The sequence below is a fragment of the Coregonus clupeaformis genome, unplaced genomic scaffold (assembly GCF_020615455.1).
Source record: "Coregonus clupeaformis isolate EN_2021a unplaced genomic scaffold, ASM2061545v1 scaf0954, whole genome shotgun sequence".
Taxonomy (NCBI): domain Eukaryota; kingdom Metazoa; phylum Chordata; class Actinopteri; order Salmoniformes; family Salmonidae; genus Coregonus; species Coregonus clupeaformis.
In genome coordinates this window covers 8,316-79,980 of record NW_025534408.1, presented here as the reverse complement: position 1 = coordinate 79,980, position 71,665 = coordinate 8,316, and the positions used below count along the sequence as shown (strand labels likewise).

Below are 71,665 nucleotides of genomic sequence, written 5' to 3'. Positions count from 1 at the left end.
GGGATCTATCTGGACTCTGGAGAATCATAGAACATAGTCAACACATTGAGTTTAGGCTCCCAAGAAGCGATGATCTGTGGTTCCATAATAATCCCCATTTCCCTAGGAGCATAATGCCAGTGTGTGACTGGTTTTTCTAAAGGTTAGGCAGTAACACACCTTTGTTTGGTGAAGGTTCAGGTTTGACTCTCATCTATGTTTTCACCTCACATTTCTCCTGATTCTCCTGTCCTCCTTTCCACATAGGAGCACGTCCAAGATCAACAGCATTCCCTTTGTCCCCTTCATGAGCGTGGACCTGAAGGAGAGATTTGCCTTTCCTGTTCCATTCTCGTAAGTCATGATATTCTTGGCTGAGTTAAAAAAGTTCCTTAGTAGGTGGGTGTACGGATTGTAGAATACTAGATGGAGAGCCACTTGATTGTATTAATTGTTGATTTGTGATAAACATCAGACCTTTTATTCTCTGTGGATGTTTCCCAGGGACAAACTAGGCAAGCTGGCCCTGTCTCCCAAGCAGAAAACCATCTTCTCCCGCTGGGTTCGCCCTGACGAGATCTGCAATAACCCCACCATGATATTATCTGTATCCAGCTTCAGCATCAAACAGGTCAGGCCACACACATAGCCTTCAATATCAATAAAAGTGTAGTAGCTATATGAGTTGCGTTGTATTGGAATTGACTCATCCTCAGATGGCGCCACTTGTATATATGTTTTGTCTGATAAAACCTACCTACTTTATGGACAATCTGCTCTATACTGAATCCCTGTCAATGTGATGGATAAAACTGACAGATTCACCTCCTATCCTGGTGGTCGGATGTCAGTCTCATACCCCGTTATTGTTAATCACCTACTCTCTCCTGTTAGACGGTGGTGTCTGACTGCTCATTCGTGGCGTCATTAGCCATCAGCGCTGCCTATGAGCGACGCTACAACAAGAAGCTCATCACCAGCATCATCTACCCCCAGAACCGGCGGGGGGAGCCAGAGTATAACCCCTGTGGGAAGTACATGGTGAAGCTTCACATCAACGGTGTGCCCAGGAAGGTAACACACACTGCAAAACCTGGGAGCTGGGTCCACTGGAGCTCAATGTCATTGTGAGATAAACTAGCAAACCTGTCTCTGACAGTGTCTACCAATGGGTTGTATTGTTCTAAGTGTTCCCCCTCCTGTTCCCTGCAGGTCATTATAGACGACTTCCTTCCATGTGGTCAGAATGGAGAGCTGCTGTGTTCCTACTCCAGCAACAGGAACGAGCTGTGGGTCTCCCTCATAGAGAAGGCCTACATGAAGGTCATGGGAGGCTACGACTTCCCTGGATCCAACTCGGTGAGGGAGTTTCCCCTGTGAAAGAACTAGTACTACCACCTGCACTGGGCTCTGTCCAATAGCCAAGCGTGCAACTCAATAATCTGCTTTGGCTACCTCTCCTTGTCTCCTACTGAACTGATAATATGAGAGAAGAGAATGTTTCACTTTGGAGAATGTTTCAGAGCTAACAAGAGTTCCCTCAAATTCACAGCGTGGGCTAAATTCCACATTTCATCCATCGTGCGTGATTGGACAGTTGGCTCTGTTCTCCACCTTGTTATTGATGTTCTCTCAAGTGTGATCTCTATTCATTCTGTCTTATTGTATTGTAGAACATCGATCTGCACGCACTCACTGGCTGGATCCCAGAGCGTATCGCCATGCATTCAGACAATCAATCGTTCAGCAAGGACGACACCTTCCGCATGCTCTACCAGAGGTGAGACACACACACACATTAATTCACCCATGCACACACACTTAAGGGGCTACATGGTCAATCTGCTCTGTAGAATTCACACACATACAGTACACACGAAGAGCTATATGACTCAGATTCTTACACATTTCAAATACTTTATTTGAATCCACAAACCATATTACATTTGCAAAAAGATACACACACACACACACTGAGTAATGCCACTAATCCATCCTCCAGTCCGGTAGTAATTTTTCATGATTACCTTTGCTGCCAGATGGTAATAGACATGGTTATCAATACCACAGAGTTTTGTCTCCTAGCCAAGATAGCTGACCAACTCTCACATCTCCCTCCACTCATGACAGGTTTCACCGAGGCGACGTCCTAATCACCACGGCAACGGGGGTGATGACAGAGGAGGAGGGCGAGAGGTGGGGCCTTGTGCCAACGCATGCCTACGCTGTCCTGGATATCCGGGAGCACAAAGTAAGTGTTAGTGTTAACATAGCATAACCACTCATAGTTGTTACAGTAGCTTGTTAGCATAACCACTCATAGTTGTTACAGTAGCTTGTTAGCATAACCACTCATAGTTGTTACAGTAGCTTGGTAGCATAACCACTCATAGTTGTTACAGTAGCTTGTTAGCATAACCACTCATAGTTGTTACAGTAGCTTGGTAGCATAACCACTCATAGTTGTTACAGTAGCTTGTTAGCATAACCACTCATAGTTGTTACAGTAGCTTGGTAGCATAACCACTCATAGTTGTTACAGTAGCTTGGTAGCATAACCACTCATAGTTGTTACAGTAGCTTGGTAGCATAACCACTCATAGTTGTTACAGTAGCTTGGTAGCATAACCACTCATAGTTGTTACAGTAGCTTGGTAGCATAACCACTCATAGTTGTTACAGTAGCTTGGTAGCATAACCACTCATAGTTGTTACAGTAGCTTGGTAGCGTAACCACTCATTGTTGTTACTGTAGCTTGTTAGCGTAACCAGTCATGGTTGTTACAGTAGCTTGTTAGCATAACCACTCTTGGTTGTTTCAGTAGCTTGGTTAGCATAACCACTCATAGTTGTTATAGTAGCTTGGTTAGCATAACCACTCATGGTTCTTACAGTAGCTTGTTAGCACAACCACTCATAGTTGTTACAGTAGCTTGTTAGCACAACCACTCATAGTTAGTATAGCATGCTGTGTTTTATTTGTATCTGGTCAATTCCATTTATGTCTTTGGTATTTTATTAGGATCCCCATTAGCTGTTGCAAAAGCAGCAGCTACTCTTCCTGGGGTCCATACATAATACAGAACATTAATAGACAAGAACAGCTCAAGGACAGAACTACATACATTTTTTTTTAAAGGTACACGTAGCCTACATATCAATACATACACACAAACTATCTAGGTCAAATAGGGGAGAGGCGTTGTGCCGTGAGGTGTTGCTTTATCTGTGTTTTGAAACCAGGTTTGCTGTTTATTTGAGCAATATGAGATGGAACGGAGTTCCATGCAATAATGGCTCTATATAATACTGTACGTTTTCTTGAATTTGTTCTGGATTTGGGGACTGTGAAAAGACCACTGGTGGCATGTCTGGTGGGGTAAGTGTGTGTGTCAGAGCTGTGTGTAAGTTGACTATGCAAACAATTTGGGAGTTTAATGTTTCTTATAAAAAGAATTGAGACAGTCAGTCTCTCCTCAACTCTTAGCCAAGAGAGACTGGCATGAATAGTATATATATCAGCCCTCTGATTACAATGAAGAGCAAGACGTGCCGCTCTGTTCTGGGCCAGCTGCAGCTTAACTAGGTCTTTCCTTGCAGCACTCGACCACACGACTGGACAATAATCAAGATAAGACAAAACTAGAGCCTGCAGAACTTTGTAACTTTGCGCATCATTAATAGTGTTCTGCCTGCATGCTAAGCTTCTTTGCCATTTGATCTGGCTCTCAGGGGAAGCGGTTCCTGCAGCTGAAGAACCCGTGGAGCCACCTGAGGTGGAAAGGCCGCTTCAGTGAACGGGACGAGAAAAACTGGACCCCAGAACTTCTCAAATACCTCAACTTTGACCCCAAGACCGCACAGAAGTTTGATAACGGCGTGTTCTGGATCACGTTTGAGGACCTGTGCCAGTACTATGATGTCATCTACCTGAGCTGGAGCCCCGCCCTGTTCAGAGAGTCTTCCTGTATCCACAGGTCAGTCAACAACAGCCCTCTTCTATCTCCCACAAGGGTCTGCTATACCTCTAACTAACTACTATACAGTGCATTCATAAAGTATTCAGACCCCTTGACCTTTTCCACATTTTGTTACGTTACAGCCTTATTCTAAAATGGATCAAATAGGTTTTTTCCTCATCAATCTATACACAATACCCCATAATGACAAATCAAAAACAGGTTTTAGACATTTTTGCAAATGTAGTACAAATTAAAACCGGAAATATCACATTTACATAAGTATTCAGACCCTTTACTCAGTACTTTGTTGAAGCACCTTTGGCAACGATTACAGCCTCGAGTCTTCTTGGGTATGACGCTACAAGCTTGGCACACCTGTATAGCTGCACAGCTATTTTCAGGTCTCCAGAGATGTTCGATCGGGTTCAAGTCTGGGCTTTGGCTGGGCCACTCAAGGACATTCAGAGACCTGTCCCGAAGCCACTCCTGTGTTGTCTTGGCTGTGTGCTTAGGGTCGTTGTCCTGTTGGAAAGTGAACCTTCGCCCCAGTCTGAGGTCCTGAGCGCTCTGGAGCAGGTTTTCATCAATGATCTCTCTGTACTTTGCTTGGTTAATCTTTCCCTCGATCCTGACTAGTCTCCCAGTCCCTGCCGCTGAAAAACATCCCCACAGCATGATGCTGCCACCACCATGCTTCACCGTAAGGATGGTGCCAGGTTTCCTCCAGGCGTGATGCTTGGCATTCAGGCCAAAGAGTTCAATCTTGGTTTCATCAGACCAGAGAATCTTGTTTCTCATGGTCTGAGAGTCCGTTAGGTGCCTTTTTGGCAAACTCCAAGCTGGCTGTCGTGTCTTTTACTGAGGAGTGGCTTCCGTCTGGCCACTCTACCATAAAGACCTGATTGGTGGAGTGCTGCAGAGGTGGTTGTCCTTCTGGAAGGTTCTCCCATCTCCACAGAGGAACTCTGGAGCTTCTTGGTCACCTCCCTGACCAAGGCCCTTCTACCCCGATTGCTCAGTTTGGCCGGGCGGCCAGCTCTAGGAGGAGACTTTGTGGTTCCAAACTTCTTCCATTTAAGAATGATGGAGGCCACTGTGTTCTTGGGGACCTTCAATGCTGCAGACATATTTTGGTAGCCTTCCCCAGATCTGTGCCTCGACACAATCCTGTGTCAGAGCTCTATGGACAATTCCTTTGACCTCATTGTTTGGTTTTTGCTCTGACATGCACTGTCAACTGTGGGACCTTATATAGACACAGGTTTTTTTTTCATGTCCAATCAATTGAATTTACCACAGGTGGACTCCAATCAAGTTGTAAAAACATCTCAAGGATGATCAATGGAAACAGGATGCACCTGAGCTCAATTTTGAGTCTCATAGCAAAGGGTCTGAATAATATATTTCAGTTTCTTTGCAAAACATTCTTAAAACCTGTTTTCGCTTTGTCATTATGGGGTATTGTGTGTAGCTTTTATGAGGATTTTTATTAATTTAATCCATTTTAGAATAAGGCTGTAACGTAACAAAATGTAGAAAAAGTCAAGGTGTCTGAATACTTTCCAAATGCACTGTATGTGTATAAAAACTACACACGTATGATATGTTAAGTATATTTGTGGTTGTGTGTGTCCCTGCAGTAGCTGGGATGGGAAGCAGGGCCCGGTGAAGGATGCCTACAGCCTGGCCAACAACCCTCAGTACCAGCTGGAGGTGACCTGTCCTGCAGGGGGCACTGCTGTCTGGGTGCTGCTTACCAGACACATCACTGACAAGGTGCACACACCATCTGTCTGGCTGTCCACCACCACGCAGTATCAGACAATGTCTCATTTTCTCCCATAGAAACAATAATCACTCTGTTTTTGTCCTTTTGATGTTCAGGACGACTTTGCACAAAATCGGGAGTTCATCACCTTGGTGGTTTACAAGACCGAGGGAAAGAAAGTTTACTACCCTGGTGAGTTTCTCATGGAAATATGTGTGTGTCTGTGTGTGTTTCCTCTCTGACTGTCTGGTATGTTCCTCCTCAGCGGACCCTCCCCCCTACATAGATGGGATCAGGATCAACAGCCCCCACTACCTGACCAAGATGAGACTAACCAGCGCTGGAACACACACCTTCACACTGGTGGTGTCACAGTACGAGAAGCAGAACACCATCAACTACACCCTGAGGGTGAGACTAACACACACATATTGTGGCAGGTACATCTCCTGTCAGATCTGTCGCTGGCAGGCAAACACTGCGATCCTGTTGTACTGCGGTGCAGAAATGAGCATATAGCATGCCTCAAGCATCTCACAGTAGAGCGTGAGAAAAGAGAGTGGGATGGTGAAGAAGAAGCAGGAGGAGGAGGAGTGGGGGAAGATGGAGTGGGGGAAGATGGAGTGAGGGCTCATGAGATGAAGAGAAGAGAGAGAAAAGAGGAAAGTGTCTTGTTCCACTTAATGAGTGTCAAGTGTACATACATATACTGTACACACAAGCAATATAAAACTAGATCTGGTGTTTCAGAATATGATGTAGAATTATACATGAAGCAGCCTCCTTTGTCCTCTAGTCTGTGAGTGTGTGAGTGAGTGTACGCGCATGCGTGTGTTCATATCCATGCAGATTGAGTCTTAAATTAAGTGTGCAAATTATTTAATTAGAAACAGTTCTGTATCAGAACCCACTTGCAGAACTGTGAAATCAGTTGACAGAGAGCTTGTGAGTTTGTCTGCGTGTGTGAAAGAGAGATGGAGAGGGAAAGACTTTCTGTTGGTTTGTATATGAATGAGAGAGGATTTATGTTCTGTATGTGACCCACACATTGTTTTGCTCATTTATATTTCATAAACTCCCCCTTGTCAACTGAGCTGAAGTCTTTGAGGAGCTGGTATCTGAAGTCTCACAAAAACAACATATTTGGCCTCTGTAGAAGAGAAGAAACACAGAGTAGTTGCATGTGTCTTTCTGAGAATGAAAGAGAGAAGCAAATTACCAGAGGAATATATCTAGCCTGGACTGGCAAGCAGCAAACTGGCTGTGAAATCAATGCCTGCACACCCTCACTTCTTTAAAAATCATCTGGAGAATTAGTGAATTGACATTTGTCTCATACTCAGAGTTCTCATGAGGTACGGAAGGAACATGATTTCTTCCATCTGTATAAGAGCTGGCCGGTATTCTTCCTTGAGTTTCTTCCTGATGTTTCTATGTTGTGCTGATCACATCCCTGCTCATTCAGTTCCAACAGAGTAATAGACGTTTCCCTCCAACAGGTGTACTCTGGATGCAAGTTCTCCTTCTCCAAGATCCCAACGCCCTTCACTCATACCAAACGGGTAACGTTTACTTCCACTTGTCTCTTTCTTGTTCACATTCTCTCAATTCAATGAGTTTTATTGGCATGATAACAAAATCACCATCTTACATTGCTAAAGCCCCCCCTCTCCCTGTGCAGATCAATGGCCAGTGGAAGGGGCTGAGTTCAGGGGGCTGTGGGAACTACAAGGACTCGTACAAGCACAACCCAATCTACCAGTTTAACCTGGAGCGCCCAGGACCCATGCTCATAGAGCTACGAGGCTCCAGGTAAGACTCACTGAGGCCTGCAGGGGCCCTCCACACTACTGGGGGCACTACACCCAGTGGGGACACTGCTTATGGCCCAATCCCAATGGATGGATATAAAATGGGTTCCATTGAAATGAATGTCCTCTTGTAACACAGCACTTTTAATACTCGAGTGTTCATCCTGTCCGTCACTGCAGACTGCAGAATTACTGCAAAATGACTACAATGCAAAACTGAAATAATATGCATGGTCTGCATTGTCTCTGACAGTCTGACTCAATGATACTTTGTCACGGCACATCCAGGAAAATTAGAGCCGTCACAGAATACGATTGCCTGGTGTAAATGTGACCAGACAGACTAAGTCCGTTTCCAGTGTTACCACACTCCTTAGGGTCATCCTAAGGGCGGCAGGTAGCTTAGTGGTTAAGAGCGTTGTGCCAGTAACCGAAAGGTCGCTGGTTCTAATCCCGAGCCGCTAGGTGAAAAATCTGTCGATGTGCCCTTGAGCAAGGCACTTAACCCTAATTGCTCCTGTAAGTCGCTCTGGATAGAGCGTCTGCTAAATGACCAATTATTATTATTATTATTTATCCTGTAGGGGTCATCTTTAATGTTCATCTGGTGCTCCTAATTAAAACGGAGAAAGACTCACTAATGAGATGACTCACTCTCTCCCTCCAGTCTACAGTCATTAGCACTGCTAACTAAATGCTCTCGCTTTCTCTCTCACTCTCTGTCACACATCATCATCCACTCTCATAAACACACACACCAGCTAGGATGACTCAGTCACTGCATTTCCCCACCACTGTGATGGATTCTATATTCAGCCACGCACAGAGCACCGGAACGCTCCTTTTATCCCCTGCTCTCTCTCCCTCACCACGTTCCCGTTCAGTAGAAAAATGATTATTCTCTCTCTATCCTTTATGGATGTTAATGCGTTGGTGCTGTATTGTACTGGCCTACCAATAATCTGACATGTGTAGCTGTTACGTGGTTCTGCCTCTCCCTCTCTTCCTCCATAGGCAGTATAGCGTAGGTTCTGGTCGCTTGTGTTGTTATTGTTGATATGTCTCTCCCTCCCTCTCTAGGCAGTACAGTGTGGGCTTCAGTTAGTTATTGACAACATTACTCCAATTAGGGGAGGGGTGGTAGGGTTAGGGGAAAATAATAAAAGGAACATATAAAAAAAAAATGCATATTTAAAATAACATATTTTATAATATAAAATATTATATATATTATAAAATAATAAATAAATAAAAAATATATATATATGGGGGATTGGAAATGATGCAGACAATTACATTGATAGTAGCCACAATCTATCTGCAATATTAAAGCTGATCTACCCCCGCTGTCTCTCCCTCTACAGGCAGTACAGTGTGGGCTTTGAGATGGTGACCGTGTCCACTGTAGTAGAGCCAGGGCCTGCAGGCCTTCCGAAGAGGAACAGTGGAGACTACAGGTAATCACCCAGGATACACAGGAGGAAAACGCAGCACAGGAGATTGAGCTGATAGTGTGTTTGTCTGAGGTGTTCAGGAACAGCACATAGTGTTGAGTTCAGTATCGATCCTAATATTAACCCTTTACACTCATTGGCCTATTTAGAATGTAAATGTAAATATTTCTTAAAGAAGAGTTATGGAAAGCATATGCATAACAATGGTAGCAATTAAAAGGGAACAGTTTGGAGATGGGACATTTTATTAGACTAAAGGTGAGGACACAACAGTTCACCTGACACAAGACATTACACTGTTGATTCTATGTGCATTTTACCGCATTTGTTGATAACAACATTTGAAACTCTGGATACATTCAGTCACATAAGAATATTATTGGAAAATGGGGTAGGTACAACATAAGACAAAGAAATGACAAGGGTTTGAGTGAGAGGTCAAACTGGTGTCTCCAAGTGGCCACACACCTCTCCAAAGTGTGCACAGTTCCTAAGTCATTTCAATGCACTTTTATGACTTAAGTCTTCAACTACAAGGTGCTTTTTTGAGCTCTCCTAGCTGTGTTGTTGAGGAACTAGAGCAAGCACACTTGTAGCTGTTTTATTTTGAACACAACCCTGCATCCCCGCCATCACACAATTACTGTTGTTGTTTACCAATCCAAAAACGGTCCATTATAAATCACAATCTGGGTCAGGTGGGCATCATTAAATTATAAAATACGATCTTACAGTAGGCTTTCACAAGCCAATTCAGAGAAGCAAATTGTAATTTTTGGTGCGCATAGAATGGAGTCATGAGTGCATTCAAATGCGTGGTTGGCAACCCCAAACAGGCTCATTCTGTTCAGGACAACCCATGGTATAATACCATCTTGGAACTGTACATCAAACATAGTGATCATAAACGTTGACACTGTATATTACATAACTATATCATATGGTAATGAAGTGCGCATTTGGACTCACGGGTGATTGGCTTGCTTGTATGACATCAAAGCGGTATTTATTATAATCCTCAACGTTTTAGCTTTCAAAATACATAGAGTCCTCTTAATTTACAGCATTTCCCTCACTCAGACATCATTTTTTGGGGGCCAATTAGTGGAAAGAATGGGGGGCAACTTCTTGTCGCGCGCAGCGCTCAAGTTCCAAACGGCTCGGTCAAAACCCATACAGAGCTGTGGCGGAGACTGAGCGCTGACGTCATGTATAGCATGTTACTGTACAGCCACTGCATTCCAATTTAGGAGCTTATCAGTGTCCAAATTGGCCATTTTCAACCCGTTTACGAATGCAGTATAAAGGGCTAAATAGGAACAATTGTAAATATTTTCCTACTGTCAAACTCTGAGCTTGTTTAACTCCAATGTTGGTAACATTATAAATGTAAACTTGAAGCTCTCAACCTGCTCCACGACAGCCCCGTCGATGAGAACGGGGCGTGCTCGGTCCTCTTCCTTTTCCTGTAGTCCACAATCATCTCCTTTAGTCTTGAACACGTTGAGGGGAGAGGTTGTTATCCTGTCGCCACACGGCCAGGTCTCTGACCTCCTCCCTATAGGCTGTCTCATTGTTGTCGGGGATCAGGCCTACCACTGTTGTGAGTTAGCCCGGTTCAAAGGATAATTGGGGCTGTGAGGGTGTACTGAAATTAGTCTTACTGCACATTTACACAAAGGAATGCCTTGAGTTAGATATTTTGACAAAGGCTATGCAATGTGTGTGTCTGAAATGATTATTCTGAAATAATTGAAGTGAAGATATTCATAACATTTTCTTCACATTTAGACCATGATTGTTGATTATGCATTATCCTGTGGATGAGGTTAAAGCAGGTTCAATTTGTATTCAATAGCAGATAGTCATTCAGAATCTGCTCTGCTATTGAACACAAATGTTATGCATTTTTGGTGGGTAATGAAATATGAAACAGAAAATGTCCAGGAATGGGGTGTTGGTAACAACACGTTATGAAGGAATGGAGATTAGAAAGGGTGCTATTTGAGACTATTGAGACACAGCCATAGTGACCCCCCTCCTCTCTCTCCCTCTCTGTAGGTGTGGTTTCTGCTACATGGAGGCAGACCATGTCCCCTGCTGGCATCTACACGTCATCCCCACCACCTTCCTGCCCAAACAGGAAGGACCCTTCTTCCTGGACTTCAGCAGTGCCACGCCCCTAAAGGTCTCCCAGCTCCAGTAAGGAGAGGGGGGAAGGATTTGGGGGTGACACCAGGAATAACTTGCCCACAACATGGACACTCACTGTTCCCTAAACTCTGGGTGGAACTTGTTACAACTGCAGGAGGACCCAAAAGAGACAGACTGACTATTTTATTGGGCTACGCGGAGTTCCATTCCAAAAACATGTTCCCTTTCTATTTCCCTTGAGTCCCGTTGGAATCTGAAATGACTGGATAGCGAAAGCAGTGTGGAAGGCACTTTGTGGAAGGATAGATGCAGTTATTACCATATTGCTCTCACCTATCCAGTCTGAGAGCATTGTGGTCCTCTGTAGCTCAATTGGTAGAGCATGGCGCTTGTAACGCCAGGGTAGTGGGTTCGATCCCCGGGACCACCCATACGTAAAAATGTATGCACACATGACTAAGTCGCTTTGGATAAAAGCATCTGCTAAATGGCATATTATTAATACAGATCTGCAAGGGAGTTTATCAAGGGTATTTGGAAAGGGACATGTTTTTGGTATGGAACCTAGCCCTCTGTGCTGAGGGGTGTGCAAGAACATGTACCAACAAATAAACTGACTGAGTAGTAACTATCAGAGCTAATGTTGGAGGTGCTTTCTTCCTCCTTTGCCATAATGACATAGATACAGTATATTTTTTATAAATGATGTCACAACTATTCACTGTACTATGGCCCTAATGATTTTGAATGTTCAATTACTTGGCGCTTGTTGACCGCCAGTCTAGGGACTCAAGAGGCAGTGCTGGTATTTACCAAGAATGAAGGGAGACGTTCGAGACTGCAAATGTCTTTTTCTCAGGAGACCGCACCACGACAGGGATTTCTTTGTTGCACAGGCATGAAGATGTCATTATTTCATCAGAGGAACTGCTAGAATTCTAAAGGGCTGATCTCTGGCATTTATAAGGATGTGTGACACAGGCATGCAGGACATGTGTGTGTGTGTAGGGTTGCACAATTCTAGGAACTTTAAATAAATTCCAGATTTTTGAATCCTCCAACTGGGATTTTATAAGTTCCCGGAATTTTGCAACCGTGTGTGTGTACTCACGTGAAAACAACATTTGAAACGCATCACCAATCTTCCATCTCCTGTTTACGCTTCAGCTAGGACTTGAGCACTTCACAGCGGTTTCTCCTTCTCTGTTAACATTGTGTCAAACAGGCAAGACTGCTAGTGACTTTGTCCTTTTCTGGACAATTACTGTAAAGTGTCACTGCTATACAAAGGACAGCATGGACTTACTAAAAGAGGAGTCACCCGTACCATGTACACTTATTTTGCATTAGCAAAATGGCTGCTCTTTGTCGTTTCATTCTTCTTTACGTAGAATTACATTTGTTTTCTTCCCCCTCCAGTGACTGTTTAAAAAGGGCAACTGTTGCTGCCACTTATGTCAAATGCAATAGTACAATCGTGTGGCGGTCTGGTATGATTTTGCTCAACTTGCACTAAATGTGGAATGATGTATTCAAACATGGCATAGAAGGAAATCAGAAAATGTGTTGTCTTTGTGTTGGTGCAGATCTGGCCTCTCTCCTGTCTGAGAGCATTTGAAAACAGAGTGTGTTGCGTGGGCAACAGCTGGTCACAACCTCTGAGAATCACAGGGCAGAAAGACCAACTACCAGGCCTGAGGGAGGGAGAGGAGGAGAAACGGAGACAGGGAAGTGCAGTAACGAGAGGGAGAGAACAAAACAATCGTTTAGGTGAAAGGCGGGGATTTAACCCCAGAGCCAGATTTGGCAACTGACAAATACTGCTAAGTCAAGTGTCTGATGAACAAGAGAGGAAAGCAAATATGAAGAGATCTGAAAACCAGTTAAACGTTTGTTAGTGTGAACAGGATCCTATAATCTAGTTATGTGCCGTCTTGCCACTTGGCTTAGCCGTGGCGAATGTCAAACCTGCTAACATTCTGAATCCTGTAGCCCTTCAGTCAGCAGCACATGGCTTATACGTCAATGGGGAAACCCAGCACAGATGAGAATGTGGTACTTATACTGTGGTTAATCATGTTAAGGTTTGCCAAAGAGGAGCCAGAGTGATGTAAACAACCTGCAAGAAAGCAATGATCTGATAGTTGTTTTTTTACAGTAGGCTAGCTGCAGTGATTAAATAGCTACAGTGGGGAAAAAAAGTATTTAGTCAGCCACCAATTGTGCAAGTTCTCCCACTTAAAAAAGATGAGAGAGGCCTGTAATTTTTCATCATAGGTACCGTCAACTATGACAGACAAAATGAGGAAAAAATATCCAGAAAAATCACATTGTAGGATTTTTAATGAATTTATTTGCAAATTATGGTGGAAAATAAGTATTTGATCAATAACAAAAGTTTCTTAATACTTTGTTATATACCCTTTATTGGCAATGACACAGGTCAAACGTTTTCTGTAAGTCTTCACAAGGTTTTCACACACTGTTGCTGGTATTTTGGCCCATTCCTCCATGCAGATCTCCTCTAGAGCAGTGATGTTTTGGGGCTGTCGCTGGGCAACACGGACTTTCAACTCCCTCCAAAGATTTTCTATGGGGTTGAGATCTGGAGACTGGCTAGGCCACTCCAGGACCTTGAAATGCTTCTTACGAAGCCACTCCTTCGTTGTCCGGGCGGTGTGTTTGGGATCATTGTCATGCTGAAAGACCCAGCCACGTTTCATCTTCAATGCCCTTGCTGATGGAAGGAGGTTTTCACTCAAAATCTCACAATACATGGCCCCATTCATTCTTTCCTTTACATGGATCAGTCGTCCTGGTCCCTTTGCAGAAAAACAGCCCCAAAGCATGATGTTTCCACCCCCCATGCTTCACAGTAGGTATGGTGTTCTTTGGATGCAACTCAGCATTCTTTGTCCTCCAAACCCCGACGAGTTGAGTTTTTACCAAAAAGTTATATTTTGGTTTCATCTGACCATATGACATTCTCCCAATCCTCTTCTGGATCATCCAAATGCACTCTAGCAAACTTCAGACGGACCTGGACATGTACTGGCTTAAGCAGGGGGACACGTCTTGCACTGCAGGATTTGAGTCCCTGGCGGCGTAGTGTGTTACTGATGGTAGGCTTTGTTACTTTGGTCCCAGCTCTCTGCAGGTCATACACTAGGTCCCCCATGTGGTTCTGGGATTTTTTGCTCACCGTTCTTGTGATCATTTTGACCCCACGGGGTGAGATCTTGCATGGAGCCCCAGATCGAGGGGAGATTATCAGTGGTCTTGTATGTCTTCCATTTCCTAATAATTGCTCCCACAGTTGATTTCTTCAAACCAAGCTGCTTACCTATTGCAGATTCAGTCTTCCCAGCCTGGTGCAGGTCTACAATTTTGTTTCTGGTGTCCTTTGACAGCTCTTTGGTCTTGGCCATAGTGGAGTTTGGAGTGTGACTGTTTGAGGTTGTGGACAGGTGTCTTTTATACTGATAACAAGTTCAAACAGGTGCCATTAATACAGGTAATGAGTGGAGGACAGAGGAGCCTCTTAAAGAAGAAGTTACAGGTCTGTGAGAGCCAGAAATCTTGCTTGTTTGTAGGTGACCAAATACTTATTTTCCACCATAATTTACAAATAAATTCATAAAAAATCCTACAATGTGATTTTCTTGATTTTTTTCCCTCATTTTGTCTGTCATAGTTGACGTGTACCTATGATGAAAATTACAGGCCTCTCTGATCTTTTTAAGTGGGAGAACTTGCACAATTGGTGGCTGACTAAATACTTTTTTTCCCCACTGTATTTTGACTTAATGCCAGTAAGACAAAGAAATATCAGTATAGCCTAGTCAAAGTTATCGAGTCAGATTAGCTACAGACTACCCTGGGTCAATTACTGTATAGGGTTCTGACAGACATCTAAAAAACATTGACATGTTTTTATATAATGACTTTTACATCTCTGCCTGGAATTTGGGTCAATGGGTCACTTACCAAATACGATCTTGAGTTTGGTTGACCAAAGAACTTCAGGCTAGTGAGAAACAGACAAAAGGTTAGTTGATCAACATTGCAGTTAGAACATAAGAAATGAACATAGGCTTACTGCAGTGAACATCAGTTTATTTGATTATTTTCTGAAAACAGGCACATAATCTGTGGAGACACAATGGAAAGTTACTCTACCATAACAAGACCCACTGGAAAAAAACAGCTATGAGAGGGACTGTTCGTGGTTATATCCTTATATTCCACACCAGAGGGTGGCACAGAGAGATAAACATCGATATAACATTGCATTTGTACACATACAGTACATACATAGACTGGAGCGATCACAAGAACAAAGACTGCATACTCTTGTGCAATAGCTTACTATTCTCATCTTAACTCAGTGACCAAATACCTTTCCCATGTGGCCATGGAATATAAGGAGACCAGGAGAGAAGCCAATTTAACACTATTTGAGACAGACGACTAGACCTCACAAACATCCGACAGTCTACTGCGGGCCACTTTAGCCAACATGGATCTACAACAGTAGCTGATACTGTCCACCAGAAATCTCAACACTCACTCTATCAATTATTCTGTCAGTTTCCACAAAAAGGCCTCAACATTCTTCGCCACAATCAGTTTAATTCAGTTTCACTTTCTCCTCAATATTGGTCTAAGACAAAACCATCATCAGATTCTGAGAATTACCAGGCTGGCCATTTTCATTCTGTTACAGAGAACTCTATGTGAAAGTGTCCATGGGCAGATATGGTTATCCAAAGTTTTGTCCTTGCGCTATTGCTCAGTTCTTAGTGTTACTGTCTGTGGGTGGAGGTTGTCCCTCAGTCCAGGGCCATTGGGGGATGCCATGACAGGGAGATGGATGGAGGGAGGGCTAGGGGGTTGACTGTCTGGAGGCCCATTTCCCTGGTACCACATCAGTGTGGCACTGATGAAAAGCAGGATGGAGGGAGAGAGCCAGGAGGAAGAGAGGAGGGTATATCTACCGTAGCCTCACCGCACACAATTATTCTACTCTCGTTCAATCAGATTCCAAGTCCAGCTTTATGAGTACTGTAGGCGAGATGGATTCACATTTAGATCACTGGGAAATGTGTTGTGCAATAGAATACAGTTCTTTTAAGTCCAATTCTGATGACCCCTATTGGACAAATGCATGGGCTGTCCGAAGAGATGCCAGCCAGGGGTGGGTAGTGAGTGTTTGGTCATCATGGTAATATGAAGCAGTTGCCATAGCAACTATATGCCATACACAGGATTACATCGAGGTGAGAGTATTCACATATAAAGTATCTGTGAGAGGATATAGCAGAGTAATATCACAAGTTATGAGGGTTATTCACTCCGTAAATATACTTGTTCCTTTTTAGAAATCCTGAATTTAAATCCTGGCCTTATGTATGCTCTTCAATTACAAAAGCATAACACATATTGCTATCAATGTTGGATATGTTGTGTATTTTACTATGTTCTGTATTGGTAAAACATTCACTGTGACATCAAGTTTTATAAATAACACTCAATTTCTAATAGTCGAAGCTAGGAGCATATTCTTTAGTCTACGAACAACAAACGCATCTTTTCTGGAAGTGCAGCTCCCTCTCAGGGAGAATATCACAGTAAAAAACAACACTGTTTGTCCCATTTCCCCTCATATACCTTGGGCCCCCACCCTTAGGACGTTAGCCAGCACTGTCCTTAATGTGTGTGCAGTACAGGAGGGAATTATGGGAAGCCAATCTGACTGAGGACTCAAAGCTACGGGTGGGAGGTCGGTGAAAGGTCCTTTCTATAGGAAGTGGTGGTTTCATGAAATCACCCACCCTGGGTTGGGTCTTAGTCTCTTCTTCATCATGATCCATAGGAACTGTATATACACTGACCATTTAGTTCATAGTATCTCATACTGAGCCACTTTCTTTACTTAGCCAGTATTAGTTCACGGGGTAGAATGGAATGTGTGTGTGGTTACTGGCAATACAGCATGTTGGCACACAAAGCCGGTGATGGGGTTAGCTTTCTCTTCACATCCCGTTGACCAGGACCACAGTTTGGGTGGGGGGTCTGGGAGCGGCTTTGGCGTTCGCGCTTGGCGTTCTTGGTGCTGTCGTTGCGCGCGTCGGAGACAGGAAGCTGAGGCGGCCCTCCAGGCCCATGGTCTTGTTGGTGTTTGGGACGGTGGTGCTCTTGTTGTTTACAGTATTGTCCAGCTCCCCCTCCGCTCCCTCTGCTCTCTCACCTGAAACACACAGACAGGTATGCTGTGTGAGCCTGGTCATGAATATCCTTTGTGAGTAGGAAGCCCTGCACACACACCCCGTAGACGATCATACCCAAGTCTTTTTCTAAAAGTTTCCACTATGTTAACCTTTCTCACTTGTCCAGAACCTTCCATGAGCTCTTAGGGACCCAGCGGAGATTAGGGATGTATCCCCCAGCAGTACTGCTAGCCTGTGGCTCCTGCACCTGCTCTGGCCTAAGCACTAGGATAGCTGTCACAATGACTAATAGGCCTCTCCTCTGGCTCAGGTGTTAGTCAGACAGGTAGCAGAAGACGATATGTCTTACTGAAAATAAACACACACCATCAATCTCTCCTTTTTCACTTGTTTGCATATTTACACCTCATACAGTATGCAAACACACACACACACACACACACACACACACCTCTCTCCAGGTCACACTCAGGTGATGACGCCCCGCTACACTCGCTGCGTGGTCCCAGGACAGGCGAGATGAGGCCGAAGTCAGATAGCGAGACAGGGCGGGGAATGTCCAGACTGCAGGGGCGTGAGGAGGGAGCAGGGGAAGAGGAGGAGGAGGAGGAGGAAGAAGAGGAGGAGGAGGGAGGGGGGACAGGGGCGGGAGGGAAGGAAGAGGGGGGGGGCAGGGCGAGGAGGACTGGCGGGGCAGGCGAGGAGAGGTCCTGGGGGCTGTTGGGGGAGTGGGAGGAGGAGCCCAGGCTGCAGGTGGAGTGGGTCTCTGAGTCCTCCTCTGACATGGCACTGCTGCTGCAGGTCTCATCCTCAAGCGACTCCAGACATCACTGCAGAGACAGAGAGAGGGGAAGAGTGGTTGAGATGTAACAAGCCTTTACTGTACAACTAAGGAGTGTATATGCAGAGCATCAATGTGGCATCCACAGAAAAACAAAATACAAAGAGAGAAAACAGGAAGCTGGAGATTGAGGGTGAAGAGGTTTAGGTGAAAAAGGGAGAGAGAGGGGCCAAGGGTAAGGAACAGAGAGAAAGGGAGTAGGAAGAAAAAACAAAAAAGGGAGACAGACGGTGGGTAGAACGGGGAGAGGGAGACTGCTTGAAATACTGCAGAGATACTTTACACTGAAAGAAAGAGGGAGTGTAAAGACATACAGTACTTCAAGACAAATATGAGATCCATTTTCCGTGTAGGGGTCAAAGTCCCCAAATTCCAACATGGATGGCGAATGTATGAATGAAGGCATGTTTTCTATGACCTTGAACTATGTGCAATCGCAGATTCTTTTGTTTACTGCCATCGAGGTTACAGTTTGAAACAGACACACTTTACTATATCTACTAAAAGACAAATCAGCAAATGTAGCATATTACTGTTTATTGCTGTTGCGCGTTAACCCACATAATCTCAGCCAATGGTGTCGGAGTGGGTCAGCCAGCAGTAGGTCTCTCAGGTTGCCATGGTAACATCATCCCCAGCCCATAATGCAGGACAATGGGAAGTGGATCAGTGACACACACTGCTCTGAACAGCCACTCTCTTTGTCTGACTACAGTTGAGCCTCATCTCATCACAGTGTATATCTTCAGCACTTAACTGATTCAGGATCAGGTCTCATTACTCAAGTCCTAACCTTAACCATAGGAGCTTAAACAGTAAAGCTGTCTCTAGGCTAGTTGTTATTAAGACATGCTGGAATTTGGGTGCCATGAGCGATGCCATGCGGAAAGACCAAAACCATTTCCTTCAGCATAAAGAAAGACTTCAGTTAAGTATCTCTCCTTCAAATAAAGCATTGTGTGCCCAATGACCTTTGCAGAAGATCCCATGATATGACAACTTCACAAAGTCAATACAGGCATTTTAAATTCAACAGGAATTTCCTTTGAAAGAAGGAGCACATTTCTTCTAGGAATTCCTACAAAGTTCGAAGAACAAGTCAGAGTGTCAACAGGGTGAGTATGCGTTTGCATGTGCCGTACCCAACTAATAGTGAAAAGTAGGCAATGCTGGCTGTTTAGCCTCACTATGTGGGACAGTTGTTCCAAGAACAGTTTCTGCAGTTTTCAAGCGCAGAAACTAAATGACAGAACATCATGCACTGTAAGTGTACTCACTGGAGATGCCATCCGACTCCATCTTGAAGCTGGCAATGTCGTCCCGGCGACATTGTCGCCCCTCGCGCCACGCCCCGCCCCCGGGGGCCCATGGCCGAGTTGCGTCGGCGTTCATGATCTCGTCTGAGATCATCTCCGGTTTCTCAGAGCCATCTTGTACCCTTCTTTGGCCTGGCACAGCTTTCCTGCAACTCATCCACGTTCTTCTTTAGGTGCTACAGACAGAAAGGGAGTCATTATTAGCATTAGCTTGGTATACACAGTTAAGGACACACACACACACACACAAAGCCATCATTGCCATAAATGGTTTAGACCTGAGATGACATGGCAATATGTTCACGGTCAAAGTTTATTGACCTAGGTCACATCAGTAAAGATCTAACCATGGAGCAGAGTCCACAATAACAAGGCAATAATAGAACTCCTTAAATCTAAAATACCTTTAAAATGGTCTATGAAGGCAGGTAAATTACAGTGTAGTGTAGTGCACACATACCTCAAGCTGTAGGTAGTACTTTGCCTTCAACTCAAAGTAAGGTCTGCGAGAGAGGTCAATCAAAAAGAGGGGAGGGGGAAAAAGATTAGAGGCGATGAAAACAACTTGGAATAGCTCTGTACATATCACCAAGGCAACAGGGTGAGCTATATGGCTATCACATTAGATGAGCTAACTGTGGAGAAAGGATTAGGCTGAGAGAGCTGAGGCAACACAGAGCAAGACGGATTCAGTCCCAAAACTCTAAAACTGACTCTTTCCTCATCTCATCTTCATGACACTAATAGGTAGGAGGACTGGCTAGGTTTCAACCAAACTGATTACACATATCAAGTACACTGACCTGTGGTCATGACGGAAAGGAGACAAGGAAGCTTTTTAAGACTATATGGATTCACAAGCAGCCTCAGTCTCTCAGTCACAGCTGGGAAACATTAGAGACCCCCTACTCTACACTGTACACTCCCTCCCCAAAACAGGCCTCCAGTCTATGGAGTTTTGTAAAAACCTGACAGCATATACTAACCGCACACCACCACATTGTCTCTCTTTGTGGTGCTAGGAATAAAACAGCCACTACTTCATCATCAAAGGTCGAAAATGACTCCTGCAGGCCACGGAGGTTGGTGGCACCTTAATTGGGGAGTACAGGCTCGTGGCAATGGCTGGAGTGGAATAGGTGGAATGGTAACAAACACATGGGTTCCATGTTTGATGCCATTCCATTTGTTCCTTTCCAGACATTATTATGAGCTCGTCCTCCCTCAGCAGCCTCCACTGTTGCACGACCTTTACCTTTTGCATATTTATATTCATTGTTTTGTTCAAGTTGACCTTTTCCAAGCTACTGAAAAAATCTATGTCATGAAAGATCAATGTCTTGAAAAAGGTCACTGTCGACAAATAGACAGGGATTTGTGAATGTGTGTGTCGGAGACCATTTGATAATTGATGCAGTGGTTGTAGAAGATTCACTTTGACTTCTCAGTCTTTTAACTACAGTGCGGTTGGGTTGTAGTCCAATACGGTCATATGGGACTCACTTGGACTTGTTGATGGTGCGTTTGAGTTTCTTCTCCAGCTGCTTCATGCGCCTATGGCTGCCGTGTACTTGGCTGCAGTCTCCTTGTGCACCAGCTCACTCCCGCGTCTTCGTGTGATCCGCCTCCATCACCTGCAACAGCCAATCAGAACTCAGTCTGGCAGCTACACAGAAATGCGACAAGCGTGACTTCCTAACTTGTGAAACATCGATTTCCATCCACATTATGCCTCAAACCTTTGAATAGTAACATTCAGGTGTCAAATTTCGGTTTGATAGACAGTCATGCTGCATTAATGCCCCCCGCAGAATCCCATTCCCTCCATGCAGTACGGTACTCACCCTCTGGGTGGCGTGGTTGAGCATCTCCTGCCAGGCTGAGTCAAACTGCCTGGTGTCCTCCTCCAGCAGCCTCTGCTCTGCCAGGGCGATGGTCTCCTTGGCAGCCCCCAGCACCTCCGTGGCCCTCTGGAAGTCCTGGGTGGCTCTCTGGGCCTCCAGCTGAGCCTGGGCAATGGGTAGAGCGACACCCACGTCAGATATGCACTGAGATCAGCCACAGAACCAGACCTTCACTTGGTCTCCTGCAGAATCTGCACAACGGATGGGATGAGACCCTGTCAGACACACTTCAGGACTGGGTCTCTAGCTGGGCCTGGACAATGGGTAGAGTGACAGCCCGCCAGACGGGCACCGCAACAGGCCATGACACTCTGCCGCCAGCCAAGTTCTCTCTCACCATAAAATATTATGTGGGCCATGTCTGGCCATCAGTGTTGAACCCCTGCCCCTACTGCCTAGCTGGCCCATGCCCATACTAGGCCAAATCCTTGATCTGTACACCTCAAGAGAACTCTTTCCTCTTGCAGGAAATTAATGATGAGCTCTTCAGTCAAGAAACTACTATATCCAGTGTCTCTATATAACTACAATGTAAGCACTTCTCATGAAATGCTGTTTTTTAAAAAACAAGAGACACCCAAAACCTTCAGCTCAAACATTGACAGGAATAAACCAAATCAGCTGTTGAGTCAGCATGGAAAATAGCAACTAGGCGTAATAACAAACAAATCACCAAAAGTCCTTGTGACGACTATTAAACACCCAAACACTGTCTTGTATATAAGATGTTCCTAACATCAAAAACTCATTTCGGAGAAACACAGAAAGGTCATGACGGCATGACTATGGATGTATAAGCACAAAGTATAGCTGCAACGTCTCATTTGACACTTACTGTATACAGCGGGGAAGAGCTTGGGCTCAACTCACCTATTATTTCACCTTCACACCTGTCTGTGTGTCTCTCTGTGTGTGTCTGTCTGTGTGGCTGTCTGTGTGTCTCTCTGTGTGTGGCTGGCTGGGTGGCTGGCTGGGTGTAACAAGGCTCAACATCTTGTTTTCCCCTTGGTATCTATTGATACTATCAGAAGGTATCATAACATCCAGCTTTGTTTTAACCCATCCCTCCCTACCCACTCTGAATGTTCTGTTCTGAGGTCAGCAAAACATTGTAGACTGCTGCCAGAGAAACATACTATTACTACTTTTCTCTCTGTGCATATTTTAGCCCACGTCACATAGTAACAGAAACTCCAAAACAGTTCCCTCCTCCAGCCTCGTTATTAGTACATAAAAGCTTACCGTAGCTTAGACTTCCCATGTGTGTGTTGCCATAGCTGCAGAGCTAATCCTTCCTCATTTATCCACTTTTCCTCTCTAATCTGTCAGTCATAGCAACTACAGAAACCCCCTCTAGCGCTAATACCCTAAACCCCTCTCTGTTCTTGGGTACCAGTAAAGCATCAACTCAAGGCTTTGCCCCCAAACTCACCAATAGCATGTCTAGGGAAGGTGATTTACTGCATCTGTGTGGGCACGAGTGTGTGTGTGTGTGTGTGTAAATTTACTGTAGAGGCTAAATATCATTCAGGCGTTTTACAGTAAGGATGATAAAAGCGTTACTGATCTGCCAAAAAACTAAATCCCAACTCCTTCTCTATCTAGAATTTCCAGACAAAGTAGCGTTACTTTTGTTAAGTTTGACTAGTTTGGGGGGAAGTAGGTGTATACCATTCTCCTTGGCTGCAAGCAACTTATAATAAGTCACAGCAGAGAAAAGTTCCAACAGAATCTCATGTGAATGGAATTCTACTACCTAATTTAGTGAGGAACACATTGATCACCCCAAAAAAACAAACTTCAATAAATGAAGTGATCATTATTTCCTGCTCTCATCATGACCTATGGAGCAGTATGTGGTATACCTCAAGACTCTACTAGATAAGGATCTGCAAGCCAAATATTCCATTTTTTTAGACAACAACATCCCATTCCCTACAATGGTAATTTGATTAGCCTTCCAAATGCCAACTCATCACAACTAAACAACCTCTGCCTTGTGGTGATCACACAACCCATTCACAGACCTTCACATGACATGGATGGGCTTGGCGTACACATACGAGAGAGTTGAGTCCAACCACATGCTAACCAATGTCTATCACTTCACTGTATGGATGAGTCATGAGTTTAATGCCGAGGAATTCAACTGGGCCTTTCTTTCACAAAATGGTTGTCACGTTGTTCACGAGTCTTGCTACCTACGCTCTCATTCAACAACTCTCTCCCTCCACTGTAACCATTCAGTGATCTACTTTAAAATCACTCCATAATTGTTTTCCCACTAACCCCAACAAACAGACTACATGCTGAGAAAACATGCCCCCCCTCCCAGGAACCCCTATGTGCTTTCTGTATCAGTGTTATCCACTTAATGTAATACAGTAGGAATCATCTCAGAGAAAGGACTATTCACCAGATATAAAGTCCTATGGCTGACTCAGTTCATAGGAATAATACTGCATTAAGCATAATACTGTACACACGATGTTCTTTGTGCATCTATCTCTGTCTTTAATTTACTTCACAGAATCACTCCTAGATAGCAGGCTATTCATAGGAATGCAACAAACTAGTCTGCAGACTGGCAGATAGAGGCTATTTTGTGGCACATTTATAAATATATAATACATGTATTATATTTAGTAGTGTTCTGTTCCTACTGTATACTGCAGATGAACAGAATGCCAACAGAGAGACTTCTCACAGCAGGCCTACTGCTGTACACCTGCTCCACTATAAATGATTGGCAACCCAGCCCTTCTCCTCTCTCCTCTGCCTACTCTTCTCTTCCATCACCACTTCAGTCCTGCTGCCACCGTATCCATCATTCTATTATTTTCGTTTACTCATCCCATCTCTACCCTTCATTTTCAGCTGCACAGTGATGGTGTAAAAAAAAATATAATATATTTTAAAAAAAAGAGTCCAGCTAACTTCAAACTAGAGCATTATTTCTCAGCCACCTTTCAATTCCTGGGCCTCTCAGGAACTCTCACAACCGGAGGGGGGAGGGATGATGATTTAGGGAGGGGGGGATGATGTGGGAGAGCAGGCATTAGTCTATTTATTCCGCTCATTCCAATTCATTCTTGTGTTGTTATTCACTGTCCTCTCTAACTGTAAGGGCTGTGGTTTCAAACCGGTGTATATTTGCCTCTAGAAAGATGTTAATACCAGATCAGTTCTGCATTTCTGCTGCAGTTTCTGTCTATATAAAAAGATAATAAGGTCTACTACTTTCACTTCTCTCCATCACACACATACTTCATAGGCCCTTGTAAAGAATTTCCAGTGAACAAAAGGAGAGCAACATTAATCAAATCAATCACAATCCGGTTTATTACAAGTTGCATCATGGAGACAGCTCCAGAATAGGAGCAAAAAAATTCTAATTATATTAATCACACAGCGCCGAATGTTCTGTAAACACCAGGAGGCTTGTAGGAAGTCACAACATCAGCTGCTACAGAATCACAGATACATTATCAGTGTGTCCTCGAATCCAGTCTGAGTCAAACTTTACACAACATTCAACACTTGGCAGACATTTGATACAGTTCAAAGGTAAGAACATCAGTACTCAGTTACAACAGATAATGATAGAGTAACAGGTGCCAAACTACTTAATTAAATATGGTACTTAAAACATCCATGGTTAACTCCTTTTTCCATTCCCCAAGGGAATACATCTGTCTCCCTCACATATAATCATTTTATTACATATCAATCCATATCCACAGTAACTCAAATACAGGAAAATAATTAATCAAATAATTTCCCATTACAGCCCTACTCATATTTTAAATCAGTAGGGCTCTGTAAATGTAAATCAAACAACACCACGTGCACACTCAAGTGTAAGTAAATATAACTTTATAATAAATACCTTTCTCTTTGTGCATAGAAAATCGGATCCTCTCTACACACCTTTAAATTATTCACAGCTTGCGCTCTTCGGAGCCCTAACAGAGGGTTAGTTTGGTTAACGGCACATGTTCAGATAATCATCTCTTTGCTACATATTCACCTTGTCTCCATGGCTGCACCATGTAAGAGAAGCTTTGAAATATAAACATTCCTATAATCTTCACAGCATAAATTTGACAGCGTTTGCAAAAACAAGACATGCCAAGACTTCAAAACCAGAGAGTTTCAGCTAAACATTTCTCAGCATAGGCCATCAACACTGGAAAAATCGGCCTTCAAAGAGAACACAAACACACAGCTATTTTCCACGAGAATTAACCGATTTAATCTATCTCCTCAGTTATTCAGGGCAATTAATCTTGGTGAAAAGGGGAGTGAGATGGGATAAAGGGCCTTTTCAATTGGAGGTCATTGATTTACAGTCAGATAGTAAACATGCATCTCTGCAGTTAGTCACGCTTCGATAGCCTTGGCCTTATTTGTGTCCCGATTGAGACTGCCCATTGAGACTGCCCTAGATATCTGTCAGAGACCCACAGAGTTAATCCTGAAAAGTCGTTGGGCCGTGCCTGACTCAGGGAGAGCTCGTCTTCATCATGCTTCATGGTCTGATGCTATAACAACCTAATGCTGTAGATTGATCAGGTCAGTCTGAATGTTACCTCTGAGGCAAAGTGAAGGAGCAACAGTGCTCAGACATGGACGTGGGGGGTGCAAGCCTCTTGTTCCAAGTGGTTGGTTAACCATTGCTTAACTTCAGTGTTCCAGTCGGCTCTAATGCGCTGAAGCACCACTTGTTATGAACAGCTGCCTCTTGGATCTCCAGCCACAGCCACTTTACAGTAAATTCCTCAGCACACTCCTACAATGTTCCATGGCTGCAGGCTTGGACAGCAAGCGTTGACAACCCAGGGGCGGACTGACCTGAAATGCCAATAACTGTCATTTTTAGCCCAGTGGCCTGCCTAACTTAGGGTTTTTAGCAGAAAGAAATGGGAAAGAAAGGAAAGAAATGGGCTGGTGTGGGGGCCTGGAGAAAAAAAAGGGCCTGTGAGTTAGAAATGCCAGGGCCAATTTCAGGTCCCAGTCCGCCCCTGTTGACCCCCCCCGCCAACACCACACACACACACACACACACGCGTTAGCCAACCAGAACAATAGGCACATGCACAGCTCCTCACACAGCTGTATTGAGTCATTGTCAAGCTGAGATGCCATTATTAAAGCGCTCCATCCTGCTTGCTGAAGCAGTTATGTAACCAGGACTGACCAGCATCAACATGCACCACAGGACACCACAGGCTGACACCACAGGCTGACACCACAGGACAGCTGCCTCCCCCTCCCAGGGAGGCCAGAGCATGGCTCCAGGCACATGGCCGCGACCTTGTCTCTGCTCCCCCTCTCCATCCTTCCCTCCATCTCATCCCTAGCCCCCCATGACCCTCGTCTGCTCTGTGCTATAAGCCTGCCAAAACATCTCTTCACAGAAAGAAAGGTCTCAGATGGTCTCTTGATATCAGGATTTCTAACCGTCTTAACCCAATCTCCATACCCTCAGGGATATACTAGCTTTTCTGTAATAAATGAACTGAGTTGCTGTGGCAGTAAAGGAGACTGTCTGGCACAAAGTTCCCTATTCTACCACAGCAAGTAACTTTCCAGGGCAAGACATGACAACATTCTTCTTGCACTGCAAGAATGCATGTTGGGATTGTAATAAAATCCATTTTTACATATACAAAACCTCAAGACCATATAAATTCCTACAAACTCTCTCCCAGTCCCAGCACTGAAAGAGTTCACTTTTGCTTTATCCCCGGACACTACAGTACAGTTGATGTATTAAGCACCCAGTCTCTGACAAAAATGTGCAGGACCTAGATATCCTTTCTAGTTGTGATCCATTTGCCCTTGACTCAGAGCCAGAGAACAATCCCATACATCAGCTGGAGTCAGCTCTCTCCCCCAGTCTGACTCTATTCCAGCTGTACCAAATCCACCCAATCTACTGGATATCTCCTTCAGGCCTGAAGGATTTTCATTGCTTTCCTCCCCCAGCCTCCCCCCAGCCAAAATCACTAAGCCCCACATCTGTTCAATCTATGGCCATCATGGAGGTCAGTTCATAACTAATCTCACAGACATATCCACAGTCTGTCTCCTCTGTTGTGACCTCGGCATCTCCCCTCCTCTCTCTCATTATCCGTCTCTCCTTCGTTCTTCCCACCTCCAGGCGCTCTGCGGTTGGATGACTGAGACAGCGAGGGCTGAGCGATCTCGGCTGTGCACTTCAGCTGCGTGGTAATCACTGTCGGTAGCGGGCCGTGCGGGGGAGAGCGGAGGGGGGGGCCGGGATGAGTGGGGAGGCAACTGTGCCCAAACCTTTCACCAGCCACATCACCATTACCATCACCATTCTCCTCCTCTCTTTTGTTCCACCTTTCCCCCACTAGCTGTACCTACTCTCCAGACAAAATGGGGCAGCTGAGGGGAAGAACAATAGACTTCAATGTTTAATGCTAACCAGGGTTGGGGTCAATTCCGTTTCAATTCGAAAATAAACCAAATTCCAATCCCACATTTTCCTATTAAATACTGAAGAGAATTAGCATGGGAATTTCATTACTTCCTGAATTGACTCGAATTTAAATGAAATTGACCCCAACCCTGATGCTAACTGCTAATATGCAACCAGAGTTAATATAGGAGCTGGGTTGCTAATGCTAATCCTCTGCCAACTACCATGCTTGATTGAGGTGAGATTTTGCTTGTATTTGTCGATACAAAAACACTATCATACAACACAATAGAAAACCTGAAAATAGTATATCCTGCAAACCTCCTAAAAAACTCCTGACTGGTCTACTTTTACGTCAAGTCACACTCTTCAAAGCGGAGGTGAGCGAGAAGGAAACTATACATATTTCATGAGATATAAAAAAACACTTTTCATCATTTTACACTACCGGTACTCAGCAATCGAGGCACTCTGATTCAGCACTTTAAAAATGGGAGCTGTCAAAAGAATAGTACAGGGTACCCAAGCGATCCCTCAGAAACTCTAAAAAACTTTCTGGCTGAGTCAGCCGTCTCTGAGCCACTTCCAAGCGCAGTCACCCATTAACTTGTGACACCTATTACCTCAATATACTAGCAAGTCTTCTCAACATCTAAGGTAAGTACGGCTTTTTGCATAACAAAGCAATAGATGGAGTTATGGTGCGTGCGTATATCTAACTAAGGTCAAGAGCATTTTTCCACAGCGCTGCCACTCCCTGTGTACCTTATCATTAGCCGTCTAAAGCAAATGATAATGTATTGCTCATGTAGGCTACTTCAACAAACCAGAGGGATAGAGAATTTCCACCCCTCTGGGTAAACAATGATTCAAGTTCAACGTTGTGTACATGCTCCCCACTGAAGGAGAATGGAGAGACTGAGGTGGAGATACATTCAATAGAAGAGGAGGAGACAGAGGATAGAGTATGGAGGAGGAGGAGATGGGAAGAGGGGAAGTTTGTTTATGTTGCATAATTGATTCAGACTGTTGTGTTTAAATGCCTCTCCAGTCACCACTGTGAGGTTGATTAACTCAACCATGTTAGAGAGGCAGCCATTTACCGCACCACTGATCCATTTCAACCTCAACCGCTTTGTAATGCTCTCAACCACACCTTCGATCGATGAGACCTGTGATGTGTGTGTGTGTATATGAGTGTGTGAGACCAGTGCCCTAGAATCGCCCTATGCAGTCAGTCCCACTACTTCTTTTTGCAGAGCTCAGCATAGTATGACAGACAAGCGAGTCCTGCACTTGTTCATAATTAAAATACCTGCCAACCTAGTCTGGAATTAAGAGCCCACGGAGTTAAGTGCTTTTCAAAGGTTTCAGTCTCAATCCCGCGTATGTGCCAAACTCTTATTAACCCCTGAACACATCGTGCTTCATACCATTGCTTTCAGTGAAATAACTGGGCCGGTAAATGCAGGGCGCAACTTTGGTTTTAGAAGTGGTGGGGACATAACATGGCATCTAAAGTTCAAACAGCCTGCCTAAATCATCAACAAGTTCATACATATAGTTGTTTTTATTCAAACATATGGGTGTGTCTAGATATGGAAAAATCGTTTTCAAAATTTGTATCGATTGGTCAAAAGAAAAATACGTTACCAGCTAGTCTTTCTCTTTTGACCAATCGATTGTCTTTTTTAAACATTATTTTTCCATATCTAGACACACCCTATGTGTTTTAATAAAACAACTATATTACTAACTTATCTGATGCTTTGGGCAGGCTGTTTGATTAATATTAAGACACACAAATGACTCAAGAGAGAGCCAAAGATCAAGGTAGCCTAGCCAGAAGAAAAAAATATCTTTCCACCGCTTCTCCCGCTGGCAGAGTTGCGCTGCTGAGGTTGCGGTAATAGGCTACACCAGCACTTGGCAACCTTTTCCATTTGGAGGGCCAATTGATCTTACAATTTCTACCAATCTGCGTGCTAGTAATGATTTTCATATGCACATTTTCGTGGAACAGTTTCATCTCAAAATCATTGTCTGTGGTTAATCTACACTCTCTTAATCTAAATGAATTTAAAAATCTAAAAGTAACTTTTATTGCCATTGCCAACTATGTAAAAACAGCGTACATAACGCCAACACATAAAACCTATTGCGCCTGCAGTAAAAAATCAGAAAAAAATTAATGTGACTCGTTTCAGACTGTATGTCACACGTCACTACTTCACAGGGCGCCATTTGAGCGTAAACTTTTTTTATTATCAAAATCGTTTTTTGGGGGGCAGAAATGCCTTCTGGAACATGTGAACTTTCATGTGCCTTAATAACAAACTTGTATGCCATCTGTAAATACAAATAAAATTATAAATTACGAGCCTAGTTGGTTTAGCCACGGAAAAAGACCGCAACCTTCCTGCTAGCCATGATTGCTGAGATAATGAGTTGGCTGCACATGCCGAGAGTGAGTTCGGATTGGTCTGCCATGTAGCAGGCTTCTGTCTATAATATGAGCTGTCAGTATGTGTAGGTAATCCTTTCTAATGTGGCTTTTTTTGAAAGATATCACGTAGTAGAACTGCATAAGAGTTGCTTTCCACTTTCTGGAGGACCGAGTTTTGAAATCAAATTAGAGTATGATAGCTATGGAATGAAAATTCTCCGTTTGATTGCAAATATGCAGACGGATTGGAAAAACCACAGAGGCTGTTGTATAAAACACCTGTCTCGGATTACATCATCAAACTAAGCAACAAGCATCCGTGACGATAGGGAGCGCTCCATCCCTGTATCGGTAAGAACCTAGCTACTACATTTTCAATATTCAAGTTACTGTTAGCTAGCTAGCTACGTTAGCTGGCTGGCTAGCTAGGTAAAGTTACATGTATGATCTGTCTAGTAATATTATTCGTATCTCAGAGGTCATTTGAATTGCTAGTTATAGCCTAATGTTAGCTAGCTAACATTGAACCTGGTTGGTTAGCTACCTGCCGATTCATGCAGGGTAGTAACGTTATGAGTTGGAATATGGTTAATTGTTTAGCTAGCTAGCTACATGTCTAAACAAAAAGACTCCACTATGCAAGTAACTATTTCAATAGAATGTTTATGTCTGTCGACAATGGTCGATAGACGTAGCTAGTAAATTCGCTCTGGCTATCTACTCCGATTTCAGAGCACTCTCGTCAGTGTGCTAGAGCGCAGAATAACTGACGAATTTACAAACACTCAACACCCGTTGAATATGGCCAGTGTCAGTAAGCGTTGGCAAAAAAGCATAATTAAATTGCTTGCCAGCAGCACAGTTGCAGTCACCAACGCTCTGGATAAACAACTCTGCTAGGGCAAGTCAAATGGTCAGAGTGAGCTGTTCTCTCATTTGTCTCACATTTACATTTTTCACTTTCATGTCGAGTGGTTATCAAAGGGAGAGAGCTGGAAATATTGTTCAAATACTTTGAGGAACTATTGCCATTCTCAATTGATTCTAAAAACAGACTTCGTTTATTTGCTGTTTGAGTTGAAGAAAAATTACTTTGAGAGCTCCACACCTCATTTTGGGCACATTTATGGGCCTAGATGTGTGTGCAGGCCAGGTAGACTAGTCCTACTTCTATATGCGTAATCAGGTGTGCGGCCTTACTCAACATTGACAGGAGCGTTTCAAACAAAAGACGATGAATAAATTGACAAAACTTCGTAAATGGAATTAAATAAAAACGTGTTTCTCTCAAGGGTAGCATAAGTTGTGAGTTCTGCAAAAACACATGTCCACTCCGACAATAAGAATGATAAATGACTAATAATAATAATAATATTATTCAATGCATTAACATAAATCACTGTACCCAAACAAACATTATGGGAATTAACGGTAAATGTAGGCTACTACTGGCAATATATGTAATGGGGAATTGAGACACAGCAAACAATGCACACAATGAAGTTATGAAACAATGAATAGCCACGAAATGGTGGGAGAGAGCGCATTCTGGAGAGAGGCGTGCTTTGTGCATCTGAGACACAATCCCCATATTCTTGACCGTGGCATCCCTTTAGCCTCCTCAATGGATTAGTCCACTGAGACAGGCGCAAATCAGACCGTTGTCTCATGTGCCAATAAAAAAAAATATTTGCAACTGCTTGACAAAAAAAACTCATGTTTTCAATACAGACCCCTTTGTCATACAGTATTCCATATAAGGCACCCAGACCTTATGAAAGTTGCACAGTATACCCTTAATCTTGTAATAAATCAAATCTAGTGATGCATAACTTGACATTTCTGCCATCCAATCTGGGAGGATATCCAACCTTCCAATTAATAGCAATGCATTTCTTAGCCACTATAAATGCTAGGATACACAGTTTCTTCTGATAAGTCTCCAGTATCAACATTTTCAAGCAAACAAAAACAGGGAGAATCTGTAGACATGCTGAGATAAAAGAACATACTCTTTGCCAGAATTCAGCCAGCCTTCACAAGATCATAACATATGCAAATATGTCCCATTTTGGGCCTCCCGAGCAGCGCAGCCGACTGCGACCGGGAGACCCATGAGGCGGCGCACAATTGGCCAAGCGTCGTCCGGGTTAGGGAAGGGTTTGGCCAGCCGGGATGTCCTTGTCCCATCGTGCTCTAGCAACTTCTGTGGCGGGCCGGGCGCATACGCGCTGACTTCGGTCGCCAGTTGAACGGTGTTTCCTCCGACACATTGGTGCGGCTGGCTTCCGGGTTAAGCGAGCAGTGTATCAAGAAGCAGTGCGGCTTGGCAGGGCCATGTTTAGGAGGACAAATATTTTAATAATTTCCCCTTTTGTGTTTTACACCTCCAGCAGAGGAATTACATTTCTGAGTGCATGATATTCAGTTTCACTGGCATATAGTATGTTCTATGGATGGTCTTAAACTGCAGTAATGTATGTCTGAGATTATATGAACATGACTGGGCATTCAAACATATCTGTATCCATTCATCATCATCAATAGTGTCTCCCAGGTCTTCGTCATGTTTTACATGTTTTGTGCCATCGGGAAAAGCCTCTATCAACCCTTGATACGGTTTGGAAATCAACTTTAGAGGTTTGTCAGACTGCCCTAAAATAGTTTCAATCTTTGAAACATCTGGCTTGTCCAGTGTTTGCTGCACAGAGAAATAGCCTTGGTTCTGCAAAAGTTCACCTCAGCACCGTCACAGACTGGTCTTCCCTGGTTGACTGACCCTGCTGAGACCCCTGTCACCATCTGATCCTGCTAAGACATGATGAGCATAGTGTTGTGTACTGACTGTGCACCATGACAGTGTAGCTTGTAAAGCTGTTTATACCGTGTCAATGTGAAAAGTAGGGAATTAGCTAGGGAAACTGACAGATCAATAACGTTACATTGCTATACTGACTAATAATAACTCACATTGCACTGTCCAAAAATTTTCAGAATATCTTCAATCATTTGTCCGCTGGTTTCATTGTTTGATTCAGGTCTAGTGTGATTGAGGCTAAAATAATAACTGAAGTTAGTGAGCTAGCTAGCTAACCTTAGGCAACTTTTGGCTAGCTCTAATGGTACATCAACTGGCAAAAACTGGCCAAGTTAATTTACTTCTGTTGAAACGGACAAAAAGGCTACAAAACATTTCCATACACACGCAACAGCTGTTAGATGCTACTACCTGACAGATAGCTAGAGGCTAAAGCTGAACTGGCTGTGGTAGCTACTAGCTAGCTAGCTAGCTCATTCTCTTCAGACATAACTTCAGTCGAGATGGGATGAAACATTAGCTAACGTTACATGTCAGTTACACTACTAGCTCAGCACTGAGAATAAAAAAAAAAAATGCTGTTAACTTGCCAGCTACATCAGTCAAATAAAGAGTAGCCAGTTTCTGCTGTGCTTGCTTTTACAACCTGGAGAAAAGGCGCAACACACAGAGACAGCAGCTGCAGACAGCAGCACCGTGCTACCCGACCGCTCTGACGTGTCCGCATGGTCCTAAAGCACACCGATGCCTCTTTTTGTATCACAGTGCAATGATAAAACTGTGAGGGGGACAAAAATTATATTTCAGAATGTGCGTGTGTGTGTGTCCCCGTCCCCGTCCCCAGTGAAAGTTGCACCCCTGAGTAGATGTGCGAAAGGTAGACAGAGGAACTCATACAATCCAATATCCTCAAACTTAGAAGAACTTCCTTTTTCCATAAGGGAACTTAATTTGTGTTGTCAGGGGCATTAACATAAATCACAACCACACAAAGGTGCATGCTCATTCAGAAGCCATATAGAGGTTGCCTGAATGAGGGGAACACAATGCCCAAAGCAGAGCCAAAAACACCAGAGGGAACAAAATAAGAGAAGAAGTGAAGAACCGTTGGCCTTTAAAAACCTTTTCATGTCTGGTTTGGTCCCGGCAGTTCCTCTCTGACTGTTTACAGCTGCAGGGCTCTTATCTAGATGAGCAGGTGGCAGCAGCTCTCCTTTCCTCTAACAATAGCTATGGCTTTGCAGAATAGGGAACCGAGATCACAGCTTCACACAAAGCCACTCCCACACCCCCCTCACTCTCATTAAGCAGCCGGGGCTTTAACACGGAGTGATGTTGTTGTTAGAGCCATCACTCATTACCGTGTGTAGAGGGGCAATTAGGCAAATGAAGGAGAGGCTGTGCAGGCCATTCACTTCAAATCAAATTGTATTTGTCACATGCGCCAATAGAACAGGTGTAGACCTTACAGTGAAATGCTTACTTACAAGCCCTTAACCAACAATGCAGTTTTAAGAAAGAATACTTGTCCTGGCAAGTCAAGCTAGGTAAATAGGTAACACGTTAGTTAACAGTCCCATACCATTTGGTGTTCAATGTGGTATTTGCCTAGTATTTAGAAATGATGTGGTAGTCAACCTGGTATCAAATTGTATGCAATGGTGCTGGTTTTAATGAATCCCAAAAACAAGGCAAATAAAGCGTTTCCGATAAATAAAAGATTTTGGACTATTTCTAAGGTCAATTGAGCCGAGACCCCCAGCTCGTAGTCCCCCTGTCCACTGAGTGGTGTCTCACCTGTCTGGCCACTCTCCGCCCTCCCAGTAGGGTTTGGACTCCTCCACCGCCTTCCCAATCTTCTTGACCAGCTCATCCAGCTTCACTGTGGCCTCTACCAATACCGAGCGGAACTTCTGCCTGGCATCCTGGAGAGAAACGGAGAAAGGGTTATTAACTAGGACTGTAGCGAACTTCCAACCCTTTGTTTGCTATGAATATTCACAAAGGTAATAGAAGACTCAACACTCATCTCGATGTTACGGCGATTACATTATTAGGTCATTGTTCTTAACTAGTTAACCAACCGCAGTTAACAATTGACAGCAAATATTAAGTTAGACGCACCAGGATTTCACGAAACCAGAGTATTCATTCAGACTCTTAAGACAGTAATTAAATTAATTTAGACATACGAGTCGGGGCTCTCCCACCTTCAAGTCTTCTGCAACTGAAAAGGCCAGTGTCCTAAAATTGCATTAGTCTTTGATCAAGTTAACAGGGGCAGCTATGTCGATGCAACCATCAGACACAAGCAAACAGGCAATTAACAAAGAAATGGCCATATGAAAATGATCATATGAAATAGCCTTTTATGCGACACACCATCAGCTACTGTTAATGTTTATTCATCAGTCGGAGTGGTTAGATGTAAGAGTCCCCAGCTAAGCATGCTGATAAAGCCAATAACAGGCCTACTTTCAACCGTATCAAACCTAATCTAATCCAAAACATTAAATCGCCCTGAAACCGTTTTAGATAAGGCAGAGGAGATTTTTTTCTCAGATCAAACAAGTGAGGTCAAGTGTGACGTCCAGAAGGAGACATCATGGTAGACAGAAAACAAAAACAAGCATGAAATTCCTGGAGATGTCAGTGTGGAAAAAATATATAGCACTTATGCAATAAGTTTATTGGATTGTTTTCAATTCTTTGAAACTTTAAATCTGACCATGGGATGTTATGTAAATCTGCACCAGTGTTCTGGACTAAGATATCCTTCCTGTTACCATTTCAAATCTGAGGGATGGAAGGCCAATTGTGAGAACAGGGCAGGGACACACACTTCCTGTGACATCACTCATCCTGCAACAAGCTGGCATCTGAGGACAAACACCATGTCCGAAAACAACCCCTAGCCCCTGAACCCTAGCTCCTTCCCATTCAGTGTGTATGCAGATCAAGGAACCCAATACAGTGATGGCTCCACCACCACTGTTTGCCATTTGCAACACTTTGGTACTTGCTGTTCTGCTGCCCCAACATGTTTCTTTACTGTACTCTGTCAGACTGGAATTCTGACATGGTTATCAGATACCTGCCATCCTGGAGAGAAAAACAGCCTTTCCATGAACTCCCAACCTCCTGCATAGCAAGAGGCCACCGCAGGGGAGGCACCATGCATTATTTCAGTCTCAGAACAACAGGGGGTAATTGCTGGGTATGAAAACTGTACGTGTGTGTGTGTGTGTGTGTGTGTGTGTGTGTACAGGCCATGTAAACCATCTATTTCTCAACAGAGAAAATTCAGAGGATGGGGTCACGGTCCCCCCTTTCTCCATCTCTCCTTGTAATGCATTTCATCCCCCACTCTCTCCCTCTACTCCATCCCCTTTTTTCTGTTCTTATTTCCACTCCTCATTTTCTCCATCTCTCTCTTTCTCCTCTAGCTGATCCAGCAGAGGTTACAGTACAGTGCAGTCTCTCTGTCCCTCACACCTCAGGGTCGAGCAGAGCGTTGCTTTTGTGGCGCATCTCCTCTGTCACAGCCTCCTCATACACTGAACACCATCTCAAACACACTGTCGTATACCTAAAAATACTCTAATTCAATCCAAACCATTTGTGTAACTGTATTGCCCTTTACCCAGATACAGCTTATTCCATTTGGATGTTGATATTGGTATTAAATGAAAGGCCTCTGAATTAAATACAAAATGCTCACAGATGTTATGGAACTATAGCCATTGATCTGCTTTGCCCCTTATCACAAATGCAGTGACACGTGCTCCTTGATATTATCAATACAAACACTACAGCCAATGGTCCATTACCAGGACATTATGATATTCCTACATCCAAATGGGCTCTGCTGCTGGCTATCCTCATCACTCCATCAATACCAGAAGCTCTGCCAAATCTGCACTGAGCAGTAGTTGGGGGGTGGGGGAGCTGCGATACCTTTTATTCCTTCTAGGGGGTGCTGCAGCACCCTCAGCACCCCTACTTCCTGTGGCTATGTACTTGAGAAGTGGTTTGAGAAATGGTGAATCAGTACATCTGTGTGTTTATTCCCTTTAAAGTCAAATGCACTCAAAAAGTTGGACAATATTTTGTGTGTGTGTGTGTGTGTGTTGCAAAGGGTTTCCACAGAGGCCTTTATCTGATCTTTTGAAACGTTAATTTTGTTTACAGATCGGTGGAGCAATCCGTAAGGACTCAAGTCTATCTCAAATAGACACACTTCACCGATTGGCACACCGTTTACTCCAACAGGCAGACAGCTGTGCACTGAGAGACCACGTCAAACTGGGTCTACAAATAAACTGATTTGACCATGACCCGCTGACTCAACAACACAGAGCGGAGTATATCTGAACTCGAAAAACAAGTAAGTATTTGACAAGCACTCATTGAACATCAAGATCAATGGAAACATTGTACAAGTACAAGTTCTTTAAGCTTTATGCTGCTCAAGTTGGTGAGGATCCAGTAAACATTAGAAATGACAGGTATTTTATAGACTGAATGCCTCCTTTGACCCCAACAGGTGTCCTAAAGAGACTTTTACCTTAATACAGATCCAAAAAGGTATACGACTGACAGAGCTGGGTGCTACTACTTTACTGACATTTAACAGCATCCAAAGATCAACACTCTGCAACATACACCACCTCAATGACCTGAATGAATCATCTTCAAAATGCAGAGGTCAATGTCTAATGGTTGAAAGGAATTATTTGATAGTGGGTCACCTTGTAGCTGCATAGTGCAGAAAATATGGGTTTTGCATGTAAAACATATGAAAAGCCACAGACTGCTGCAAAGTGTCTGATGACACATCTGATGGCAGAGCGGTCAAGTCTTCACTTTCATTTGATTCTAGTTGTTGTCAATTTGTGTCAGCCATGTGGTGCACTTTGGAGGGGAAGTGTGTGTCAAACTTGAAAGTGTGCGTGTACACTGTCTTACCTCCAGTTGTGTCTCACATCTGTTGATGTCATCTGTAGACTGGTTGAGTTTCTCCAGTTCTCCCTGTAAGAAAGAGAGCAAATGACAATATTGAGCAACACCAAGAGAAAGGAATGTAATACAGTATCTGGGAAGTCTGCAACATCTGGAATGTGTTACACTTGAATGAAATACTAGACTGGACATTAGAAGGTAGCCAGAGTGATGGTTTGAACAAATAGAAGAATCAGCTATCATCTTGATTTATGGATATATTAAATGCACATAGCTTTTAAGGCTAAACAATTTTATTTTTCAACCAATTAATAGCCTAGCACACAGCAGAAGGTATATTCAGATGAACATGCTATTTGAGTGTCAGGCCTGTATTCCCATGCATTCCATTAAATCAGAAACAAGTTTGGCTAAAACATAGCCCATCATAAACCTAACAAGTAGGCCTACGTCTCAACTTAGTTGGCTACAATACAGACCTTTTGTTCAAGGTAGATCGACAGTCTTGATAAATCAATACATTAAAAACAATTTGAAAAAAGACCCCAAATAAGATAGACTTTCTGCCAGGGATAATACATACTCTTCCACTGTGCATTGAAGTGGATGTATCAAATGCTGTTAAATTAAGAGATTAGTTAGTCTCAACTGAAACAAAGAGCAATTGTTATTATAGCGTACCTGAATTCTAGGGTCCACCTCCTCTTCTTCGTATTCCGAATCTTCGTCAGACCTATTTTCTTTCTCCAAATTGTCCATTCTGGATGATAAAGCCGACTGTGTGCTGTCGGAGCGAACAAAGCCAATTTCCAAGAGACGCTCTAACCGCGAGACCGGCGCTTCTAGAAGAAACACGCTCAATCACACTGCAACATTAGCAATGATAAAAAGGAGGTTTGAAATATTTATATGTATATCAAAGCGATATACAGGTCATTGAGAGACAAAAGCGTGATAATCGTCTTGTAAAATGTCAATTGACACAACGCTCTGTCTGCGTCCAATGCCGAGCCACTGAGCAAGTGATGATGAAATTACTTGTGAACGCGTATCTACAGCGTAACGTCACGCCCCCTTCTGCTCTCCAAACGGATGCATTTATATATTTATGTACCATCAAAGACTACTTACTGTGTGGTAAAACAGTTGTAACAAGTTGAATATACAATTTGGGAAATTCAATACCTTTTTATAAATGTCTTTAATATATATTTCTTCCCACAATAGAATGTTCCAGATTTCAGATAATCATGAATGAAAATGTATTTAATGAATACCCTCAGATATTCATTGCCCCTACATTCCATTTAGGCCAGTTAGCCATACCCAACCAAATACCCTCTTTGTATCAGCCTACTCCAAAATACCAGATACTCTCTTCATCCCATATTCTAGAACCACTTTTTCCAATGCTCAGATACCATATACTGTATCCTCAAAACATAAGTAGCCCAGTATTGAGCAGTGTAACACCATAAGAGATGCATGATACAGTAAATTAATGGGGGATGCCCTATAGATTAAACATGGTATTTTGGTCTGTTGGGTCTGGATTCAAAGAAATCGAGTTCAAGAACAATCTGATGATGAATATAATTATATTTATATGGTATCATGCACGTCAGTTGTGTACAGAAGGCCTATATTAGATAAATACTCACTCCGGCAAAACCTTATGATATATTGATTTAAAGCTTCCATCTTTGTATAACAATTCCTTCAAGTTCAAATGATACCCATAATACGGCACATTTATGTTTAAAATTTATATTATTTCCAACAATATGATCTGTGTTTGGGAGGTAGAGAGGCTGTTGTGTAAAATACACACCAATCATGTTAGACAGGACTCATTTGGTATTTTGTATGTCTGAGTGGAACTGGAACCATTTTTGATAAAAATATTTGTAATTCTCACTTTCTCTCAGCCCAAGGTAATGGAATGCCCAGTATGTAAATGTGGTGTGTAGGTGGTAATGTTTACAAAAAGTTATAAAGAGTTTATGAAATGACAGAGGCTTTGAATGACACATATCAGTGCTATTGCTTGACATTAGAACATAAGGCTTGGTTATCATTCAACTACCATTAGAATGTTTATTTCCAGTTATTTTACTGCAGTGCACTATGATGACAAGATAGACCTATTGAGCTATTTCATTAGTTTCACTTCTTGTTAGATGCGTTTGTCCCATCCTGATTCAGATACCATGTGACCCAGATATACTAAATATGATTAGATAGGCAAATAGCACACATTCACGTCATCAGTGAAGGACCCTTATCCTAAGACACAGTTCTGTTCAACAGCCCATTTTGTTCATTAACCTCAGGCATATAAGAGGTCCTTATCAGTGCTGCAGTGCGTGATTAGGCAGCCGTGGACAGTAAGGTGACTCAGCTACAGTGCGTAAGTACAGGGTACTCAGACACAGCGCTGCCTTTAGGGTTGTTCCCATAGCTAGAACAGGAGGAGAGCATCTCTGCAGTGTGGGAGTAAATCCAGGTATTACACCCTCTTTTTCTCCCACACATACAAACACACACCACTTGGACCTGTATTCACACAGGTTCAGTCAACACAAACACAGCTGCTTACTTGCTCCTTCTCTCGCTCTCTCTTTTTTTCTCCCTCTCTCATACCCACATCCAGACATCCTTGTTTTCATTCCCCATGCCCATCAGAGGGGAAAAGAGAGAAGCAGAGGATGGCAGGCATGCAGATTGAGGGGGGTGATTGTTTTGACAGTTATGTAACTCAGACTGTCTGTCTGCTCACCTTAAAGCCAGAGAACAGACCAGTTAGAACACCAGTTCACTGCCAGTGTTAATAATGGGACACGACAAGGGGAGGAAGAAAATCAACCAGTCAGGAAAACCTCAATGACTTTTTCCACAGCGCTCCAATCTGATGGGGTCGTGTCCCGTTCGGAAACCCGTCTAGTCCTTGGAATACATCCGCTACCCATTCACTGACAAGAGAATCACATGCCCCATTTAGGAGGAGAATCAAATATATTGTATACAACCTACTTATTGTATGTAGATGGCTGTGATCAGGGGGGAGTGGGAGTATACAGTATATCAAGAACCAATGTGAAATCAGGATTAGTATTTCAATAGGTATTCATAACTGCATAGACTACATTGTTTCGCCAATACTTTTCAAAACCATAAGCACCAAAAAGCCACATCTAGGACTGTGAACACATTATTATTTATTTTTTACTGAAACCAATATAAGTCAATATCATTAAGGAAGGGATCCCTTCCTAGGTAATTACAGAGGAAACAGTGTACTAGCCTCATCTCACAAGAGTTTAGCTTCCCACATTACATCACTGTAACTACTATTAACATCACAAGGACATCTACAGTAGTCAGCATGTTCTGTCCACCCAAAGGAACGTGTCTGAATAACAGGATATGTCAAACCCCTCCAGATAGAAGGTACTAGAAGGCTATGACCTCTTCAGTGCTCTCTTCCACTGTGGAGCAGAGCTGACCTCAGCCTGAGCATGTGCGTGTGCGAGAGACTTTTCTACAGGAAGTGCCCTCTCTATAAAGGAAATGACACAGCAATATAAGAGAGGCGGATCTTGGCATGGTCCTGCTTAGTAGGGCGGAACGTTCAGAACATTGAGAATTGAGATGGATTGTGTAGATCGGACAACGCTGATAGATATGCACTATATTTGATCTCTGAGACACACTGAACATTCTGCCATTTGAATAAGGTGAGAGTGAAAAAGAGAGGGGGAGATAAATATGTAATCATACGCTGCAATCCCTCCTATCACATTCCTCTTATGCAATATCATCACACTCATGAGGGCTCCACTTCACAAAACATTCCAGGTACCTATAGCGTCTTCATATACAAAGGATCCTAAGAGGCTGATAATGATCACTTAGTGCTGTAAATGTTTAGGGGAAAAGTGCCAAGTGTTATAGCAGTGGGTGAATGTGGACTGGATTACATTAAGAGAACATTGTTGGGGGTAGAGGTTCACAATAATGATTTGCCTGGACCATCAGTAAGAACCCTCGTCACGCGACAGAAAGATGGGCGCCACTTGTTTATGTGTGTGTATGTACAGGAAGGATCAGGGTGTGTACCTGTATCCCGAACATTACAATGGTGACAGGTGATTAGTAATGAGTGATGATGGGGACCTTGAATAGGACTGGGAGCACCTGTGTACTCCCTCAATGACTCATTGTGTTGCTATAGACTTCCTATTGACAGGATATGGAAATGGAGCGTACTGTGCTTATTCACTATCCACTGGTCACACACTGGTTGAATCAACGTTGTTTCCACCTCATTTCAATGAAATGACGTTGAACCAACGTGGAATAGACGTTGAATTGACATCTGTGCCCAGTGGGTAGGGTCGGTCTGACCTAGGCGCTGCACTGATTATCTGATCTATAAATCAACCCAATTTGTAAACAAATGATAAATCCCTTTCATAGAGATTAATGTCAGTGAAACTGTGCAAAGCCTTTCTCTCTTGTGGACAGACGTTAACATAAAGTAGATGCAAGATTTTGGTTCTGGGTTGCCGAAATCATGCTCAGACCCACGTGAACCTACCTGGTGATATAAAGAACCCTTTTAAACGGCAGTGCTTTGCCATCCTCTACAGTATCAGTAAACCCTGTATAGGCTATAAAAAAGCCAGAAGGGAGCTGGCCTTTGAGCCCCAAGTGTCCAGCAGACAGTGTCTGGTGGGGTTGCGGCATTTCACTGAATGTCAGACTCCTCATGTACTGTGGATCTAGCTGCCCTCACGTTCCTGATGATGTGAGAGGAGTGACACGTGTTCCCTTGTCTCATCTCCCAAAGGTGACATGGCACAAACCCACACTGACCCATCCCACTGCTGGAAAGGGTAAACGCGTGGTGGGGTCAGTTCCACATGAAAAAATACACACAAGAAACCTGCACGTGCACCTGCACATAAGCACACACACAGAAACGTGCACACACACACACACACACGCCCAGATAGGACAAACACCTGTAGAGGTCTTTGAAAAGGTGACATGTGAGTAATAATTTCAGGTGCTTGCTGGTGACTCATCCTACCACAGGGTCAGGGGTGACTTTGTGGTGTCACAGATGGGTGCATTTGGAGGGGGGACTGAAAAAAGAGGTGGTCTCAAAAACAAATCCAGATGCTCGTTGTTCAGTGCCTAAAGACATAAAAGCAGAGGTATTCTCGTATGTAGTGGCAACTTAAAAATATAAGGAACTGTTACTGTTGCGCTAAAACAAATCCTGCCCACTCAAAATCATTAGGTGCATAATCTCGGACACCAAGAACTACATTCTTGCATAATTGTGTCAGATATGTTACATGCATCTGTCCACGAGAGATTATTAGGTGCATGACATCTACATTAAACCATCACGTTTACATTTTTAGAAGTCAACATGGGTTTGCCAAGTATGCACATTGTGTATGAATGCTAGGTAAACGTGATAAATTGGAAATAGAAAACAAATTGAGCAGGATAAAAAATATGAGACAATATTTATTTTGACTGTAACCAAGGAGCACTTGATGTTACATATTTTATACAGGTTTTGTTGCCCCCTTGTGGTAAAAATAAATGTGATTGGAAAAGATGGCAGCAAAAAATAGTATTGGAACTTTAACAACTCTGAAACTACACAACCAAACCATTCTCTCTAAGAAATTCTCCATCATATACACATATAGTTTTATCATTGGTGTAAAGTAACTAAGTAAAAATACTTTCAAGTCCTACTTAAGTATTTTTTTTGGATTCTGTACTTGACCATTTTATTTTTTATAACTTTTACTTCACTACATTACTAAAGAAAATATGTACTTTTTACTCCCCTACATTTTCCCTGACACCCAAAAGTACTCGTTACATTTCGAATACTTAGCATGACAGGAAAATAGTCAAATTCACATACTTATCAAGTGAACGCGCAGTCATCACTACTGCCTCTAATCTGGCGGACTTCACTAAACACAAATGCTTTGTTTGTAAATTATGTCTGAGTGTTGGAGTGTGCCCCTGGCTATTGTTAAATAAAAAATAAATTGTGCTGTCTGGTTTGCTTAATATAAGGAATTTGAAATTATTTATAGCATTTACTTTTACTTTTGATACTTAAGCATATTTTAGCAATTACATTTACTTTTGATACCTAAGAATATTTAAAACCACATCATTTTAGACTTTACTCAAGTAGTATTTTAGTGGGTAGCTTTCACTTTTACTTGAGTCATTTTCTATTAAGGTATCTTTACTTTTACTCATTCAAAGTATGACAATTGGGTACTTTTTCCACCACTGAGTTTTATTAATAAAAAAGCATAATCAAACAAACGGCACTTGATCAGCAATACGGCAGTGTAGGCTTTTGTCCAATGATATCCGTTTATATATGAAGGTTTCAGTCCATTTGTGCCTTTGAAGGTTTCAAACATTTGTTGCGGAAAGGGACTTCAGGAGCTCTGTAATTGGTCTGGCCTTCGGAACTTGCTTTGAAGGAACACCCTGGGCACACAAAGTCCCTCCTTCTTATTGACCGTTTCTCGTAGCACGTACTCATTGGTTACACTCTCGAACCCCGCCCCTCTGAACAGGTCAGCTAAGAGCTCTGAAACACAGAAGGTTCAGATGAAAAATGTATAGATTGTACGGAGATTGTGACAGCCGGTTAAATGGCGTCCCTTGACAAGGCAAGAACAAGATGTATGTCAGGAGACATGCAGTATTATCATCAGGAGAGTTAGACTTGGAATACGGAGGAGGAATGGAGGGAAAAAGAGAGGCAGAGGAGGTCTAAGAGAGAGAGAGGGAGGAAGAGGGTGAGCTTGAGTCGGTTAAAAATGGCAGAAATAAGGGAGATGGTTTGTTAAAGGAGAATGGTAGAAAGTGTAAGCAGAGTGAGTTGAAGACAATAGGAGAAATGGAAGTGAATGAGGGCGAAGTATCGGAGGTGGTAGGTGTGGTGAAGTTCTCGGGGCCCGAGGCTTGCACCGAGGGTCAGGATAAAGATGAGTCTGTGACAGTAGGAGTGACGTTTTTGGAAAAAGTGGACCCTTGCCTTTTGGCTGATCCATTTGTGGTTTCAGGTTGGGTGAAAACAGAGTTGGGTGCTGTGGAATCGGTGAGGGTAACCAGAAGTGGTCTAGTGATAATTGTTTGTGTTTCTGCTGGTCAGAGGGAGCAGGAGCTCCGTGTTAAATGAATGGGGGCAAGATATGTGAATTGTTTTGCTCTCAAGAAAAGGGAGCCATTGAAAGGAGTGATTACTGGGGTAGCGGTAAATGTGAAAGCTGACCAACTGAAGGAGAAGATTCCCGTGTTTGTGATGCTCGTCGTTTGGTGAGACGCAGACAGGTTGGAGTGAGTGGAGAAACAGTCGAGTCATTGTCTGTTCTTTTGAGTTTTGATGTTGAGTCTTTGCCCGACAAAGTGATATTAGGATATATAAGTTATCCTGTACGAGCTTTTGTGCTGAATACATTACATTGTTACAGGTGTCAAGCTTATGGGCATGTGGCAGCAGTGTGTAGGAGGGAGGTTCCTAGATGTGAGAAGTGTGCAGAAGGGCATAAGACCAAGGAATGTGTAGCATTGGGGAAAGCAGTGGTATGTGTTAAATGTAGGGGTGCCCATGCAAGAGAGGCAGGTTGAGGTTTCCAGGGTTAGAGTAGTGCAGAAGTTGTCATATGCTGAGGCAGTGAAGAAAGTAGAGGAAGATGGGTCAAGGTGGAGGGATCCTGAGAGGAGTGGTGTGAGTAGTAGATATGTACCAGTACAGAGGGATAAACCAACAAGTGATATACACTACCAGTCAAAAGTTTGGACACACCTACTCATTCAAGGGTTTTTCTTTATTTTTACATTACAGAATAATAGTGGACATCAAAACTACGAAATAACACATATGGAATCATGTAGTAACCAAAAAAGTGTTAAACAAATCAAAATGTATTTTATATTTCAGATTCTTCAAATAGCCACCCTTTGCCTTGATGACAGCTTTGCACACTCTTCACATTCTCTCAACCAGCTTCATGAGGTAGTCACCTGGAATGCATTTCAAAAGTTAATTTGTGGAATTTAATTCCTTCTTAATGCGTTTGAGCCAATCAGTTGTGTTGTGACAAGGTAGTGGTGGTATACAGAAGATAGCCCTATTTGGTAAAAGACCAAGTCCCTATTATGGCAAGAACAGCTCAAATAAGCAAAGAGAAATGACAGTCCATCATTACTTTAACACATGAAAGTCAGTTAATACGGAACATTTCAAGAACCTTTAAAGATTCTTCAAGTGCACTCGCAAAAACCATCAAGCGCTATGATGAAACTGGCTCTCATGAGGACCGCCACAGGAATGGAAGACCCAGTGTTACCTCTGCTGCAGAGGATAAGTTCATTAGAGTTACCAGCCTCAGAAACTGCAGCCCAAATAAATGCATCACAGAGTTCAAGTCACAGACACATCTCAACATCAACTGTTCAGAGGGGACTGTGTGAATCAGGCCTTCATGGTCAAATTGCTGCAAAAAAAACACTACTAGAGGACACCAATAATAAGAAGAAACCTGCTTGGGTCAAGAAACACGAGCAATGGACATTAGACTGGTAGAAATGTGTCCTTTGGTCTGGAGTCCAAATTTGAGATTTTTGGTTCCAACCGCAGTGTCTTTGTGAGATGCGGTGTGGGTGAACGGATGATCGCCGCATGTGTAGTTCCCACCGTAAAGCATGGAGGAGGAGGTGTTATGGTGTGGGGGTGCTTTGCTGGTGACACTGACTGTGATTTATTTAGAATTCAAGGCACACTTAACCAGCATGGCTACCACAGCATTCTACAGCGATACGCCATCCCATCTGGTTTGGGCTTAGTGGGACTATTATTTGTTTTTCAACAGGACAATGACCCAACACACCTCCAGGCTGTGTAAGGGCTATTTTACCAAGAAGGAGAGTGATGGAGTCCTGCATCAGATGACCTGGCCTCCACTATTCTCCGACCTCAACCCAATTGAGATGGTTTGGGATGAGTCGGACCACAGAGTGAAGGAAAAGCAGCCAACAAGTGCTCAGCATATGTGGGAAAAGCATTCCTGGTTATGATGGTTGAGAGAATGCCAAGAGTGTGCAAAGTTGTCATCAAGGCAAAGAGTGGCTATTTGAAGAATCTCAAGTATAAAATATATTTTGATTTGTTTAACACTTTTTGGGTTAGTACATGATTCCATATGTGTTATTTCATAGTTTTGATGTCTTCACTATTATTATACAATGTAGAAAATTGTATAAAATAAAGAAAAACCCTTGAATGAGTAGGTGTGTCCAAACTTTTGACTGGTACTGTATGTTTCAGTAAGATTGGATTTTTGGCATTTATAGCAATGGTTATCAAATCTACTGCAGGGATGGAACGTAAGTCGCAGAAAATAGAGGTTGTGGTGGCAGCTACGGAGAGGTATTTTGGTGTGCAAGACTTGACATTGGAAGAGTTACAGGGTGTGTTAAGTGGCGATGTCCGATCCTTTCAGGCTGTTGGCCTGAAGTAGGACTAAATAGATTTAAATAGTGGAGTATGATATTTTTTATTTATTTTTAATGTTTTGTGAGTGTAGTGTTAGATGATAGGGTATTAGTATTATTATTTTTTTGTATATTTAAAAAAAAAGAAAAGTATAAGGGAGTTAAACTCCAGTCTAGTAGGTGGCGGTAATGCAACATTTATTGGATGCCAACTGCCGTTAAACCTCATCGAAGAAGAAGAAAAATGTATAAACAGAGAAAGAGTCCCATAGAAGAGACCGACTGCTTACTGCTTGTGCGTTATGTGATGAGAGAAAGAAAGAAAGACAAAAAAGCTAAAAGAACTACTACGAGGGAAAATGTAGGAGAGGAAAGAGAAAGAGGAATGGACTGACCTTTGGAGAAGAAATAAGACCTGGTGCCGTCCTGCCTGACGTAGAAGTTCTCTCCCAGTTTGTTTCCGGCCTTAAACCTCATCATGGCGTGGTCATACAGGCCATAGTCCCTGAACAGAATGATGCCCCCTGGCTTCAGAACCTGACACAGAGAATGTCAATTCAGTCACGAGTTATTTTGAGGGTGTTTAAAGTGTTTACTGCAGTTTCATGCTTTTCCTCAGCCCTGTCTCACCCTGTAAATGTTGTCCAGAGCCTGCTGCATCTTGTCTGGGTGGATGGCTGAGAGGACGAATATGAGCGTGGCCACATCCACACTGCCCACTGGGACATTACCCCTCAGGTCATCTTTAGTCAGGTCACACTGGAACGCACTGCAGCGCTCAGTGCAGTACAGGGGGTGTTGCTGAGGACAAAGAGAAAATGACTCTGGACATCAGGGTTGTTTTGTTAAAAGTCTCACTAGCTCCGGGTCATTAGTGGTACATCTTCTTACCTTCACAAACTCCACAGCTCGTGGTGAGAAGTCACAGGCATAGACAAAGATGTTGAGGTCTTCCTCCAGTAGTGGGAAGATGCAGTTCCCAACCCCACAGCCAGCTTCAAGCAGGACCAGCCTCTGGGCTTCAAACTGAGAGAGAGAAACGTACCATATTGAGATGCACCCCTAGTTGGGAACCTAACAACATCCCACACCATCTTCTTACCTCAAGGCACACTTTCAGTTCTTCAAACTCTCTGGTGGTCCAATGCCTATCCTTGAAAAAGTTTGTAGTGTTCCTTTTGTAAAACAAGTCCCAGTTTTTCTGTGCCTCCTTTTCCAACTTCATCTGCTTGAAGTCAGACACCAAAGTCTGGTCACCTGTCAGTTTCTCCATCTCTTTCTCATTCAAAGTCCTGCCAGTAGATGTTTTGCTTTGGACTGGTTGGGTAAGACATGGCAATCTGTCTTTGGGTTCCTCTCCAGGGAGTACAACATTGGCTGTGTCGTCTTGCTTTGATAGTGCCATAACTTGCACTACTGTAGTTAACGGTAGTAGCTAATAGCAGAACTTCCTTGACATTCTCAAATCTATTATATTTCATCAATCCATATTAAATGATCCAGCTAATATTAATGGATGGTACTAACACATTATAGTGATAGATAGACTGCTAATGAAAATGCACGAAATATTTCCACATACATTTTTAATGAACGCAAATGTTCCAGAAATGTTCTAAGATTTCTCGTGTGGCATGTAGTCTTCTTCGTCCGTGTGGGAACAGTGTTTGATTACGATGATTCCGGCCTGTTTATATCAGTCAGTAAAAACGTTGTACTTATTCGTGTGAGGTGAAATTATTATTATTATACTAATAGATAATAATACATTGTTACTAATTCTAAGGTACTAAATATGCTGATTTGTGGGTGTTTCTTTTGGAGTCAAACCAAGCAGGGTTTTCAGACCCTATCGGTGACATTTCAGCACTGGAACAAAACAGGGAAATAAGTGGTCATGTGGCGTATGGATTGTTTTGCTGAACAGCTTAGCTAGCTGCATAGCTAGCTAAAGTAGCTTATCATTAAATGTTATAAAGCAGCATATTTTAAATACATGTGAATCTTAAACTTCCAGCAGAGTCATGAATGGGAGTACAAATCCGCTCTTGGACAAAGAAGAACATGTTTTGAAGCTCGGAGAGAGCTTTGAGAAGAGGCCAAAATCGTCATTTCACACCATCAGATGTTAGTAGCCAGACAATATTTTTAGTGATTAAGTATAAATGTGTAAATATGTTAAGTTTATTTTACTATACCCAACTTTAGTCACGCCTTTTGGTAAGTTAGATAATGTTAGCTAACTATCTTCGTCAGCTAGCTAACGTTAGCTAACAATATAGCTAGTTACTGTTAGTTAGCTAGCTTGATTACAAAAAACTAATGGGAATCAGGTACGTTACGAGCAAAAATATTGTAATCAGATTACAAATACTTTTGAAAAACTAAGTAGCGTAGCAAGGTGATTACTTTTAAATTCAGAAAGGATGTTTGCGAAAAAATACATTAACATCTTTCTATTTTCTCAATGACATTCAATTGAGTACTGAAAAAAGGCGCAAGTTTAAGGTTGTTCCACCTGAGCGAGTCTGACCACAAATCAGAGACCACTATGATGACACACCAAATGCGTTTAATGTGTCCTTTTTTACTTCTTCTAATTCCTCTTAAGGGGAAAGTAATCAGATTACGTTACTGAGTTTGGGTAATCCAAAAGTTAGGTTACTGATTACAATTTTGGACAGGTAACTAGTATTTCTGACTTTATAATTACCTTTCTCACTCTTTCACACTTGTAGATGATTTCAAACCAGCTTCAATTGACACAAGCTGCGAGGGAGAGTTGCAAGTCGGTAAAGGAGAAGAAGTCACCATCACATTACCTCACATTCCAGTAAGAGTGGGTGTTTTTTAGTCATTGTTACTCAGCTGTGGTCTTTTGCCTCTGCTGTACAATGACAAAAGTTAATTCTGATAACTCCACTGCAGAAAGATGAAAGCAAACTGTGTACTTGATCATGATACTTGTTCTTGTGCTGTTCTTAGGGCTCTACACCACCCATGACAGTATTCAAAGGGAATAAGCGGCCATATCAGAAAGACTGTGTTCTTATCATAAATCATGACACTGGGGAGTACATGCTGGAGAAGTTGAGCAGCAGTATCCAGGTCAAGAAAACCAGGTGAGGGGGTTAACCAAAACATTGTCTCAAAAATACATAGTAACAATTAACTTGTGAATTAAGAAATGTGTTTTGCAGATCATTTGTGACAGTAGATGTGCAGCTGTTGACTTGGTTTTTCAGAGCGGAGGGCAGCAGTAAGATCCAGGCCAGGATTGAGCAGCAGTCGGTGCGTGCCACTGCCCCCCAGCCTCCAGCGCAGTTCCGTGCCCCCACTAAGCCTGGTGCAGGGGCCAAGACCTCCCCCTCCCCTTCCAAGGACAACCCCTCCCCTGAGCCCCAGCTAGATGACATCAAGAGAGGTGAGCCTCTTCATGTTGCCACAACTTTTACCATGTGATCATTCTTGTTTCTCGATTGACTTTGACTGTGTACTGACTCTATTGCCTCTGTCGCCCCCTCCTGTCCTGGCACAGAGCTGCGAGCGGAGGTGGAGGTTATTGAACAGATGAGTAGCAGTAGCGGCAGCAGCTCATCTGACTCGGCCAGTGGCTCTGGTAGTGGGGACGACAGCTCCAGCAGTGATGGGGAGCATGACGCCCCTCATCCCCAACCTGTCCCACTCCCTCTCCCCCACATCCAGCCCTCCCCCAACCGTAACCCCATGGCCAACGGAGGAGCAGACAGGCAACCGGGCAGCAACCAGCTGATGAACACGCTCAGTGAGTACCAGGGCTGGTAGGGCCAGTGTAGCACTCTACTTTGGGGGGACTACTAATAATTTATCTCTCGATAGAGGTATGTAGGTGGTGGTTGCAATGTAGTAATGTGTGTTGTTTGTGTGTCCACAGGGAATGACCTCCAGTTGAGCGAGTCAGGCAGCGACAGTGATGACTGAACTGCCTCCAGTCTCTCTCCTGCTCACTCTCTCTACCTCTCATTATCACACCATCTTGCTCCCTTCTTTCTTCTCTTTGCCTGGTGCCATTTTTTCATTGCTGTGGTAACTGACCCAACTGTAAAACCTGGTTTTATTGTATTTTTTAAATCTCTGAGAAGCCGGCCAACCTGGAGATTTAATAGTGTATTTTTGATTAGCTGTATATTTTGATTTGTATTAAGAATATATATATATTAGAATGCATATACATATTTTCTGTAGTTAGAGCTCCTAGTTGTATCAACTTGTATCACAAGTCTTTGTTTTCTTGTTTCATCACAGGGGGAGGGGCTTATTTGGACTATATCACCCCCAGCCTCCCTATTTATCTGCAAATCAAAAGAAGGCACTGAAAGCATTTCACCCATTCCATGTTTTTATCAGTATCATGACACTTTCAAAATCAGTCTTTTAAGAGGCAAGGATACAGCTCACATTGATCTAAGCTATAGATGATACTAAAGGACATACTCATATTTTTTTACGTAGCATCAGATTCTAAAGTTTAAATTTACCACTTACTAAAGGTTTTAGCTGGAATATTGACCTGTTCTGGTGAACATCAGTAACAGGTAATGGTAGTAAATGAGCCTGGGTCAATGCTTTACATGTCAAAGCACTTTAGTTTAATTGTAATATCACTTTCAGTAGTTTCCACCTAAAATATTTTGCATTGCTTTTAACAGCACCTAACCAACACCCAGTACTTAGTTCACCATACCCTTTATCGCTGATCTACTATTTCCACATCTATCATTTGACTTTCTGATTCTGTCTCACTCAATAGCTAGGTTTCCATCCAATTGGTGACAGATTTTAATGCGAATGTTGTAAAATCCGTATAAAAACAATATGTGCATATTCCCACCAGAGATGTTTGCATCAAATTGACTTGTTGGGGATAACAGTATGTGCGTGATGACTTATTGCACATAAAAACAACTTTTGCGATTGAATTCCCATGTACCGAATAAAAAATACAAGTTAAATGGGTTTCCATCGCATTTTAAACTCTACTGAAGAAATGTTGCATTATATTGCAAATCTCTGGTGTTGGCACGTGCGCTCTAGCCAACAGCTCGCAGATAGGCAAGTCTACATGATGAGATTGTTATGGATAAGAGCGTGATTATTTTTTATTTGTCAAGCATCGATCACATTTATTGGAAAGGCGCATCAAGCTCATCACAGTGCACTTTCACCACCCTTCATTTATTTCATTTAGCCTAATAAACTGCATGCTTTCCCGAGTTGTAGTGGGAGGATCACGCAATATCATCACGTGACTCCAAATTTACTTCGATATGATAGTTATGTCAATATAAAGGCGTTTCCACCGTCTTTTTTCGCATAATTAAATTTACAGACACAAAAAGATCCCACCTTGTCTAGCGTATTTAGTTTAGTCGACATTTGGAAAGTTTACCGACAAATGTGCTGTTTCCATCAGGCCTGTAGTGGCATTTCTTTATCCGACATGAACCTTACTCGCATAAAAAGGTTGGATGGAAACGTGGTTACTGGGCCAACCATATATCACTGTCCCAAGTTCCCAATTATATATCACTGGCCTAGTGTCAGACCAGTGTAGACATTTTCAGACGTACCAAAGAAGCAAAACAAGACTCTGAACAAGTAGTGACACTGAACTTCTATTTTTACTTAGACATGAGTCTATTTTCATCAGACTTTGAGTTATTCATAAAATATAACCGCTGCAATAAATTGACCACTTGTTTTTTCATCAGTTCCATAGATTCAACTGATTTGGAGTGATAGCAGTCACATTGGATCACATCTTTTAATTTAGCAACTGTTGTGACAGTGAATATAATTTGATACTCTATATCATGTGCCCTATAACAAAACAATCCCTAGTCCAAAAGTCATAACAAATCGATAAAAAGGGTTAAAACAAATATCTTGATGTGTCCTCCATAGAGATGTGACATTGTGGTGTATCCCTGCCATAGTATCCCACTGGGCACATCACGTAATTTCAACGTGGAAATGTGGGTAATATTTGGTTGAGACATTGATCAATGAGATTTCAACCTTTATTCACCCACTGAAAGAGACAGCCAGAAGTTTGTTGAATTTCCATTGTGTTATCACTATGCTTTCAACCATTTAAAAGCACAACAAAGTTAAAATGGTAATACAATGTCAGATATTTTGTATTTATACAACAATTTAATGTGTTATCACTGTGCATACTCTAATAGCGCGACCAAATGACCTGGATTGCAGTTGAGATTACATTAAAAACACATAGTGCAAGTGATCAATGGTGTTCGACATTCTGCGCAGATTATTATAGCAATTGTGAAGATCTCCACAGACCTGCGGTGTTTGGATGCTATCTTGGGCATGCACGCTTTCTATTATTACATAAGAAGACATGTATAGTTACTGTAGGCTAGCTTCAAAATGTGGCCATGGTGTCACGACTTCAACCGAGGCTGACTCCCTTCCTTGTTTGGGCATGTTTCGGCGTTCGTCGTCACCAGTTTACTAGCTACTGCCGATCCCATTCTCATCACTCCACTTATCTTGTCTTGTCAATCACACACACCTGGTGCTCATTCCCCTAATTAGTATGTGTATACGTGTTCCCTCTGTTCCCCTTGTCTTTGTGAGTGATTGTTTCATTGTGAGAGCGAGTAGCTCGACTCTTCCATTTGTTATTGCTGGGTGCGTTTTATTTATGTAAACGGAATAAACTCTGGACTTCGGTGTTTTACCTCCTGCGCCGGACTCCTTCATTCACACATGGATGTGTGTTACTCATTTTAAGGTTGAATAAATACTGTTACATTAGTTTGTAAGATAGCCTTAACTTTAGGCTATTTACTGTATTCCAAAAGGAAACCAAATATCAACATTTTAAAGGATATCTAATGCTTGGATGGTTTCATCTGAGCCACTTGCTTAATCCTATTCTTTAACTTTTATTTTTGGTTTAGTTGGAGAGGTGAATCCAACATATCATTTGTTAACCTGTGGACAAGTTAATAGGCTATTTACTGTATTGCAAAAGTTATATTGAATTGTGTTTGGTTGTCAACACAACCAAATATCAACATTTGAAGGAGATGTATCTTCTGATTGGATAGTTCCATCTGTTCCACTGACTTAGTCTGGCTTTAATTCCAGTTTGTCTACAAATTAATTATTGATATGTTGGATTCATGTCTCCAAGAATCAAAATGAAAGAATAGGATCAAATCAAAGTTGAAGTGCATTTAAGGTTCGATGTGGTTAGTCCTATTCTTTAACTTTTTTGGTTGAGATGGAGACCTGAATCCAACATATCAATAATTAATTTGTAGACAAACTGGAATTAAAGCCAGACTAAGTCAGTGGAACAGATGGAACTATCCAATCAGAAGATACATCTCCTTCAAATGTTGATATTTGGTTGCATTGACAACCAAACACAATTCAATATCCAGTTTGTCTACAAATTAATAATTGATATGTTGGATTTGTGTCTCCATCTCAACCAAAAATCTAAGTTAAAGAATAGGACTAAATCTAATCAAACTTTAAATGCACTTTACATAAACTTTGATTTGATTTAGTCCTATTCTTTAACTTAGTCCTATTCTATCTAGTCCTATTATAGTCAGTGACAAATATCAAAGCTAAGCAGGGCTGGGCTTGGTTAAAACCCTGAATGGGAGACCAAATGAATAGCTGTATATAGATCAACTCTCCAATAGGAGGTGCTGCCCAGCTTAAAGTTTTTTTCCTGATAGTGGATATGTCGTTGAAGATCTGACGTTGTTTCAAAGGTACAAATTCAACATATTTTATACAAGGTTTGTCTATGTTGAAAATTGGTTACATTGATGAAATTCCACCCTCAAAATAAGTTTACATTGATTACTTTTTTCAAATCCAATGTATTTTCCACGTAGATTCCATGTCACAATACATTGACAAATTTACGTTGAAACAACGTTGATTCAACCAGTTTGTGTGTTCATAAGGGGCTTAAATGGTATTTAACTGGTGCTGTTGTGTGTCTGGGACATCAATCAATCAATGGGTATATAAATGTTAATGTTTTGTTTTCACAGCAGTTTGATCCATGTACTTGGAATGCTAATGCTATTTCCAATGTGTGTCTCTCTGGCATCCAGTGTTATTTCTGACCCATACTGTTACTGTCCCAGTACAACCTCTCTTGACACATTTATCGAGGTGGTTGACTTCTTGCGTTTATCTCTAGTTTTTGAGATTTGAGGTGTATTATAGTGTGCACATGTATTTAAATTGAATAGATGCTTTCTGTAATGTAAATGGAATTGTCTGGCAGACATATCAGTATGGATGACGGATCACCACCTCAAGCTGAACCTTGGCAAGACGGAGCTGCTCTTCCTCCCGGGGAAGGACTGCCCGTTCCATGATCTCGCCATCACGGTTGACAACTCCGTTGTGTCCTCCTCCCAGAGTGCGAAGAGCCTTGGCGTGACCCTGGACAACACCCTGTCGTTCTCCGCTAACATCAAGGCGGTGACCCGATCCTGCAGGTTCATGCTCTACAACATTCGGAGAGTACGACCCTGCCTTACACAGGAAGCGGCACAGGTCCTAATCCAGGCACTTGTCATCTCCCGTCTGGATTACTGCAACTCGCTGTTGGCTGGGCTCCCTGCCTGTGCCATTAAACCCCTACAACTCATCCAGAATGCCGCTGCCCGTCTGGTGTTCAACCTTCCCAAGTTCTCTCACGTCACCCCGCTCCTCCGCACACTCCACTGGCTTCCAGTTGAAGCTCGCAGCTGTTACAAGACCATGGTGCTTGCCTATGGAGCTGTGAGGGGAACGGCACCTCCGTACCTTCAGGCTCTGATCAGTCCCTACACCCAAACGAGGGCATTGCGTTCATCCACCTCTGGCCTGCTAGCTCCCCTTCCTCTGCGGAAGCATAGTTCCCGCTCAGCCCAGTCAAAACTGTTCGCTGCTCTGGCACCCCAATGGTGGAACAAGCTCCCTCACGGCGCCAGGACGGCGGAGTCGCTCACCACCTTCCGGAGACATTTGAAACCCCACCTCTTTAAGGAATACCTGGGATAGGATAAAGTAATCCTTCTACCCCCCCTAAAAACAATTTTAAAAAAATAAATAAATTGTAAAGTGGTTATCCCACTGGCTATAGGGTGAATGCACCAATTTGTAAGTCGCTCTGGATAAGAGCATCTGCTAAATGATGTAAATGTGTTGACCTCACATCAGTCAACCAAAATAAAGGAAGAAAACTGTCAGAGATGAGTTTCATGAAAATTATATATTGCTGGTCTTAAATAATAACTTACAAAGTCAAGTGAAATGTACGTCTCGAGGAACACCTTCAGTTTGAGAATCAACACACAACAACCTGTACACACTGAGCATTTAAAAATACAGTACGTTTCTTCCCTGCGATGGCGCAACAACCAAGTCACATTTGGGCGTTTCTCTTCAAACAAGACACAATTATACAAACTAAACAACAAATACATAAATAGCTTTTTTCCCTTTAAATCATTTATAGCGAAATTAGATTTATGAATCTGGCTCTTGCTACAACATATCAATTGATCGATATATAAATTAACAATATCAACAACAAACAAATAACAATAATAATAATACAAAATGCTATCTGTTTTTATACAAATCTTGTTAGTTTACAGTATAAAAGAATCCTATGCAAGTGAGACCTGGGGGTTGTTCAATATATTCATCGTAGAGCTTATCCCTTATGCTGGCAGGGTGAACATGCTTGTTCAAGATGCATTGGTTGGTTTCCTGGTTTTGAATGTCTGTGTGCTGCAACAAAGTGAAACACTGAGGCCATATTGGCTCAACAGAGAGCCAGCCCCACCCTTTTCCTGAGGGTCCATAGCAGTCTGGATGGATGTCCCTTGAGTGTCCAGTAACTAACGAAGCATAGCCACAAAGGCTTTCCCAAAGAGCCTCCTCCCCTTTATCTAGAAGGGTGATGTTTCCCTCCAGATACCTTTCCCATTTTAATGACAACATGGGCGCCATCCTGTGGAAACACAAAGGTATTGCTGGACGAGTAAGAGCAGCAGATAGCGGAGCTTCAAACCCCAGTCCGTGATGGCCGGTATCTATCTCTCTCAGAGTGGACGAGGCCTCTAGCTGACCCACCTGTCTTCTGAGATTCCCTTCAGTCCATCGTTGCCTGTCTGTTCATCCATCCATCACCCAACACTCACCCCCCATGTTCCCCCCACTCCTCACTCCCCCAGGTATGAACCCTGAGTGCCAGGCAGTGTTGGTTGTTTGGCCCTCTCTCGGCCCCCTTCCTCTGGGACACTAGGGTCACCGGCCAGGGCAGGCTGTGGGCTTGATGCAGCGGCCCTGGAACAGCACCAGGTTGGCTGGGCAGTGGCAGCCGGCCACGCAGGGCTTGTGGCAAGGCCCGATCTCGTTCCAGTTGTCACAGGTCTTGGTGCAGCCCGGGCCACAGGTGTCATACACCGCTCCGTGTTTACACTGGGTGGCTGAGAAGGTGGGAGGGAGAAGAAGGGGTTGGTTTGACAGAATTGCATGAATGGATTTCAGAGATACATTCTGTTGAGCAAATTGAATGTGGGGGGAGTCCCCTGTTCCATGAAGTTTAGTGATAGGCTGTGTGTGCTGTCACTCACCCATGCAGGCAGCCTCTGGCTTCCAGTGGACGGGGGCTCCCTCCCTCTCACAGGCCCGGCTGTAGGCAATGAAGGACTCACAGTAACAGTTCTTATGCACCGGACACTCACACATGTCTGTTACACAGGACCTAGAGAGAGAGAGAGATAAGAAAAATAACTGTTGAATTAAATTAAATGGACTGGATTAAATGTATCTCCATACTAAGAGGGTTCCATGTTCGACACAACACTGGACATTCTATGCACATCGGAGATAATGAAATATCACGTTTGATATATGAATAACATGTCACAAGAGCGTTGTGTCAAATTATGCTCCCCAATGTTCCTGAGACACCCCAAGCACCACTGACCTGTAGAAGGAGGCAAAGTCCACCACCCGGTGACACTTTTGGAACTCCCAAGACTTGAGCTTCTGACACTCCCTGTGGGCGCGGAACTTCACCTTTACACTGCCGGGACAGAGGTACGAGGTGGGCCTCCTGAGGGGCTGGGCACAAACCTCGTTCCCGTCCACGCGCCACGACTCGGCAAACTCATCCACGACAAACTTGAAGAGGCCGTCGCTGCCCATGGTGTCATCCCGCTTGTGTCCATTGTAGTTCCCACAGAGGCCACAGAGACGACCGCGCAGGTGAGGAGCAGCCACCACCTCCACAAAGCTGTCCCCGTCCCACGTGATCTCCAGACCTGATGGAGGGGGAGGAGGGAGAAAGAAAGAGAGAGACAAAGTTATGCTTCAAAAAGGAGCTACAGTGTGCTTTAGCAGTGTTCTTTGGGTTCCAATTAAGTTAACATGCAGCCCGTCTAACCTGCGATGGTGGTGAGTTTGAGCAGGTATCCATCCAGGTCGATGTGGACCCCAGGGCCATGGTAGGGCAGGGCGATGCGTGTGCCGTTCCTCCTCACCGTCAGGTGCTGGTGCAGGCTGAGACTCAGCCCTCCTATCCTCAGCTCCACTGACTGGGTCCAGGAGTAGGAGCGGGTTCGCCTCGCATCGTTCCTCACCAGAACCGTGAAGCCAGAGTCGGCGCTGTTTCCACCCCCGCCGGAGGGGACACCACCACAGTCTTGAGTCAGAACATACTGGCAGGTTCCCTGGAAGTTAAACGTGCGCCCGTCGAAGGTGTTGTAGTGGGGGTCGCCGAATACGGTACACACGCCTGGCTCTGGAAGGAGTGATAGGAGGGAGAGAGAGAGGCAGGGAAGGAGGAGAAAGAGGGAGTGTGTTTAATTATGGGCATCAATTTGATCCATCTAGTTTTCCTGTATTTTGCATGAGAAATCTGCGATTAATACAACATGACTCAATTTCAATTTGAGAGAAGACCGAGAAAGAAACAACTGCCACAAAACTGCAAAATCCAACCCACAAAGGTGTGTGAGGACCCAGCAGAGGAAGAGGGGAGTAACTTACTCACTTTCAGTGCAAACCGGGCAGCAGCCTGTTCTGTTCAGGATCTTATTCTAGGAGAGACAGACAGACCGTTAGATACACAGACATAGAGAGAGATCAGTAGGCAGCCAGTCAGAGCGCAAGAGACAGACAGACAGTCAACTGGACACATTACATATTAATACCCACACACATAGACACAGACAAAACCAGTCAAACGTGGACAGTGAGACATTGATACAGACAATTGTTACTCTCTGCCTGGTGTGTGTGCAAGAGAGAGAGGGTGGGTGGTGGGTACGTTTCAACTTCCATCAGATGTGCACATTTGAGAACTCTATCCCCCTCAACCCCCACTTACCTTTGCCCCAGATCTGTTCTCTCTCCCAGATCCTCTCTCTCTCTCGCTCTCTCCCAGATCCTCTCTCTCTCTCTCCCCCAGATCCTCACTCTCACTCACACACACACACACACACACACAGATCCCACCCAACCCTCATCACAGTGCACAAAGGGCGCTCCCTCTTTGAAGCTCTGCCTTTGAGAGATGGAGAGATTGGCTTTCAGGGTCTAAATATATGGAAGCTCTTCTTCACTGTCACTCAAACATCACCCAGACAAAGACCTGACTGGAGACTGTATGTCTCCTATGGGACAGAGGGGCAGACATATGGGTGACTGCACTGTGACAATGTGACAGGTGAATGCTACATGACCACCGGGAAGGTATGATGAGTGGATGTTGTGATACTGTATGACAGGTGACCGCTATGTGACCATATCTATATTGCAATTGACCGTTAGGTGACCGTGTCTCATTTGGCTGTTATGTGACTATTACGACAGATGACCATGACCCAGTGACCAAGACACAAACACAGATGGCCGTTAGGAGATATACTTCATGACTGTATGACAGGTGAACGCTGTGTGACCACTAGGAATCCATGACAAAGGCAGCCATATGTGACTGTAATTTTACTGTCTGACTGATGACCGTATGACAGTTCATTATGCTACTATTTGACCATTATCTGCTCCATAACCATATGGGTGTTGTGTACAGTGGGGGAAAAAAGTATTTAGTCAGCCACCAATTGTGCAAGTTCTCCCACTTAAAAATATGAGAGAGGCCTGTAATTTTCATCATAGGTACACGTCAACTATGACAGACAAATTGAGGAAAAAAAATCCAGAAAATCACATTGTAGGATTTTTAATGAATTTATTTGCAAATTATGGTGGAAAATAAGTATTTGGTCACCTACAAACAAGCAAGATTTCTGGCTCTCACAGACCTGTAACTTCTTCTTTAAGAGGCTCCTCTGTCCTCCACTCGTTACCTGTATTAATGGCACCTGTTTGAACTTGTTATCAGTATAAAAGACCTGTCCACAACCTCAAACAGTCACACTCCAAACTCCACTATGGCCAAGACCAAAGAGCTGTCAAAGGACACCAGAAACAAAATTGTAGACCTGCACCAGGCTGGGAAGACTGAATCTGCAATAGGTAAGCAGGCTTGGTTTGAAGAAATCAACTGTGGGAGCAATTATTAGGAAATGGAAGACATACAAGACCACTGATAATCTCCCTCGATCTGGGGCTCCACGCAAGATCTCACCCCGTGGGGTCAAAATGATCACAAGAACGGTGAGCAAAAATCCCAGAACCACACGGGGGACCTAGTGAATGACCTGCAGAGAGCTGGGACCAAAGTAACAAAGCCTACCATCAGTAACACACTATGCCGCCAGGGACTCAAATCCTGCAGTGCCAGACGTGTCCCCCTGCTTAAGCCAGTACATGTCCAGGCCCGTCTGAAGTTTGCTAGAGTGCATTTGGATGATCCAGAAGAGGATTGGGAGAATGTCATATGGTCAGATGAAACCAAAATAGAACTTTTTGGTAAAAACTCAACTCGTCGTGTTTGGAGGACAAAGAATGCTGAGTTGCATCCAAAGAACACCATACCTACTGTGAAGCATGGGGGTGGAAACATCATGCTTTGGGGCTGTTTTTTCTGCAAAGGGACCAGGATGACTGATCCGTGTAAAGGAAAGAATGAATGGGGCCATGTATCGTGAGATTTTGAGTGAAAACCTCCTTCCATCAGCAAGGGCATTGAAGATGAAACGTGGCTGGGTCTTTCAGCATGACAATGATCCCAAACACACTGCCCGGGCAACGAAGGAGTGGCTTCGTAAGAAGCATTTCAAGGTCCTGTAGTGGCCTAGCCAGTCTCCAGATCTCAACCCCATAGAAAATCTTTGGAGGGAGTTGAAAGTCCGTGTTGCCCAGCGACAGCCCCAAAACATCACTGCTCTAGAGGAGATCTGCATGGAGGAATGGGCCAAAATACCAGCAACAGTGTGTGAAAACCTTGTGAAGACTTACAGAAAACGTTTGACCTGTGTCATTGCCAACAAAGGGTATATAACAAAGTATTGAGAAACTTTTGTTATTGACCAAATACTTATTTTCCACCATAATTTGCAAATAAATTCATAAAAAATCCTACAATGTGATTTACTGGGAAAAAAATGATCATTTTGTCTGTCATAGTTGACGTGTACCTATGATGAAAATTACAGGCCTCTTTCATCTTTTTAAGTGGGAGAACTTGCACAATTGGTGGCTGACTAAATACTTTTTTCCCCCACTGTATATGTGATGGTGGTGGGTTGCTAGCTTAAAAAATAATGGCAATGAGCCTTTAATGTCGACTATATGAACGTATGAAAGAACAGATGACCACTACATTACCGTGCAACAAACAGCCACTATGTGACCATAACAGGTGAGGCTATGTAACCATTGTAACCGTGTGAACGCTGGTCACTGACAGCATGAATAAGTAACTGACCATTTGGTCACTGGATTTCAAAGAATCTACTACATCACCCCAAGACAGGTGACCTCAACGCGACCGTATGACAGGTGACAGCCGTGCGAACTGGGACCGTTACTCAACCACTTGACAGCGGAAGGTATGGTTACTGTGGTAAGTTACCACAGTCGTGCCTTGGCCCACTCACACTGTTCTGGCCCAGGTGAATCGGTTCTGACTGCTCCTTACCGCTCCACCGCTAAATCAGCTTCCAGCCAGCTGCCTACAGTGACACCAACACGTCACGCATGTGGTTTTAACGTGTGGCGGTTAGTCACAGATAGTAACTCTGGACGGTAGACAACCTCTGTCTGTCTGAGCGGGAAAGGGACCAGATGGATGGGGACGTGATGGTTGTTTATGTGATGAAGTGTGAAAGGGACTGTCTCATGTTGATGATTCAGTGAGAACAGAGGGACCACAGGGATATGTCCTATAGGTATAGGCAGTGTTCATAACATAGGGATAAATGCATGTAAATTGCAGGTGGGAAATTGTTTAAAGCTGAAATCTGCATACGGTAAAACAGAGCCACTGTCCGCCCCAGCGCATTTGTTATTGTTTTTATTTTGTTGATGAAACGGAGGGGAGGAGCATTCAGCATTGTGGTAAAAATAACTTGCAGTACATACTCTGCTGTTCTATCACGGGTGCAATGATTTGCAATGATGTCTGAGGGAAAAAAACGGTGTTTGTTGTTGGAAGTAACTACTTTGTTGTTGTAATATCGCAAACGGACATGGCAGTTTCACCAAGTACGGATTCCAGCGTTAAGGTGATAGGTAAAGTGAGTGAGCATATTTTTTTAAGTATATTCTAATCGATGTCGTCATTCACATCACTTAATTGAAAAATTCCTGGAATGAAAAAGGCGCAATACAAAAAGAGACAGTTTGTGATTGGGCCTTGAGCCTATCTCTCACCGAGGGGCAGCTGATGATTGGCACACACTGCTTTGGCTGGCACTCGATGGCCCCATTGATACAGGCACACAGGGTGCAGTTCACAGATGACCACATGTCTCCCTCCTAGAGCAGAGTAAGAAGCAGAGAGGGAACCAATCAACCACAACATCAATCAACTTATCAATCAAGTATTAATGTCTGTATAAATATGCATATAAATGTCAGAATAAGGACAGCTGCTGTGGATAGTATCAGTGTTGAATGTTGAGGCAATGGTAAGGTTCTATTATTCGAAGTTGATATCAGGGATGCATCATTAGGGTGTTGTCCCACAGTGTCTCACCCGGTAGATCTTGTTCCTGACCCGGCAGTACTTCACTTCCGCTACCTTCACGAAGGACAGACACTCCTCACAGCACTGGTCACCATGGCAACTGCCAGGCCGAGAGCAGCGCTTCCTGCACACCACAGTGGAATTCTGGGAAGGTGGAGGGATACGAGGGAAGGTGAAGAAGTCAGTTATTGATGAACTTGGTAATCTTATTACTAATTAATAACTTGGTAATATGGCATATAAGAAGTTGAAGGTTGAGAGATACGAGGGAAGGAGAAGGGGTCAGTTATTGATGGTAACTTGGTGATATGGTACATACGTTGAATAGAGTTCTGGGGTCTGGTTCCCTGGTCAGTTCTTACCTTGCAGGTACAGCTGGTGCAGTTGTCGTGCTTGAAGGAGGTGCCGTTCTCATAGACCTCACTGTGGAACAGACAACTTCCCATCGACAGGTCAAACACTTTCCTCTGACCTGACGGAGAGACAGAGAAAGAAAAAAAGAGATCAGTTTGATGATAATTATTAGAACTGTTATGATGTTTTAATAATGTGTGAATTTGAGATAAGTACTCTTTTTCATAAAATATGAATATGTTCTCCAGACTTCTATCTGAGAGTCCTATTAGGAATTTGATGAGAGTGGGGTGTTACCGAGGCACTTGGGACAGCACTGTCCGGGCTGAGTGTGGCTCAGGTGGGTGGGGCATGAGAGGACAGGACACACCTCCCTGATGCATAGGGTCCGCCCTCCCTGAAAGAACACAACATCGATGTTAGAACAATGCTGCATTAATCTTCTCTTATGCATTATTCAACTTATCTCCACCTAATGACCTTTTCCCTTATACAATATAATGTGTACCTTTGTCTGGACCTGTGAAACCTGGGTTGCCACCTATAACAGCTCACAAACACAGCTACTCTAGATGCCAGACAGTTGTCACAGTTCCCCCTGGCCCTGTAGCAGTGTGCCCTTATTAACGGCTGGTACAGGACATAGTGTACATTAGTCCCACTGAGGCGTTAATGTGTTTACAGACTCACCACACGTTAATATGTTTACTCACTCACCTCCACTGTTTGTTTACTAAGGGGAGGAGGGGGGGACTACAGAGGGACCAAGACAAACTCATTTGGACCACAGAGGGGCCAGTCACTGTACTGTGGGGACTGAAGACATGCATGTCTATACAGTGTATACTCACAGTGCAGGTGCATTTAATACAGGGTTTTCCCTCGGGGTGAAACTCTTCCCTCTCTTTGTACAGACGGCCCTCGAAGATACAGCCTGGAACAAAAGAGACACAGAGGTTAGCTTTATTATCACACACACACACACACGCGCACACATGCGCACACACACACACGAGTACACATTCACTCACTCTGGCACGTTGGACAGCACTTCTTGGGGTGAATCTTGGGGTTCTTGCAGTGGACGACACATTGCACTTCCGCTTCCAGTTATGACACCTTCCTGTCAAAAGCAGGAAGCAATTAAAACAGTGATTTATTTATCATTATTCAAGCAAATTTCCTACGACATATTCCAAGCAGCATCCCTGTCCAGTCCTAGGCTACGTACGTCAGTGAATGTCCTATATTCCCAAATATTCTGCTCAATACCTCTCATTCCTGTATTAGACAAACTCGTCTCTCGGTTGCTTAGCGGTTTGAATCCTGTTTGAGTTACGTAAGGCATGTACTACATAAGCAAGATATTAGATAGGGACATACCATTCTGTATCTCACACATGCATGCATCTATTCTACACACTGGGACACCCCTGATCACTCACTGAAAATGTACCTGAATAAAATATCCTGAATCAGCAAGATATTCCATGAGAACCACCATTACCTGAAGCTCAGAAACACACACACACACACACACACACACACACACACACACACACACACACACACACACACACACACACACACACACACACACACACACACACACACACACACCTCCCTTGCTGGGCAGACCTCATTAGTCTGCCATGTGTTTAGTTCAATAGAAGTGACATATATTCTGCATACACTAGGAGTGTAAGAACTAGGGACCACAACACGTTGTTTGTGTATGAGGCCTGGATACTGGTTAGACCCCCCCCTCCCTTTCCCTGTGTGTGGGTATCTTGGGGATGGAGTAATCGAGTGGTGTGGGGAGCTCTGTTTTTTTTGCACGCAAGCCTTCAACACGCATACTAACACATAGCCTAGTTTGACTGGACCTCCCCAATGCTGGAGCTGACACTCCCTCACACAGCTGTGTCCACTGCTATTGACTTATAGTGTTCAGATCTGTGTGTGTGTTTTAAGTGGTATTGTGGGACCATGTGAGTGTGTGGTGTGTATACAGTAAGTGAGGTTGGGTATACATGTGGTTTGAATGTGTTTTGAGGAGACATGTGGGGTTAGTCTTGTGAGGTAGACACTGGGTTGGGGAGGCTTGGACTCAGATGGGTGGACTGTACTGCCAAGTTCACCTGGCTCCTCCCCCAAAGACAATGAGCCATATATCATCCCTCTCTCTCTCTCTCTCTCTCTCTCTCTCTCTCTCTCTCTCTCTCTCTCTCTCTCTCTCTCTCTCTCTCTCTCTCTCTCTCTCTCTCTCTCTCTCTCTCTCTCTCTCTCTCTCTCTCTCTCTCATCCCCCCCCAACTTCATCTGCCTTTCTTTCTCTTTATGTCTCTTCTTCCTCCAACCCCTTGGCTATCTGTCCACTGTCTCATTCTCTCTCTCCCCACATCTCTCCTTCCCTCCCCCAACTTCCTCTGTCTGCGTCATTCAGCCTCCCACTCCACATGTCTATCTTTCCCCTAGATCCTCATTTATCTTTCTCTCTTTCTTCATGAATCTCTCTGTCCCTTTCCATCCGTCTCTCTTTCACTCACTCCCTCTGTCTGTGTTCGCCTCTTTTCCATTCCTCTCTCTTTCCCTCTTCCCTGTCTGCCTCTCTCTTAGTACTCCCTCTTCCCTGTCTGCCTCTCTCTTAGTACTCCCTCTTCCCTGTCTGCCTCTCTCTTAGTACTCCTCTTTCCTTCTCTCCTTCTCATTTTCTTTACATTCCCTCTCCTTTCTTTTCTCATCATCATAATCATAATCTCTCTGTCTGTTCCCCTCCCTTTCTCTCTTTCATTTCTCTGTGTGACACTCACCTGACAGCGGCGAGAGATGCAGGGCTTGGTGGAGCTGGTCCAGGAGACAGAACTATTATAGGACTCTCCATCCAGCTGACAACCTAGAGGAGAGACCAGACAGACCCCACAGAGCCCCAGGATAGCAACACAATTAGACTCAACCAAATCATGAGAAAACAAAAAGAGAATTACTTGACACATTGGAAAGAATTAACAAAAAAGAGAGGGAGAGGGGGGGGTAGAGAAAGAGAGACAGAGAGAGCAGAGAGAGACAGAGAGAGAGACGAGAGAGAGAGAGAGAGAGAGAGAGAGAGAGAGAGAGAGAGAGAGAGAGAGAGAGAGAGAGAGAGAGAGAGAGAGAGAGAGAGAGAGAGAGAGAGAGAGAGAGAGAGAGAGAGAGAGAGAGAGAGAGAGAGAGAGAGAGAGAGAGAGAGAATTAGCACTCCAAACCTGGATGTGAATGTTTACTAGTTCGTGGAAACTCATAGTCTACATGGAGCACTAAATGGACTACATGTGTGAACATAGAGCTGTTTGCCTCTCCAGACCATAAGTGTTGAGACAGATTTAACACAGGGTTAGAAATCCACTGTAAGCGATGCCTGGAGGGGAGTCTGTCTGCCACCACCGTCAGAGCCAGTTGGCTATAGTGCCCCCTATGGCTAGGGAAGACCTTTCTTTGATTGTCTTGATATGGTATAGTGTTGGTGAGTTTTAGTAGTCTCGACACTTTCACATTTGTGCAATTCAGACACTTGAGACAGACAGACAGACAGACAGGCATGCACACACTCTGATTGACAACCCCAATCCATTATATAGGTGTATCAAGATACCAGAATATGTTGTTGTGAAGTGTCCAGATCCATTCCAAGGGCATGATAAAAGGCCATGTGAAATGGGCCTGGGTCTGAGATCTACTATGAGCAATCACAACGCTCCAGATACACCACCCATAGTCAATAAGGGACTAAATTAATACGCTCTTCAATTTCAACAACCTGTTCAGTTTCATCGGATATAGGGTTGTCTGGTTATGGAAACACAGCAAAACAATTCCTATGATAAAACCACTGCATGAAATATTTGAACAGTGGGATGTTTTTGTGCTGACATAAGCAAATTCCTGTTCTAAATTCATGGTCATGAATAAAACCCAAAGTCAACCACAATGGGGGAACAATAGGCACTAATATCGTTCACCATGACAACATGGGGCTTTCCACGGTCGACTTAAGCGAGCTCCACCTCTTCTAATTTTAATTAACTCTAACAAATGGCCGCGCCCCTGACCATGAGGTAGTCTGTGCTGTGGACCGTGTGTCCAAGGTGACCCCAACACTACCCGACCCCTGTGTGTTCCCGACCGGGAAGCGAACATGTGCGGTCCAAGTCTGGGAGGCGGAGCGGCGTAGTGGCTTGTAAACTAGGTTTATTTCTGTGCCCTGTAAACCCAACGCTGAACCCCAACGCCAACGGATCCCAACCCGTCCCAGAGAGGAGAAGTCCACCACTGCAGCTGTGTGTGTGTGTGTGTGTGTGTGTGTGTGTGTTTGTGTTTGTGTGTGTGTGTGAGAGAGAGAGAGAGAGAGAGAGAGAGAGAGAGAGAGAGAGAGAGAGAGAGAGAGAGAGAGAGAGAGAGAGAGAGAGAGAGAGAAGGAGAGAGAGTGCTGGCAAACAGTGTGAGAAAGAATAGGTCTGAAGACTTAAATACGAACCACTGTAGGCCTGTCACGTTGTGGGGTGTGTGTAAGTGGAAGCCGGGAAAGGAATAGCTATATGTGTTTGTGTATGTAGCAATTTACCCTCAAGCAGAATCTTCAATTGGTCTGAAACAGTACACATACACACATGCACAGTAACTATTGTCCTGTGGGAAGAAAAACGATTCCTCATTCTTCCACAAGGAGGCAGTAGTGGTTAAAGTAAGTAGGTTGACCAGTGCAGCTGGACTGACTGTCTTCTACTGTGGGACTCAAGCTGTCACGTCACCCTCACTCCTACAGGTAGCATCAATGACCCTATTACCTGAACACAACCATCAAACAACATCACTGCAATGCTGCAGCAAGGTCTATACATTAACACTAAAGAGATCCAAAGGTAGACCTAACTCACTCCACTAGACAAAGTTCCAAGTCTACTGGTCTCTCTGAGACGACAGAACAGTACATGCATCCCCTAACCTTTGACCTCATGTTTTCATGGTGATGAGAGTAGTAGAGTGTGTATGCTGCTCACCTTTGCATCTCTCACAGCAGGCTCCCGTCTGTTTGACCACCAGAGCACAGTCCTCAGACACCAGGGGACACTTCTCCTGCTTACAGTCTGCCTTCCCATCCTGATGGAGGGAGGGAGGGAAGGAGGAGGGGAGAGAGATAGCGTGAAAGAGAGAGGGGGAGGAGAGAGAGAAAGATAGAAAGAGAGTGGAGGAGAGAGAAAGACAGAGGGGGAGGAGAGAGAGAAAGAAAGTGGGGGAGAGAGAGGAAAGAGAGAGACACTTTTTGTTTGCCATCAGTGTATTCACATAATAAAAACTCCTACACATTCTTTGTCGACACACTCACTTTTAAAAGGCTAAAATGAACTCACTTGATAAGATCACTCGGAGTTACATGTACTTTATGCAGAAATTCTCTTTCTCTCTTCTCACTTTATATACTCCCTTAACATTATCACTTTGCCACTAGCTTTATACACTCTCTTTATATAGTCCCCATTTACTCGGTGCAACCTAACTGGAGTGTATAATGAGTCAACTTCAAAAGCCGGACTGTGGCCCAGATAACTAAAATAAAACTGGGCGGTTTTATTTACGGAGTGCTTTCACTGGATCCCTAACCACGCTGGTTTGGGTGATGTCATCAGTGAAGGCGAGAGAGGAGGGTGAGAGAAGGGCGGCGAGAGAGGGAGGGTGAGAGAAGGGCGGCGAGAGAGGGAGGGTAGAGAAGGGCGGCGAGAGGCGAAGGCACATGGAATCCACACAGTCTATGTAAAGCCCTCTCTAAACCACTGGCCTAAGTTGTAGGAATTTTCAGAGCACTTTCAACAGCCAGTTTGAGACAAATATGTTCTGAGAGTGAGATATATGATGCCAGATAGATAGAGGGATGGATTGAAAGTGAGAGAAAGAGATATGGAAGGGAATGACAGAAAGGAAGACAGATACCATCAGACATTAGGAGAGAAAGAGACTGGAGAGAGAGAGAGAGAGAGAGAGAGAGAGAGAGAGAGAGAGAGAGAGAGAGAGAGAGAGAGAGAGAGAGAGAGAGAGAGAGAGAGAGAGAGAGAGAATAGAGAAATAGAAAGAGTGGAGAAGTTATGTGTCTTTTCTGAGGACCCCAGTTATCTCCAGTAGTGTCATAGTGGTCACATCTTTGTCCTTGAATCTTTATGTCTCTCCACACCTGTGCTTTCCCAGTTGGGCTATGGAGCCATTCCACTCGGCAGACATTAACACTAAGTGGTGTGAAAAGGTTTGACCCCTCTCAGCAAAGGTCAGGGGTCAATTCAGGTCACCACGCCTCATAAACACTCAACAAACCGTGCACTTTCTGAAGCTTCTTACAGGTCTACTGGTGGTATGTCGTGGCTTCCTAATAGGCCAACGGGTGGTCTGGGGATTGTTATTGGACTACGCTATTCTCTAGCATAATAACTAGAGAAATCTTTGACCTGAGGAGTAATAACATGTTGATAGGTTAATGAGACCATCTAAACATATATATGTAAAATATGTAAGATGTATTGATCACTGACATGATGGTCATGTGCTATGGGCAGATGATCACTAGATGGCGACAGCACAGTCAGTTTCACTATCTCCATATGCCAACTTCAGATAATCAAAATGTGTTCAGTCAAACCATGGTCTATGTATAATTTCTCTCTCCCCAGTCTTTTCCACTATCACTCTCTCTCCTCCTTCTATCTCTCAGCCTGGCCTCAGAGGGCATGCCAGAACAAGCTGACATGCTCGCCAGCCACCGTGCCGCGGTCTTTCATGGAAGGATGGAGAGATCACTAAAAGGCTCTTCAGAGGTGCACTCAAGTCAAAGGCCTACTTAAGCCTGGACTACTTGCCCTCGTGACCCTTCACCTCCCTCCAAAACAAACAGGTCACGACCCCACAGAGCAGCAGTGTGCGACTTACAACTAGATGAAAAAGGATAGGGCAATATATACATTTCACTGAGAAGTCACAAGCCTTTCCAAGAAGTAGGCCTATTCCTGCACCAGTGGTAGAAAGTGAATGGTGCTGAATGAACTGAATGTAACTGTTGGCTCCGCTGTGTAGGTAGGCTAGTTCCATGAATTTTCTTTGAATTCAGATGGTTGTTGTCCTTCTTTATGTCCTGGCAGGTAGCCTAGCGGTTCGGATAACCGATCCGATAAGGTGAAAATCTGTCGATTCGCCCTTGAGCAAGGCACTTAACCCTAATTTAATCCAGAGGTGCCATACTACAGTGGAGGCTGCTGAGGGGGAGGACGGAAACCATGTGCTTGATGTATTTGTATACCATTCCACTTACTCCGCTCCAGCCATTAACAAGCCCATCCTCCCCAATTAAGGTACCACCAACCTCCTGTGCCATACTACTATGGCTGTCCCTGTAAAACAACACATTTCACTGCACCTATCTGGTGTGTGACAATAAAACA

At 43.6% G+C, this 71,665-nt stretch overlaps 4 protein-coding genes and 1 pseudogene across 4 annotated transcripts in view; 2 read left to right on the top strand and 3 right to left on the bottom strand.

Annotated features, from left to right (window-relative positions):
• The window catches only part of LOC121570037 (calpain-7), a 17,247-nt gene extending 5,931 nt beyond the window's left edge, over positions 1-11,316 (top strand). Inside the window, exons 6-19 of the mRNA XM_045217176.1 lie at positions 247-333; positions 484-610; positions 874-1,053; positions 1,192-1,338; positions 1,653-1,759; positions 2,110-2,230; positions 3,712-3,956; positions 5,582-5,717; positions 5,826-5,901; positions 5,975-6,120; positions 7,209-7,271; positions 7,391-7,521; positions 8,885-8,977; positions 11,036-11,316. Of these exons, the coding sequence (XP_045073111.1) occupies positions 247-333; positions 484-610; positions 874-1,053; positions 1,192-1,338; positions 1,653-1,759; positions 2,110-2,230; positions 3,712-3,956; positions 5,582-5,717; positions 5,826-5,901; positions 5,975-6,120; positions 7,209-7,271; positions 7,391-7,521; positions 8,885-8,977; positions 11,036-11,180 (1,804 nt within the window). The 3' untranslated portion in view covers positions 11,181-11,316. The remainder of the gene's footprint in view (positions 1-246; positions 334-483; positions 611-873; positions 1,054-1,191; positions 1,339-1,652; positions 1,760-2,109; positions 2,231-3,711; positions 3,957-5,581; positions 5,718-5,825; positions 5,902-5,974; positions 6,121-7,208; positions 7,272-7,390; positions 7,522-8,884; positions 8,978-11,035) is intronic.
• Positions 11,317-17,163: 5,847 nt separating this feature from the next.
• Positions 17,164-39,148, bottom strand: LOC123486019 (annotated as a pseudogene).
• Positions 39,149-44,421: 5,273 nt separating this feature from the next.
• Positions 44,422-49,329, bottom strand: LOC121570039 (tRNA N(3)-methylcytidine methyltransferase METTL6). Its single transcript, XM_041881486.2, has 5 exons — positions 48,757-49,329; positions 48,546-48,680; positions 48,285-48,455; positions 48,050-48,191; positions 44,422-44,745 (listed from the first exon to the last, which is right to left on the bottom strand). Exons 1-5 carry the CDS (start codon positions 49,057-49,059, stop codon positions 44,591-44,593), a joined length of 906 nt encoding a protein of 301 aa, XP_041737420.2. The 5' UTR covers positions 49,060-49,329; the 3' UTR covers positions 44,422-44,590.
• Positions 49,330-49,371: 42 nt separating this feature from the next.
• LOC121570040 (ELL-associated factor 1) lies at positions 49,372-52,645 on the top strand. The gene is made up of 6 exons (XM_045217174.1): positions 49,372-49,781; positions 50,393-50,487; positions 50,640-50,776; positions 50,900-51,078; positions 51,193-51,438; positions 51,568-52,645. The coding sequence occupies exons 1-6, from the start codon at positions 49,679-49,681 to the stop codon at positions 51,612-51,614; spliced, it is 807 nt and encodes a 268-aa protein (XP_045073109.1). The 5' UTR covers positions 49,372-49,678; the 3' UTR covers positions 51,615-52,645.
• A 4,291-nt stretch (positions 52,646-56,936) lies between these two features.
• LOC123486022 (BMP-binding endothelial regulator protein-like) overlaps positions 56,937-71,665 on the bottom strand; it is an 18,394-nt gene continuing 3,665 nt past the window's right edge. The window contains 14 exon segments of the mRNA XM_045217180.1: positions 56,937-58,180; positions 58,328-58,458; positions 58,684-59,020; positions 59,143-59,499; positions 59,752-59,797; positions 63,540-63,644; positions 63,865-63,999; positions 64,218-64,327; positions 64,507-64,606; positions 65,061-65,143; positions 65,241-65,316; positions 65,318-65,332; positions 67,022-67,104; positions 69,245-69,344. Of these exon segments, the coding sequence (XP_045073115.1) occupies positions 57,999-58,180; positions 58,328-58,458; positions 58,684-59,020; positions 59,143-59,499; positions 59,752-59,797; positions 63,540-63,644; positions 63,865-63,999; positions 64,218-64,327; positions 64,507-64,606; positions 65,061-65,143; positions 65,241-65,316; positions 65,318-65,332; positions 67,022-67,104; positions 69,245-69,344 (1,860 nt within the window). The 3' untranslated portion in view covers positions 56,937-57,998.

Excerpts from the sequence above, each read along its gene's own strand:
- LOC121570040 (XM_045217174.1), top strand. The coding sequence starts at position 49,679 with ATGAATGGGAGTACAAATCCGCTCTTGGACAAAGAAGAACATGTTTTG. Across the intron at positions 49,782-50,392 it reads GTCATTTCACACCATCAGAT|ATGATTTCAAACCAGCTTCA; the intron begins GTTAGTAGCCAG and ends TCACACTTGTAG. Across the intron at positions 50,488-50,639 it reads TCACATTACCTCACATTCCA|GGCTCTACACCACCCATGAC; the intron begins GTAAGAGTGGGT and ends TGCTGTTCTTAG.
- LOC121570039 (XM_041881486.2), bottom strand. The coding sequence starts at position 49,059 with ATGGCACTATCAAAGCAAGACGACACAGCCAATGTTGTACTCCCTGGA. Across the intron at positions 48,192-48,284 it reads CTCTGGACAACATTTACAGG|GTTCTGAAGCCAGGGGGCAT; the intron begins GTGAGACAGGGC and ends TCTCTGTGTCAG. Across the intron at positions 44,746-48,049 it reads GTCTTATTTCTTCTCCAAAG|AGCTCTTAGCTGACCTGTTC; the intron begins GTCAGTCCATTC and ends TCTGTGTTTCAG.